Source organism: Apium graveolens, chromosome 3 (assembly GCF_009905375.1).
Source record: "Apium graveolens cultivar Ventura chromosome 3, ASM990537v1, whole genome shotgun sequence".
Taxonomy (NCBI): domain Eukaryota; kingdom Viridiplantae; phylum Streptophyta; class Magnoliopsida; order Apiales; family Apiaceae; genus Apium; species Apium graveolens.
The window spans coordinates 95,679,521-95,751,609 of record NC_133649.1 but is presented as its reverse complement, the minus strand read 5'-3'; the positions used below and the strand labels follow the sequence as shown (position 1 = coordinate 95,751,609).

At 34.0% G+C, this 72,089-nt stretch overlaps 3 protein-coding genes across 3 annotated transcripts; 1 reads left to right on the top strand and 2 right to left on the bottom strand.

Moving 5' to 3' along the window:
* Positions 1-37,705: 37,705 nt before the first annotated feature.
* LOC141712630 (esterase-like) lies at positions 37,706-39,700 on the bottom strand. Its single transcript, XM_074515637.1, has 5 exons — positions 39,411-39,700; positions 38,930-39,151; positions 38,675-38,844; positions 38,324-38,591; positions 37,706-38,152 (listed from the first exon to the last, which is right to left on the bottom strand). Exons 1-5 carry the CDS (start codon positions 39,649-39,651, stop codon positions 37,899-37,901), a joined length of 1,155 nt encoding a protein of 384 aa, XP_074371738.1. The 5' UTR covers positions 39,652-39,700; the 3' UTR covers positions 37,706-37,898.
* Positions 39,701-43,166: 3,466 nt separating this feature from the next.
* Positions 43,167-48,494, bottom strand: LOC141710824 (esterase-like). The gene is made up of 5 exons (XM_074513345.1): positions 48,232-48,494; positions 44,622-44,843; positions 44,347-44,516; positions 43,997-44,264; positions 43,167-43,517 (listed from the first exon to the last, which is right to left on the bottom strand). Exons 1-5 carry the CDS (start codon positions 48,467-48,469, stop codon positions 43,264-43,266), a joined length of 1,152 nt encoding a protein of 383 aa, XP_074369446.1. The 5' UTR covers positions 48,470-48,494; the 3' UTR covers positions 43,167-43,263.
* Positions 48,495-55,696: 7,202 nt separating this feature from the next.
* Positions 55,697-57,561, top strand: LOC141714453 (uncharacterized). The gene is made up of 4 exons (XM_074517972.1): positions 55,697-56,205; positions 56,293-56,431; positions 56,630-56,782; positions 57,268-57,561. Exons 1-4 carry the CDS (start codon positions 55,697-55,699, stop codon positions 57,559-57,561), a joined length of 1,095 nt encoding a protein of 364 aa, XP_074374073.1.
* The last annotated feature ends 14,528 nt before the right edge of the window (positions 57,562-72,089 follow it).

The window sequence follows — 72,089 nt, the reverse complement described above, 5'->3', positions numbered from 1 at the left end:
GACTCTAAACCGTAGCTCTGATACCAAAACCTGTCACACCCCCAACTTAAATAGCAAAATAAATATAGCTATTACATCTTTTTAATGAAGAATACACAACCAAAATCCAAGATCTTATAGTTTAGGGTTTGGAACAGCCCAACACTACCAACTATTACATCTGGTTACAAATACCGAGTCCTCACACAATTATTATTACTTATTCTACCTGAGCTCGAACACAAGCATCAGCATCACAGGTCTTACGGGCAGTCTGCTTGAATCTAACCATAGCTGTTAGCTGTAATATAAGGGTAAAGCAAGAAGTGAGCCAAATGCTCAACAAGTGCTAACAGTACAACACAAAACATAAATTGAGATATACTTTTAAGAATGATAATGGAAAGACATAACCAAAGGTAACGAGAGATAAAAACTATGTAAGATGGCATCATTTTGCTTGCATCAAAAAAATTTTAAAATCATGTCTTAATCAAAATCATTTTATGACGCTACGGATTACAGCCGGTGATCAGCCGCGAAGTAATCCCGAACCTCGCTGGGTTACAAAACATTATTGGGAATCCCTAGGCAACTTTTAAGCCTAATATAAGTGTGGAAAGGACTCGCGTCTCAGTCCAGATCCACTATTCAAGAAAACATTTATCCCCCTTTGGGACTAAAAACCCACATTTTAATCATTTTAAAAACTGATGCCGATTTATGACAAAATCTCTTTTGACTGTAAACATTTTTATCAAGGGATTATAGATCAACTCGAAACACGGGAAACAAGGTACTGAATATAAGAGCCATGATTTCACAAAACTATTCTCTATTCAAGTAATTGAATGGTTTTCATATATCAAAGATTGGACAAGAGGATTTAGTGAGGCTAATGGATAATATGAAGGGTAATGCCAATTTGGGCTCAAAGCAATGGTTTCTCATCAAGGTTCAAGTGCTGGATCATCAAGAAGGTAAGCTTCATGAATACTAAGGGTGTTAAGGTATGAAGAATGATCTTTAACTCAGGACATATCAGAATTGTCAAGCTTTAGGATAAGAAAGAGGGTATCAATCAATGAGGAATCAAGCTGGTAAGTATCTGACTATCAGAATTCAAAGTAAGGTTCTATAGGGGTTCAAGTATCGGGATGAGATATTAATACTTAGGAAACATCAACATATTAATCAAGAGGATCCATCAAGTAATATATCAATTCTTCATTTTATCATGGCATTAAACTATCATGAAAGACTTTTAAACTACTTGCAATACGTACTCGAGGGTTCATGGCATCTCTATGTAACTCAAAGATAAACAAAAGATACGCTTGATTTAAATATATCAAATGACTCAGGATAATTGCATCAATATAGAAGAACTATTTGTAGTAAATACGAAGGTCAAGTAGAATCACTTGCCTTGAGATAGGCTGGTCTGGTGTGACTGGTAGGAGCAACAACTGGAGCTTCACTCGACTTTTATGGCAAGTTTTCCCTCGTCTCGAGATCCTACATAAATAATAATAATCCTCATTATAATATATTCTCACCAACCTAACCTATTTACAACTCGAAATTAAACACGGATGGCACTTAGGCCTATATGCACTTAATTTATATTCACTTTTAAATTATAATTGCACACACATAGCCACATATTCACATATCATATATTAACACCAAATAACACCATATATATCATAATGCAATACTAGGCTTGGATGATCTCGACTCACAACTTAAGTTTCTTGGTTGCTAAACTAGACAAGGTCTTCTAATTTCGGTTTCCTAACTCGATATGCCTTTCCTAAATTATCCAAAACCTATTGACCCTCACTTGTACCTTTTGCTCTACTAATCTTATACTATCTTACAACTATGGTGGTCGACCTAATACTCACTTCTAAGTGTTCTAAAACTATGTGATAAGTGATAGTGCTCACTGGTGCAAATTTCAGAATGACAACTATGGTTTCTTGAGTACATTAGACACTCTTAAACTACAAGTTTTTCTTCAAAACTTTTACACAAGACTCTCCTAACCTAAGGGCATCTCACAAACTTGATGTGGCTCAAGGGCCTGGCTTGGGCCTTCTTGGGCCTAAGCTAAAAGTCCAAGGTTCCCCTGTTTTCTGGGCAGAAAATGCCCTGACTTGAATTAACTTGTGACACATGGTTCTAGCTCATATCCTATGAAATATGGTTGGAAAAACTTTTCTGATATACCCTCTAACTAAGGCCCAATTGGGCCTAATGAGGGCCTACCCATGACATGGTCAAATCTCCCTATTTCCAAGTTGCAACAAAACTGTCCCCTGCTGTACAGATTTTGTGATTCTACTTGTGCACCTAACCAAATGACATGCAAACCTCTAATAAACTCCTAAAACCTATTATATACTCCCAATACTAACTTCTGGTAGCTTGGGCCTCAAAGTGCACACCAATGACATGGTCAAAACTCACTCTAAACCTCAGGGTGCTATACTGATTTTTCTGCAGAAACTATAACTCTCATTTTCCAAGGTTTTGACTTGACAAACCCAACTAACAACAACTAAATACTTAAACCAAGACTTATACATGGTATTCTACTGAACTAACTCCCTTTTTCTCAAAATAACCTTGGTAAGATCATCCTTACCTAAGGTACAATTATGGCAGAACAAAAGAGACTACACTTCACAAATCACAAATCTTCATGCTTTTGAAATAACAAGATATATATTTTTATAAAAGATAACCACGAATTATTACCATGCAACAAGAAGCATAAATCAATATTAACACATTATTCCTACTGAAATTAAGGCTCACTAACAAAATCTTTCTAAATGATCAAAATCTTACAACATTCTAAGAGAAATCCACATGCATGCATGCCTTCGGGTTTTTCAAACCAAAACAACACATTTTCTACATATGTTCTATCATAACATTGACATGCAAGCCTAGCATAAGGTATACCTAGATGATCACTTAGCATGCAAAGAGTTTTATCAAGACTTCACTAAGATTTTCATGTTATCATCACAAAAACACACAAAGTGGAACATGACAACCAAAACACCATCCATTCGGCTCCTATCAAGTCATGGCTGAATGGATTAGGGTGAAAACAACAATTGCATGAGTGTAGCATACTCATGTCTAGCCATTCTCAACCCTTTGCTACTATAACTCATGGTGAAAGCCTTGAATTCACAAGAATCAAGGATATTCACTTGGAGTTTTAACAAAACACCACCATGCAAGGTCAACACATAAGTTTTTCTACTCTACACTCTTAAGATATACAAGAACAACATGTAGGGAGTAGGATTACTTGATAATAGGATGATTATTTGAGTGAAAAATGAAGAAAGAAGGGGATGGGGCTCGGTTTTTGGGAATTGCCGAGAGGGGAGGGGGAAAAACCGAGAGGAGGGGGAGGAAATGAGGAGTGTGGAAATGGTGGGGTGAATGTGGAGTAATAATCATGTTAGTTTGGTTTTTATTTGGCCAAAAGTGAGTGGATTTGAGATTTTACAAGAGTAACCTTCCAATATAGTTAGGTAGATTTGCATGCAAGGGTAAAGAGGTAATTTGGTTAGTAGAATGAAAGTGAGTGGGGTTGGAAATGTCTTCCCTGCCCCTAAGTTGAATTGGAAGAGTATTTGCATGCAAGGGTAGCCACGTAATTTGCTAATTATAACAAATAAAATTTATAAAGATTTATTTTTATAAAATAAAATACAAATTCAAAAATTATAAAATTTATATCATAAAATAACTTGGATTCTTAGAGACTTTATAAAATCATTTTCAAAATTTGTGAACAAAATACCTTTTAAAAGAAAATTTTTTCAAAGCTTAGAATATTCCTTATAAATCAGAAATAAATAAATTAAATAAACTCTTGCTTTGAAAAAATCATATACTACACAAAGCAAATTTATAATGCAGAAATTTTCACTCACACTAGCGTACAATCATTGAATATATTTTTATTTGACTTTAATATTATACCCAATCCACAAATAATATTACATAAAATGCCGGTCGTAACATCTTTACTATATGTGTGTTAACAGATAGGCTCTGATACCACTTGTTAGGTCATACAACACTGTAGACGGGGGTTGAATACAGTATTTTAATACAATTAAATCGATTTCGAACACAAGTAACAGTAAAAAGATATATTCAATATAATAAACTCTGTTACAATGGAACTGTTCTCTCTCAGTGATGAACAAATATCACGGGAGCTGATGCTGTAAACACTGCATGCTACACTCAGAATATTTATTTGGTCAATCAAGCAAAATGCATGACACCCTACCAATTGTTCAAGAACAGGAAGCCAACACTGAACTTTCTTCATGTCTTTGGCTGTAAATGCTATATCTTAAGAAATCAAACAGATCAGCATGGGAAGTTTGATGCCAAAGCAGATGAAGGCATTTTTGTTGGATATGCTGTTGGAAAAGCATATAGAATCTACAATCTAAGATCCAACATTGTTATGAAATCTGTACATGTTGTGTTTGATGATAAAAAGATTGAAGGACTGCAAGATGGAGGTTTCCATGAAAGCCTCAAATTTGATAATGTTGAGATGATTTGTAATGATAGTGATGATGATAGTGATCAAGAAGAAAGATCTAAGGACAATGCAGAAAAGTCTACAACCAATGAAGCACATAATTCAACATCCGTCAAAAGACTAAGTGCATCATCTATTGGAAGATAATCTGTATCATCCGTCGAAAGGCAAAATTTAACATCCGTTGAACCTTCAATAGAAATTGAGTGCCAATACAGATCATAAGTAGAAAGAACCCCAACTACAAGTCAAAGACCCACAAACTCAGGGGGAGTTTCTTCTAATCAAAACTCTGTCACACATCAAGACAAAAATGAGGCCTCTTTATCTAGAGCTAATCTACCTCAACAGAGAAAATGGACTAGAGATCACCCATTTGAATTGATCATTGGTGATGCATCTTCAAGAGTTCAAACAAGAAAAGCATCTCAAGATGAAAGTCTATATAGCAGCTTTCTATCTCAGGAAGAGCCTAAAAAGGTAGAGGAAGCTCTGTTGGATCCTGATTGGGTTTTAATATGCAAGAGAAGCAAAACCAATTTGAAAGGAATAAATATGGAAACTGGTACCCAAGCCTAAAGGAAAGAATCCTATTGACACCAAGTGGGTATTCAGAAACAAGATGGATGAAAATGGCATAGTGGTCAGGAACAAAGCAAGATTAGTTGGTAGGGGCTACTGTTAACAAAAAGGAATTGATTTTAATGAAACCTTTGCTCCTGTTACAAGACTAGAAGCCATCAGAATCTTCTTAGCCTATGCAGCCCATGCCAATTTCAAAGTCTATCAAATGGATGTTAAAAGTGCATTTCTAAATGGAGATTTGGAGGAGGAAGTCTATGTCAGTCAGCCTCCTGGTTTTGAAGACCCAAATTTTCCAGAATATGTCTACTATCTTTTATAAGCACTTTATGGATTGAAGCAAGCACCTAGAGCCTGGTATGATACTTTGTCATAGTTTCTCTTAGAAAATCACTTCACTAGAGGTACTACTGATGTTAAGTATATTTGAGATGTCATGTCTAATATGATTTGTGTTTAGTTTTCAGAACTTAACAACATGACAAATCAGGACTTACTAAAATCAGGACTTACTGAAGTTAGAACTTAATATCAGAACTTAAGGTCATATCAGAACTTAAGTACGGGAAGACTTTCAGATAAGGAATGAAGCTGATTTACAGGAGAAGATCGAGACTAAAACAAAAGAAATTATGCATGGAAAGAGTTAGAAAACTAGAAGACTTGTAGAAGATATCTGATTGATATATTTTAGGAGAAAAAATTATATTCTATATTAATTAGAAGTTATCTTGTAACTGTGTACTATATAAACACAGACTTAGGGTTTACACTATATGTGTTATCATTATTGAGAAGATTATACATTGTAACCTAGCAGCTCTTAGTGATATTTGTTCATCACTGAGAGAGAACATCAGTTCATATTGTAACAGGGTTTATTGAATATACTTGATCTTTGTTATATACTTGTGTTAAATTGATTTGATTGTATAAACACTGTATTCAACCCGCTTCTACAGTGTTGTGTGACCTAATAATTGGTATCAGAGCTTTTCTCTTAACACACATATAGTAAAGATCCAAACAATCATGTCTGAAGAAACACAAACCCCAACTAAGCCCACCAAAACTCAAGAAACTCAAGTCACACAAACCCACAGTCGATATGAGACTATTAGGGTTCCCATACTGAGACCTTATGAGTATCCCATATGAAAAGTGAAGATGGCTATGTTTCTGGAAGCTACAGATCCAGAATACCTTGATAGGATTAATGAAAGACCATACAAGCCTACCAAGCTCTCTGTTGCAGTTGCTGATCAACCAGCAAAATCCATACCAAAGGAGAAAGGTGATTACACAGCTGAAGACATCTCATCTATTGCCAAGGATGCAAAGGTAAGGCATTTGCTGCATAGTGCCATTGATAATGTCATGTCAAATAGGGTAATTAATTATAAGACTGCAAAGGAGATATGGGATGCTTTCGAGACAAGATGCCAAGGAACTGATGCAATCAAAAAGAACAGGAGGACTATACTTACTGAAGAGTATGAACACTTTGACTCAAAAGCTGATGAGTCATTAATTGACTTATATGATAGGTTTGTCAAACTCTTGAATGATCTGTCACACATGGACAAGGAATATGATCTTGAAGATTCAAATCCAAAATTCCTTTTAGCTCTTCCTGAAAATTGGGATTTGAAGTCTACTACCATAAGAGACAACTATGACCTTACTGAAACTACTTTTGATGAAATCTATGGTATGCTCAAGACTTATGAACTTGGATTGGATCAAAGGAGCAAGAGGCATGGAAGAAAGTTAAGGACAGTTGCTCTTAAAGCTGAGGAGGAATCTCCTAAAGTGGCTGCCTCAAAGAGGGGTAAAGTAAAGGCTCTCATCATAAAGTCTGATTTAGAGTCATCATATTCTGATGATGATGATTCAGAAACTGAAAGTTTACCTGAAATGGATGCTGATGCAGAGATGATACAACTGTGTGCTCTTATGGTGAAGGGTATCACAAAGATAGCCTATAGGAAATTCAGAAAGGGAAAGAAGTTTTCCAGGAAAGGTGGAAGTTCTAATAAGAAAGGATTCAGAAAGTCTGAAGGCAAAGGAGGAAAGTCTGACAGAGGAGACAACTCAAATGTCAAATACTATAATTGTGGTGAAAGAGGCCACATATCTCCTGACTGCAAGAAAGGAAAGAGTGACAAAGGCAAGGAACTTGTCACAAAGAAGAAAAGCTGGAAAGACACTTCAGATTCTGAACATGAGGTGAACTATGCCTTGATGGCAAATGCTAATAGCAGTTCTGATGCTGCTGAATTGAAGGTACCTCATTCAACTCTTGCTTTTCATATTGATGATATTACTGAGTTGAGATTATATCTTAAAACCATGTTCATTAGTTATAGAGATCAGACTTTAACATGTGAAAGATTAACATCTGAAAATCTTGCTTTTAAAAATAGGAATGACTATTTAGAAAAGGAGTTAGTTTTTCTTCATCAAACTAAGAAAGAAAGAGATGATGCTTTATATGTTAGAGATGAAGTGTTAAAATTGAATGAATCTCTAAAAGTTGACTTATAAAAGGAAAGAGAGATTATCAGAACTCGGACTAACTCTGGTAGAACAACTTAGGATATATTAAGTAGTGGAAACTGGAAAGAGGGCTGAGGTTATGGAGATGATAAAAGTGAAAAAGGAACTATAAAAATTGAGCCAATTGTTGTTAAACAGACTGCTAAGCCAAAGGTAAATCCTGTTAAGTTTGTATCAAAAACACTAAAATCTGATTCTGAAAAGATGAAAGAGTCTAGAACAGAAGTTAAAGAAAAGTCAACTTCTGACAAACAGGATAAACCAGCTGAAGTAAACATAGGCTTAATGACAAAGAAACAACTTAAGCATAAGCTGAAAGAGATTCGAAATGTGAACAAGGTAAAGGAAGCTAGGAAAAATAGGAATGGAAAGGAAGGTGTGAATAAAAGTAATAATTATATGCCTGTTCCTAATGCTCCTAGAAAAAATGTTCTAACTGTGAAAACTCTAACCATCTTTCTTCTTTTTGCAGGAAAAATAAAGATATAAACTCTTTACCTCCTAAATCAGAAGTTAAGAGTCATTCTGTTAGGTTTAAACCACAAAATCCTCGTTTTCATTGTGGTAGTTTATGGAATTCCATTTATACTTGTAAGAAATATCATAGTTTGTACTATGATTATTATCAAATAAAACCTTCTTTGAAGAAAGTTAGTATTATTCCTTTTAGTGTAAAGTCTGATGCAAAGTCTGATATAAGTTCTGATAAACAACATATTAGCATAAACTCTGAAATTAAATCTGCTGCAAATGCTAACCAACTTAAAAAGACCAAAGGATCCAAGCAAGTCTGGGTCCTTAAAACTAACCAATAGTGGTCTTTGTGATTGCAGGGCAACAGGAAAAACATCCTAGTTCTGGACAGTGGATGTTCAGGACATATGACTGGAAATAAAGCCCTGCTATCAGACTTTGAGGAGAAAGCTAGCCCAGGAGTTTCTTATAGAGATGGAAACATGGGAAAAACTCTGGGATATGGTAATATCAATCTTGGGAATGTCATCATTGAAACAATAGCTCTTGTCTCCGGACTTAAACACAATCTGCTGAGTGTGAGTCAAATTTGTGACAGAGGTTATCATGTGGATTTCTTTGAATAACACTGTGAAGTTGTAAGCTATTCTATAGGCAAAGTGGTTCTGAAAGGTTACAGGCATGGTAACATTTATGAAGCCAGACTTTCAATAAGTTCTAATGGTTCTGCAATTGGTCTATTGAGTAGAGCATCAATTGAAGAAAGCTGGAATTGGCACAAAAGACTCTCTCATATAAACTTCAACAACATAAATGAGCTTTTAAAGAAAGATCTTATGAGAGGACTGCCAAAATCAGTATTTGCTTCTGATGGCCTTTGTGATTCTTGTCAAAAGGCAAAACAGAGAAAATCTTCTTTCAAGAGCAAAACTGAGTCATCAATTCTTGAGCCTTATCACCTACTGCATATTGATCTATTTGGTCCAATCAATGTCATGTCTATTAGAAAGAAGAAATATGCTATGGTTATAGTGCATGAATTCACAAGATACACTTGGGTGTATTTCTTATATAAGAAGAATGAGACTCCATTAACTCTAACTGATCATATCAGACAGCTGGATAAATTGGTCAAAGATTCTGTCAAAATTATAAGAAGTGATAATGGCACTGAGTTCAAGAATTCAATAAAGGAAGAGTTATGTAAAGAGCTTGGAATTAAGCATGAATTTTATGTACCTGGAACTCCATATCAAAATAGAGTTGTAGAAAGAACGAACAAGACTCTCATTGAAGCTGCACGAACTATGCTTGATGAAGCACAGCTGCCAACCTACTTTTGGGCTGAAGCTGTGCAGACTGCTTGTTTTACACAAAATGCTACACTCATAAACAAGCATGGAAAAACACCATATGAGATGTTGAAGAAGAAGAAGCCAAATTTGAAATACTTTCATGTATTTGGATACAACTGCTTTGTTCTTAAGTCTCATCCTGAACAGCTGTCAAAATTTGATCTAAAAGCTGATGAAGGAATTTTTGTTAGATATCCACTTTCCACAAAAGCCTTCAGAGTCTACAATTTAAGAACAAGGGTTGTCATGGAATCTATCAATGTATCTTTTGATGATAAGAAGATTACTGGACTTGAAGATTTTAATGATCATGATCAGCTAAGATTTGAAAATAAAGATTTAAATTCTGATTCTGCAAATTCTGATGGCTTAAATCCTGATCCTGTAAGTTCTGACGGGTTAAATTCTGATGTCATTGAAACTGTGGTAACTACTCCAAGGGAAACTGTACCTGTTCAGGGGGAGCAAGCTGAAGATCCTACCACAACTCACGACTCTCAAAAAGTATCAGAACCTGTCACTGGCTCTTCAAGTTCTGATTCATCAAGTTCTGATGAGCCAAATCCTGATAATTCTGGAAACTCTGATACTTCAAATATTGTTAGAAATACTCGGTGATAAAAACAGGATTTTGTATGAAATATAATGATACATCTACGCAGCTTAAGGATCGTGACATAAGGCATCCTAATAATGATCTAGAATAATTGTGATAAGGTTCGGACTGAAAGGGACAAGGAGTTCACTTATGAGAAAATTTTGGAAGTTTTTTTTAACTGAACACGAGATAGAGGCCATAGTCAAATTGATCAAAGGCTATGATTAAGAAATCTATTATCATCAAGGAAAGGCCAATGTGGTGGCCGACACTTTAAGTAGGAAAAGATATACTGAGGATGACAAATCTCAGAATAACTGATGAGAAGGATCGCATGAAAAGAACGCTTTATTACTTAACAGGAAGACTTAAAGATGCCTAAAAACGTAAAAGGATATTAGTCATGACAGAATATGAAAAGAGATGTCATGAGTAGGTAAGTAAGTATTCGACATGATTGAAAATGAAAACGGAAAGGCGCGGGCTAAAATTTTGGCGATTTCGACTTGTAGATGACCCAAATAGGAGTAAGAGTTAATTATAATAAATTTTGAAGGAGGGTTATCAAGAACCAAGTTAGTCATCGTGCTATTTGAGGATTTTGAGTGATAGATTAAATAAGACCGCTTACTTTATTATGCAAACGATAGATGTCCACTCTACGAAATTGTTATGAACGCGGTAGAGATAATTGGGACAAAGAGACCCTGTGATGACTGCACCACGCAAGGACCCAAGATTTAATTAACGGGACTATTTCCCAAGATATTTTGCGAAAAAGGACGGACAGAGGAATGACTTAGAGTTCTCAAATCGATAAGTAGAATGAGAGGACTATCCTGGCCATTGAAGATACGACTAGCGGCTTACCTTTTATTTGGAACGGTTTGGGGAATCGCCTATTGTTGACAGATAATTCGTGTAAATGTACTTACCATGTGAGCATACAAAAAATAGTCGCCGATATCCCTTAAGAAGGACAACGTAAAAGAATGAAGGATGTCATTGTCAGAGCTGAAAGAAGGCAAAGAAGATCATACACGCCCTATAAAGGCCACTGGTAGCAGGTACCAATAAACGTGAATACGCGCTAGCAAGAATGACAAGTACGACCCAGAACGTATCGTAGTACTATAGATATTATACAAGGAACGATTAAAGAAGTCCAACCAATAACGGAAGCTGAGCGTTCCACGACTCTAAAAGTGTATCAATCAATTGTGTATGAAATGGTGCTTCCTTCAAGATGGCAACATGACCCGACGTGCCTTACGTTACTACGGGAAGAAATGTTAAATCTAGTGCTAAGCATGTAGCAGGAGACGAGCGTGTACAAATACAACGAGAACTTCTTACATGACTTAATCGATAGAGAGGATGCACCAAAATGGGAAAATGTTAAGGACTGAAACTCTAGCACTAGTAGGAGCGATATAGGGGAAACGAATAAGTTGAAGGATGATTCCAAACACTAGAAGATGCGCTAATCGTCCATATTATCGATTTTTAAGGGAAATGAAGTGACCAGCTGACGTTAATCGAATTACCGACAATAATGAGTTATCATACGGGCATTGGAACGGCTACCAAGTTTTGTACGGAAGAAAGAAGTGTTGTCCCTTAGATTGGGAAGAAATTGGTAAGTGGAGGATACTCGGACCATAGTTAAGACAACAGACCAAAGGAATTCCTTGAACTTATCAGAACCCGGCTAATGGCAGCCCATGATGAACACTAGAGATATGCGGACCCGAACTATAAGGACATAGAGTACGACGTAACAGACCAAGTATTGTTGAGAGTGCCTCCCAGGGAGGGAGTGATGAAATTCAAAAGGTAAAGAAATGTTGAACCCAAGTTTATTGGACCAGTTGAAATCTTTAAAGGACTAAGAAGGTTGGCTTATAAATTAGTACCATTGTCGAACATTCACCAAGTTTATAACGAGTACCACGAATCGAAGTTAGGAAATTTAACCGTCAACGCCAAACATATGATTGAAAATGAGCTAATAAACTTGCAGCTAGACTTAGCGTTTGTCGAATAACGTGTAGAGGTCATAAGAAATTAAACGTAATGCACTAACTAACCATGGTAACGTAACGTAACGTAAAGCGACCTAGTGAACGCGCAAATGATTAAATAAACGTAACGCACTAACTAACCATGGTAAGAAAGTAACCATGGTTATTTTATCATATAGTGAGCTAGAGATAGGATGATCAACCGATGCTAAGCAAATAGTGAGCTAAAGGGCTAAGTTAAGTAGATTAGCTTACAAACTACAAGGCTAGCTAGTTTTCTTGTCCATGGATTTGGCAACAAGAATAAAATCCTAGGATCTAAACTAGAAGATAACAATAAATATAAGATATCACAAGCTATCACAACCTCATTTTCAAGAAGCAACCAAGAAGCAAGCATAAAAACTCTCCTTCTCTCCCTAAAACCTCCCATTCAGCCCTTTTCTTAAAACCAAGAAATCAAAATCAAAACTTCAAGCTCTAGCCATAGATAAATCCTCCCATTAATTCTCAAACTTCCTAACAACCAAACTAAGGTAATATAAATCTTTGAGCTTTTTTATCAAGGTTTGATGGGTGAAATAAAATCAAGAAAGTTGCTAATGAATAGTATGAATAGTAACTCTTCTTTGGTTTCTTGATTTCAATGGTGGTTTTAGGTTCCAAAACCTATACTAAGCACTCCCAAGACTTCACCATTATCAAGAACACATCTCAAGCTTTCAAGAAAGGTAAAAATCTTTGACCCAACTTTATTTAAGATTCAATTTCAAGATCCTTTTAGTATGTAGTGGTAAACCTAGTTTTAGTGGTGATATTATTGAGATCTTGATGTTTAGTTAAGTAGATTTAAGGTTGATTGTTGTTGTCTCAAGAACATGATGTTCTTGAGATGAGTTATTGTGTTGATGATGATATGTTTATTGGTGGTGGTAGTATAAAGATCTAAGGCGTAAACAAAACTCCGATCGTAAACGTAATCTCGTTAAAACGAATAAAACATAACTTTAAGTTTCTGCAGAAAGTCCCGAAGATATAAAATATAGTTTCTTGAAAAATAACCCTTGTTTATGATAGAAAATTTTACAAGGATCGTTTAGGCGCTTGAATCGCTTGATTCCGATTAACTGATCAAAAGTTATGGCCGTTTTACTAAAAGTGATTTACGCGACAAATACTGCTACGAATTACGAATTTTGAAATATAAAGGATCGACTTAAAAATATTCATAAATCATAAAAATTTCACAGAGAGTAGTAAATTGAGTTTCCTAACTGCCATAAAGATTTTAAGTGAAAATAATGATTTTTCAAGTTTATAAAAATATCGGAACCGAGACCGCGTGATTAGAAACCGTATAATCCATTAGCGGAGCCGACGACGAAAATGAAAATGGACATAAGATACTTTGAAAAAGGAAGCGACCATAATGTGAATAAGGACTTAAAGAAATAATAAGGGTAATATAATTTGAGAGGGTTTATAATGATTAGCGCATGAGTGCGGGTAGCCGTAAATTAGAACGGGACCTAACGAAATGACTTGTGTTTATGATTATAGATTCCCGAGCAGAACCTAGAGCATCCTCCACCTCAAGATACCCAAGCAAGTTTACGAACCAAACTCCACTTACTGTTATTGTGGCGCCCTCTAAACCCGGGTCAGAAGTTTGGGGTCCACACACACACCTTATATATAACCTGCTTATAACAATAATAAAGATAATAATAATATGCAGTGACCCTACTTACCAACTACCACGGACTGCAACAGGTTAAAGTATGCACACAAGCCAAACACACCTACTTATATTACAAACATTCAAATCCCAACTATTCAAACTCGGAACTGAGTGTTAAACATTATTACAAACTTTTACAAACTCAAATTATCCCAAAAGAAGCCTACTAGCTTAACTCGATCAACCTGAACCCCTAGCTCTCGCACTGGACTGGGGATCTGCGTTACCAACTGGTTCCTTCTTAACTGGAAAAGAACATAAACAACATCGCACAAATGAGCTAACTAGATCAGCAATTCACAATGACAAAACTGAGAATAATGATCATCAAATAAAAAGGGTTATGATATCGAGTGAACAATGAATTATGATTTAGAATTGGATATTATATCTTCATTTTAAAAACCAAGGTTAGGCTGCTGATCAGTCACGCACTAACCCCGAGCAAAGCACACAGCACTGCTCTAACTACTGGATCCAAGGCACACATTGGCCTAACTTGACCATTATATGGTCTGACCATGAATCTGGTCCATAATTTTATAAAAACAATCCAATTCTAACATAATAACAGAATAAACAGTAATAAGCAATAAACATAATCATTAACAACATTGGATGTTCAATACTGAAATGGTTTCAATCTGCATAAGGATCAATATGGTATTTTCAAAGCTTGGATGTTAGGTAATGAAAGAATTGGATAACAAAGCAATCAATGTATCAGGGTTACCAGGAATTGGTCTTTCAAATCATAAGGTATAATGGTTAAAGTATATAAGTAATTCGGTTCAGTGTTTGGTATTTAATTTGTATGTATTTGTGGAGTAGTATCGTATGTTTATGGTTCGTATCCGGGTGTACAACAATCAATGGTTTAGAAAGAATAAGGTTTACGGCTCAAGATCAATAACTGGAATCAGGGTTTAGGGTTCAGTGCTTCAAAGCACTTGCAATATAGAACAGGACTATCAATCCACTACAATATATCTTGAGAAAGTTCAGAACACTTGCCTGGTACTAGCTTGCTATACTGCAATCACTTTCAATCACAACTATCTTTAACTCACATATCACAAGCATCTATCAATATTTAACTCATACGATTCTATTCGACATGTACTTCTATCTACCCTTCGTTTTACCCAAATCCGATTAACGGATTGAAACTTATACTATAAACAAGTAAACATCGAATATATAGACCGACAGTTAACCTGCAAGTCACATATTGCACATATCACGTCAAATAATCAATGATATATCATTTATAAAGAAGTCTCGGGTCATAAACAGGCTTCCGGGTATTTAAAATGATTTTTAAAACATTTTTCAGAATTAAAACGGGTCGTTGGATCAATTTCAGAGTGATAAACAGGGTTCGGTTGGCCAAATTAGGCTTCAAAACAATTTTATAATAATTATCGAGCCTTGAAAACAATTTAAAATAATATTTTAAAGCTCGAAACTATTTTTCGGAATTTTTAAATCATTTTTAAATAATTAAATCTAATTAAATAATTAATTAAAATCAATTAATAATTAATTAAATCAATTAATCAATTAATTTTTGAATTAATTGACCAATTAATCAATAAAAAATTAACTGAAATTAATTAACTAATTAATTCAGATTTATTTTTTAATTAAAAATAATTTTTGGAATTTTCAGAAATTAAAAACAAATTTTCATAATTAAAATAAATAGAAAATATGATTTTTGAATATTTTTAAAATAGGAATCCTAAATTTGCAAACTGTGGAAAGTTTAGGGACTGAACTTCATCGTCCCCAATAATTGAGGTACAAAACTGTAATTTTACAGTTCCGGTCGCCGGAAAACACAGGGGTGGCCGGAGAACACGATTCCGTCACCCTCACCTTACCATCTGCTCCAGATGTACTCTACACAACACCAGGAACCTATTCATGCAATCAAAACACTTCAATCATCCCTGACCTGCCCGGAAAATGGCCAAGAACATCGCCGGTTTCCGGCGAAACATCGAAAACTTCAAAACACAACTCCCTTCGATTCAGACATCCTCTGTTAACGAGCTATATACCAATCGATTGCAAATTTCATAAGGATCACAACCCACTATAAATCAACAGCTAATAACCCCTAAATCAAAAGTCCCAAATTTCAATTGAAAACATTCATACGGGTTATAAACCCTAATTTTAAAATTCGAAGATTAAACTCAATTTTGAACATGTTATTGAACTCCAAATCAGACATATGACATATGAAAATCATTAGGAAAACAAGCTCTACAACATGCAATCATCAAATCATTCAAACAATCATCCAAACAAAAATTCATATTTTTAATAAAAATAATTCGAAAATAAACAAATTTCCAGAAAATAAACCTTGATTTCTGCAGGTATATGGTTCACAGAATCTGATAGTACACCTCAAGACCTTCGTTTTGAGTACTCGAGCTTTCCAAACGGACTCCGGTAACACCTCCGATTGTTGGTTTGATTCTCAGAAAGGTTTATGAATATAAGTATTTTCTCTGGAAAATTTTATAATTACTGACTGTAAATGATTTTTGATACGGAATAAAATACGGTAAAGCCTATTTATAATTACGGAAAATTAGTATCCCGTTAGATTATTCCGGATATAAAATGGTACGTTTATTTATAAAAACTGATCCAAAAGGTACTAGTTTTCGGGATAATTATCCAAATCACTACAATTTGTACTGCGGTCTTGGTCTCAGCGCCTGGTTACACGTATTACGAGGTGATAATTGTGATAGTTTAATAAAAAGATCCCGTTTATCGAAAATACGAGTTTTATTGATTTACTGAAACGAATAATGTATCGAAAATGTTGCGCCGGGACCCGCGCAGGACAAACCGTACGCCGGATCGAAAAAGTCGAAACATGGAAAATGCTCGGAATATTGCAATTAGGTTAGGAAAGAGTTCTTAGAAGAGTTTCGGGTTATAAAAACGTAAAAACGGATGATGTCGGTTGGTTCCCGTTTGTCTAAAATAGTTTTTAAATACTCGGAAAAAGATTTTATAAAATCCATATAATTCCTATAAAATCATAAATCATCATAAAAATAATTAGGATGATATGACAATTATCTATATTTTATTTTGAACATATAAAAATTAAAATACTCAATTAATATTATTTTCAAACATTTAAACACATTTAACACATAACAAATAATTCACAGAATAAATACTGAACACATATAATAATTATTTATTAGCAAAAATAATTACACGATATATCCCGGATATTACAATTGTGTTGTGAAATAATTGTTTTATTATCATTGCATAAATACCATGTTTACCATGATACATAGTTATTGAATTTTTGCATAATATAGCGATGTTGTACGATAAGTATATGTATCGTAAAATATTTATTTCCGCTTTAAGCATGATGTATAATTATAAGACCGAGAGTCGGTCGTGATTTTATGATGAAAATCCGGGAATCATTCCGGTGATATTAGGACAATTACAAGTCCATAATAGTACGTTTTAAAGGGACTCAACGTCCACTTACGAAATATCTCGAACTTTTATTAAAATGATTTCCCAACGATCATATTCCCTCAAATATATTTTATTATTCGAACAATAAATATTATATACCTATTCCTTTATTATGGGAGAAGTATACTCCAACGATTATTTATTTCAAACCCGATTAAATATTAAAGATTATTGATTGCGTAGACATAAACTAGTTGATGAATAGTATTTTAAATATTCTTTTAAAGAGTAAACTCATTCGAGATTAATCATTTATCTATTATCATTTAATTATTTATTATTCATTAAAGGGTTTATTTATGATTTAAAAATCATAGATCCTGATTTAAAATCCTTTCTGATTTTCGGAAAAATCATTCGAATAATTTCAGAACGTCGGAGAATATTATCTCGACTTATTTAAATATTTTGAATATAGTTTCAAAAGAAACTCCCCCTTATATAACAAATATGTTGACAACGGTCAACTCACATCCTTAGTACTTCCTCGAAAATTCTCGGAAGTACATATATATACGTACATATCCAAGTGTACCTATTTGAAGGATTTTTTGGCACATAAACGCAATGAAAACTTAAATTTAATTCTTAAAAAATCGAAACCCTCCGCAGGATCCATGCGAAAAATAATATTTAATTCGTAGTTCAGTATGTTTACCTTAAGAAGCTTTACATTAATGGAAAGATGGAGGTCTTGAATGATCACCACGTAGCCCGTCGCTGGAACGATCTACGCCTTGAAGGTATCCACACGAATGATCGCCCAGAGGATGGGTGTGTACTAGCACATTCTTGAGGCCGCCTTCTTGCTCTCTCTATCGCTCTTCAAGCTGCTAGGATTTATGTTTTATCAAATTAAACGTGTAACCCTAATTCTATTAGAAAAAGATATTATATAGGCAAAAGCTAATGGGCCTCCAACCCTAAACTTAGTTTTGGAGTTATTATTATTATTAAATTCGAAATTCTAATTATTGTATTATTAAGTCTCACTTAATCATCCAATAACTTAATTTCGAATTTAATATTAAATTCGAATTTCCTATTTATTTAGTTAATTAAGTCACACTTAATTAATAACAAATAATTCGAACTACTTACATTTAATTTAAATCTGAATTTAAATTAAATAATCCTCCAATCATTCTTTGTGCGACCCTTTAGGTTATTATTATGTTGGCAACAATTTTAAATCTAATTTAAAATTATAAACAATGAGCGGCATCTAGTAATACATCATTGTTACCCAAGTAATAATAATTAAGTCGGTGATCGATTAAACCTTTTGTGTATAATGTACAATGTACTATAATCCTTTTAACCATATATTATAGATTAAACTCGAGGCATGTTATGTGTCATCCTCTTCATAATTTGATCCAGGTTTCCTTGATCGATGAGTAGACTATAACATCAAATCAATATTTGAGCATGGCCATGCATTTCATAGTCTAACTCAAACAAGAGGCCAATAATATCACTCCTAAAATAGGAGGGTTAAATCTTTTCTAGATCATTCATATTTCTCATATGATTCATAATATACCCAATATACACTTTTATCATCACCCGGTCAAAGGTAACTTTTAATGCAACCAAAGTATATTAATTCTCCTATAGAAATATAATGATTTCAAGTCTAAGGACCAATACATCATTATCACTGTGAGAATTACTTATGACACAACAGACATGTAGAATCTCACATTGGGTCTTCCAGCACCATGTATATAAATCATGTGCCTGTGTTTTGACTTTAGTATCACTATACCTATGATCAATGAGATGTGATCATCAGTCAACATTCACACTAGTCTAAATGCATTATTATTGTCCCTTAATAATAATACTCGACTACGGATCTTTAGGAATATCGATACTATTCTCATAATCTCATTTCTAAGTCACGTACTTAGAGATATAAAATTACATATCATATTTCAAGGACATTTAAAAATCTAACATCTTCTCGCAGAAAATAAAGATGTAATAAATTACTAAAGAATAATCCATATAATCAGAATTAATAATCCAAATGTTTCATAATATAAACATAATAGTGTTGTCTCTAGGGAACAAACACTAACACTATCAACAAGCAATATGCTTGGGGAACAATATAAGTTCCATATATATGATGGGATTCTTACAAGGACAAGGAGGGGTGGACTCCATTACTTCGTGGACTGGGGAGACTACCAATTTACTACCACATGAGAAAGTATTTTATATACTGATGAATATGTGGAGTATGCGTACCTGAGAGGGTTGGGCGCAAAACCGTGTCTTGAGAGGGATAAACGCGAAGTATGTACCTGAGAGGGACGGACACAGAAAAGGCCCGAATGCGGCTAGGGTGATTTCTGATAATAAAAGGGAATCATCCATCTACATGTAGAAAAGGTTACTATTATCGTATTACGACTGATCATCGTATGCGGTGGCTCCAACGAGTGTCCTATTCTTCCAATTGGAATTGTGATGCAATACCATAACCCAAACCTAAATGCTAGGTTAACTATTAAGGTATTCGCATGTTAATAAAATCCACTAAAGGATTGTTTTCATAAGAAGGTGTGTATCACCAAGGAAAACTATTTTCGAATAGAACGTAATTATCATATATGATGTTTTACGTGAGTTTATCATATAATCATTTCATATTATACATTATTATGCTGGGCATTATAGCTCACTCTTGCTTTCTTTTAAATGACACAACACAACAGATAACCAGTATGCCGGTGTGGGACTTAGTCGCTTGCAGTCATGGGGAGAATCCCTGGCAGCTTTGTCTCAGGTGTGCCAGAGTATTAGATAGGTATAAGATATCAATCGTCATTATTGTAACTTCATGTAGAGGTTATGAATAATTGTTTGAGATCCTGTAAAGTATATTTGAGTTTTAATAACAGATGATACTTTTGTACGTCGTTTCTAAGACTATAACTTATGAGTGTGTGAGATTGGGGGTCTGTGATATGGAATTATTGGATTATTGAGTTAATGCAGGTTACACATGATTGAAGGATTGCGTGATAACTCAGATTCCTGACCCCGGATTTGGGGGCGTTACATTTTGTGCACTCTATTTTATCACTTATTTCTTACAGAAATGGCACCAAAAGACATTGTTTTCAACGGAGCTAAGTTTGTTCCCAACAACTATTTGGCTATTCTTAGAAAGGGTGAAGCTCCATCAGAACTTCACTTCATTCAGGACTTCCTTGCTAACTCTAAGATTGGGTATGTTTTGACCCAACCAGAAGCAATCTCTGGAACTCAAGTGCTGGAGTTTTGGAGAAGTGGCATGTATGATGATGGTGGTGCTCATGGGTCCCCAAGTATTATCTTTTCAACAGGGGAGGATGAGCATGTAGTGACTTTGGCTACAGTTCGACAGGCTTTATATTTTCCAGAAAATTGTGTCTACCGTTCAACAGTTGAAGAGCCAACTCTTCAACAGATGATGGCCAATCTGGGGTATGAAAAGACTTTAGCAAAGCTGGGTCAATTGAAGAGACCTCACATAAGGAGGGAATGAAGTTTCTTCTTTGACTGCATCACAAAGGCCTTTGCCAACAAATGTTCTAATTTTGATGCAATCTCAATTCTCAGTCAACAAATCGGGTATGCTCTCATTAATCAAACTCATTTTGATTATGCAAGTGCTATTTTAGGATATATTGGGGATAGGATGATATAAGATAGAAATACAGTTTACTTTGCTAGATTCTGTCAGCTTATTTATAGTTTTTGTTGCTCTGATGCACCCCAACTAGCATGTGAGTTAATTGAACCATTTAAACTTGCTAAGAGAGCCTTTACTGACTTATTATCTACTGATAATAAGAAGACTATTTTGAGACCCCTCCAAATTCCTACATCTGTCAAACAAGTCTTGGTAAATTCTGATCCAGCCACCTATGATGCCTTATATCCTGATGTCCAACCAACCCAACCTCCATCAGCACCTCCAATAACTACACAACCAACCACCTCTCAACCTCAACCAATTCAACCTACCATCAGAACTTACTTCCAACCATCAGCTCAATCTTCACAACAACAACCAACTGCTAAAGCATCAAGATCCAAACCTTCTAGAACAAAGTCTGTTCCTAAATCTCCACCAAGGAGAAGAAAGATGATTCTAAGGGATGGATCAGAAGATGAGGAAGCACAGGTTCATGCATCAGAACTTGTGACTGTTGAAGCTGAAACTGTAGTTTTTCAGAAGGAAACAGAAGCTGAAGGGTCAATCCAACAGATAAATGTTGAAGCTGAGGGTTCAGGTAATTTGAAGAAAAATAGAACTGCTAGTTCTGATGCTCAAGCAAGTCCTTCACTATCAAGGAGATTAAAGAAAATGAGGGCTATGAAGCATTTGGCTAAGCCTCCATCAGAAGATATTGAAGAAGCTGAGGAAGGGGATCAGGAATCTATGATCTTAAAAGAGCCAATTATCATTGAATCCCTTCTAGAAACAAAAGACACTGTTCCTGATACACTGTTCCAACCATCAGCTCAATCTTCACAACAACAACCAACTGCTAAAGCATCAAGATCCAAACCTTCTAGAACAAAGTCTGTTCCTAAATCTCCACCAAGGAGAAGAAAGATGATTCTAAGGGATGGATCAGAAGATGAGGAAGCACAGGTTCATGCATCAGAACTTGTGACTGTTGAAGCTGAAACTGTAGTTTTTCAGAAGGAAACAGAAGCTGAAGGGTCAATCCAACAGATAAATGTTGAAGCTGAGGGTTCAGGTAATTTGAAGAAAAATAGAACTGCTAGTTCTGATGCTCAAGCAAGTCCTTCACTATCAAGGAGATTAAAGAAAATGAGGGCTATGAAGCATTTGGCTAAGCCTCCATCAGAAGATATTGAAGAAGCTGAGGAAGGGGATCAGGAATCTATGATCTTAAAAGAGCCAATTATCATTGAATCCCTTCTAGAAACAAAAGACACTGTTCCTGATACAGTGCTCACCCCTCCTGTCTCTCCAATAAAAGCAACAGATGATGATGAAGAACAAGCAACAAGTTCTGAAATAGATATTCACAATCTGAATATTCCTATTGTTCTTTATCTGGAAGCTCCTACAGCAGCTCAGACATCTCCAACTTATTCTCCAATCTTAAATGCTGAGATACCATCCACACCAATTCTTGATCAGGAACCTGAAGATCAGAATTTAGATGAGGTACTTCCAGAATCTCCCATTGCCTCACATACACTTGTCTTATCAGAGAATGATGAGTCTTCTTCCAGTATTGGAGACAGTGTTTCTGTTGATACTCCAGCTCCCATTCTGGGAAAGGAAGCACTTATTGAGAAATTTGTTGAGCAAGCTGCTCCTACTCCTTGGGAAGATACTCACAGAGGTGTAGAGTGGACCAAGAAGTGGAATGAAACTGATTTCATTCCAAGCTCCAAAGTACTGACATACCATATTGGAAAAGCTGATGAGTTGCTCAAAAATTCTGATTTCAAGACACAACTCAAAGTCAGAGCTCTGTCTACCAAAAATCTTCAAGGTCTATACTCTGCTACTCATGAAAAGGTTGACAAACTTCTTGAAAAGGCTGAAAAGCTGGATATGGAGACCAAGATTGACAAAAAGAGGTTTATCAGACCTATTTCTGAGAAAGTTGAAGCAATTGAGAAAGTTCAGGAGAAGCAACATGCCCAAATTACTGAGGTCCTACAAAATCAAGCTTCTCAGAAAGCTCAATTGGATGAAATCCAATCTTCAATTGAACTTCTTCTCTCTCTCCTACTACCTGATGATGCCAAAAGGGAGGAGAAGATAGTTAAGTCCAAATGCTCTAATACTCAGATACTGAAGAAAAGAGATAATAATGATGATGACCAGGGAAACTCTGATAAGAGTAGAGGTCAAGGTCAAGGGAAGAGTAGCAAGGTTTCTTCTAGGAAACTAAATACTGATGCAAGCAAATCTTCTACTCAAAAGAAGACAAGTTCTGAAGCTGCTCAAACTCAAAATCTGATAGAAAGTGCTCAAAATCAAAATCTGATTTCAAGTTCTGATAAACAAAGTCTGATGACAAAGCCTGATGTTCAGATACAAGGTGGAAGTCAAGACTCTCAGAAGTTTTTGCATACTCTGAAGCTCAAGGGAAAGAAGACTACTGTCTACTACAAGGATCCCAAGATTCAAAACTTGATGAAGAAATTGCTAGAAGATTATTTCTGAAGCATAATCCTGGAATGGATTTAGAAAATCTCAATGAGGAAGAAGCTAGATTTAAAGCTGAAAAGACAAATCTAAAGCCAAAAGCTTCTGTTGCAAAGAAACCTCCAAGGCCTAATGAAAAAGGCATTGTGATTAAGGAGAAGTCAAATACTGAGGCATCAAAGCCCAAAACTAGATCACAGATTGAGATTGATCCCAAAGACAAAGGAAAGGGAAAAGTTGATGAACCAACCAAGCCACTGGAGATGAAAATTCCTCAAATCCTTATGAAACCAGTGTGAAAAATGGTTCAAGTTACTGATGATACTCTTGTTGAATATGAAGATGTTCAAACTCTGAAAAGAAGGAAGATTTCTGAAGAATCAAAGACTACCTCTGACAAGGCTCAAGTTGTTCAGAGTGAAAAACTGCAAGCTACAACAGAAACAGCAAGTTCTGACAAAGTCATCAAGACATCAACCTCTGACATAGCTCAAGTTGATTTAGACAAGATGAAAGTAGCTGACAAAAAGAAACTTCTATGGAAAAATGTCAAACCATCAGATCCAAAGAAAAACCAATTGTTATCTGATTTCATGACTGTGGGATTGAAAGCCAGAGAAGCAAGAGACACAGCAGGGCTAGGTTCTGATGAAGCTAAGATCAAGATAAGAGTTGAAGTGCTTACAAGAGATCCATTTTTGTTAACTGACAAACCTCTTGAAGATGTTACACAGAAACACATTGATAAGGTTATCCCTGTTCAAGTGGTACTGGATGCTCATGACAAACACAATGTCAAAGAAAATCTGATTCTATTTCTTGAATATGGAAGGACATATCAAATGTCATAATCAGATGTGCTAAACAAATTATTGAAGGAACTTCAATTCTTTCATTATCTTTTAGAGGTAAAGTCTGATATTACCAGGAGATGGTCAAATTTCATATTGAAGACCATAAGAGATAAAGCTAGAATATCTGGTTCAAGGGTTACATAATTCATTCCTAATATTGTTGAAGATGATGGAAGTGAAATTCCAATGAAGAAGGATTCTGCTAAGCTTGAAGTGATACTGAAAGAGAAATGTGTATGCTACAATGAAGATTCTTCTCATCCAAGGGTAATAAGACTGAATGATGGTTTAGAAAGAAACCATATCTCGGCTTTGAGGACTGCAATCTACCAGATTGGAAGTCAGAATGAAGAGATGAAGCAAGTCAAGACTACAATAGCTCAAGTCCTAAGGATTAAAGAAGAAAAGTTGATATCAAGCTTTGTCAAGAATCACTTTGGATTCAGATTGACTCAGTGAGATTGGTAAAAGCTACAAGGACTGTAAGTTGTAGTTAGTTATCTAGTTAAACTCTTATTTTCATTTGTACTTAAATGTTTTTGACATCATCAAATCTATTAACTTATATATTTTGCATAATTTACAAGTTGGGGGAGATTGTTAGATATATTTGAGATGTCATGACTAATATGATTTGTGTTTAGTATTCAGATCTTAAAACATGACAAATCAGGATTTACTGAAATCAGAACTTACTGAAGTAAGAACTTAATATCAGAACTTAAGGTCATATCAGAGCTTAAGTGCATGAAGACTTTCAGATAAGGAATGAAGCTGATTTACAAGAGAAGATTGAGACTAAAAGAAAAGAAGATATGCATGGAAAAAGTTAGAAAACTGGAAGACTTATAGAAGATATATGATTGATATATTTTAGGAGGCATAATTGTATTCCATATCCATTAGAAGTTATCTTGTAACTGTGTTCTATATAAACACAGACTTAGGGTTTACACTATATGTGTTATCATTATCGAGAAGATTATACATTGTAACCTAGAAACTCTTAGTGATATTTGTTCATCATTGAGAGAGAACAACAGTTCATATTGTAACAGAGTTTATTGAATATACTTGATCTTTGTTACATACTTGTGTTAAATCGATTTGATTGTATAAACACTGTATTCAACCCCCTTCTACAGTGTTGTGTGACCTAACAGTTGACAAAACCTTATTATTTAGAAACGTTAATGGCTCTAGTATACTTTGTAAGTCATATGTCATAGACCTATTTGTATATTCGAGGATTCAACTCAACTCAAATAAGAATGTAATAAGTAAATAGTGGATCGACCGTCAGAGAGATCTCGCAAAGTAATATCTGTCAAAGGATTCAGAAACAAGGTTCATCTATAGACTTGAGGAGTTAATTCACTGGAAGAAGTTCAAGAAGTTGATCATGCCTCAGTGATATAAATCAAGATCGTGGATTTAATCAAGTGACAGAGATCTCGTCAGAGTATCATTAATTACAAGGATTTAATCTGAAGAAAATCAAAGTGTTAAAGTCAAGACATGAAGAAACATCACGGAAGTTAGTCACTCATGAACCAGACAGTACATCGAGTGTCAACATTAAAGTGGTGGAATTGATTCATAATTTTCAGTGATTTTCAGAAGATCTGCAGAAGGATGGGTGCTGTTGAAGACTAGAATTAATTCTCTATTAATTAATTAAGTCATCTAATTTAATTAAGAAAATAAATTATATCTGCGAAGAATAATTTATTTATTAATTAAATTAATTGATTAATTAATTCTGAATTAATTTTAGGAATTTTCAGAATTTTAATTGGTTTAAAATCTATTTAAATTGAAACAAGGCAAACTAATTGTATTAGTATGACAATCGGTATGACAATCAATAGTCATACCGAAAGTCATGCTAATTCATTTAATTGTCTTGTTAGAATTTTTATTAGATTAAAAAATCTGTTATTAATCTTTGCAAGACAATCTGAATTGTACTTATGTAACAATCGGTATGACAATCAATTGTCATACCGAAAGTCATGCTGGTTCAAAGGATTGTCATTGCAGTTCATTTGCATTCGGCTGTTTACTTAAAAAGAAACAAAAGAAGCAGAAGACAAGATCATCCAAAAACTCAGCAAAAACAGAACATACAGAAGAACAAAAGAGAAAAAGAAGCAGAAAAATATTACATCTATTCTGCAACTTCAAGATCAATTTCTAGATTGTAAAGTTATATCCAATCAACTAGAAATACTTATCTTGTTCTTGTGTATCAATCTAGCGGATTAAAATCCCTAGAACTTAATCTCAAATCGCTTTTAGCATTTGATCTTTTAATTACAAAAATAGAAAAAGTTCATGTCGAATTTATTCTAAATTTGTAATAATTGATTTGAGATTAATCCCTTGTAACCGATACCGTAGTTGTAACACCTTTCAAGTTTAATAAAAGTTTTATTTAACTTGAATTTTGTTTCACAATTTTATTCCGCATTTTATTCGACTAAACGGTATTGTTTGCATTCAACCCCCCCTTCTACAAATAAATTGGGACCTAACATACTTGTTCAAATTAATGTAGATGATATTATATTTGGCTCTACAGATGAAAAATTTGGCAAAAAGTTTGCCAAATTGATGCAAAGTAAATATGAAATGAGCATGATGGGAGAACTAACTTACTTTCTTGGTTTACAAGTTAAGCAAGTTAGTGATAAAATATTCATTAGTCAAACACAAATCTATTTATGATCTTTTGAAGAAGTTTGATCTAATGGATTGCACATCTGCAAAAACTCCTATGGCCACTGCAACTAAACTTGAATTAAACACAACTGAAATGTCTGTGGATATTTCAAGCTATAGAGGCATGGTTGGATAACTTTTATATTTAACAGCTAGTAGGCCAGATATAATGTTTGCTACCTGTCTCTGTGCTAGATTTCAGGCTGATCCTAGAGAATCTCATTTAATAGCTATATATTAAGAGAATTTTCAGATATCTCAAGGGAACACCAAAACTGGGCATTTGGTACCCCAGAGTTTCTGGCTTTGAACTAACTGGTTATTCAGATGCAGATTATGCAGGTTGAAAAATTGATAGAAAAAGCACTACTGGAACCTGTCAATTTCTAGGAAACAAGCTAGTATCCTGGTCCAATAAAAAGCAAAATTCAGTTTCTACTTCTACAACTGGAGCTGAATATATTGCTGATGGTAGTTGCTGTGCACAAATTTTATGGATGAAAAATCAACTGTTAGACTATGGTCTACAAGTTAATAAGATTCCTATTTTCTGTGAAAACACAAGTGTTATTGCTATCACTGAAAATCCAGTACAACATTCAAGAACTAAGTACATTGATATCAAGTACCACTTTATTAGAGCGCATGTTATGAATGGTACTATGGAACTTCATTTTGTTCCAAGTGAGAAACAACTTGCAGACATCTTTACCAAACTATTTGATGAATCCACCTTCACTAGGTTGTAAGTGAGTTAAGTATGCTTAATTACTCATAATCTACTTTGATGTCTAAGCAAATTGAAATGCAGCCAGAGTAAAAGTTGATATTTTATTTCTCAGATAAAATTTTGACTGTCAGAATTTATATCTCGACGGATGTTCATTATCTGTTGATATGAATATCCGTTGAACTTTAATATCATCTGTCGAAATATCAGTTATTACTCTGGGTAATTTAATCATCATCCGTCGAATTGTAATCAATCTTAGCCGTTAATTTTGAGCATCATTCGTCGAATTTACTTACAGTCTGTATGTATAATTCAACGGATAATCTTAGAAATTTGACAGTTTTCATTTTTTTTAAAAACGGCTAGTTTGGGTTAATTTGATTGGTCGCTTTATTTTACTTTTTACTTTTTGACAGTTTATTTCTGAGATAGTATAAAAGCTAATTTCATTTCTATTGTATATTTTTATCTATCTCAAAGAAATTTCTCTAACTTCTTCTTCCCAAAAGCAAACGCTCTCTCTGCAACTAATATCAATCACAACAATGGCACCCGTAGTCAAAATCATGTCCTCAACTGGGTTTGTTTATGAAAAGAACAACTTTGTGGCTTTGGTGAACAAGCAAATTCTGGCATCTAAAGACTATCACAAGATGATGGACTTCATACTAAACGGCAAATTGAGCTATGCCATGCTTGAGTCCCCAACATTTACTGTGAGGTTGTCGAGGAAATTTGGACTACAGCTGTGTTCAACTCAAAGGACAAGACTATTACCTTCACTCTCAAAGGTAATGAACACTGTGTTAACTGTGATGCAATTGAGAAGTGTTTTAGCTTGCTTGAGAATAACCCACTTGCTCCACACACAGACACTGATGTGAGTAACATGCTAATTTCTATGGGTTATGCTCTTGATGCCACTAAACTATGTGATGTTAGGAGGCTAGGTTTTAGAAAAGAATGGAGTTTTCTGTGTGACTCATTTATCAAGGTGTTTTCGGGAAAAATATGTAATTTTAATGTTGTATCTTATACACTTGTTCACATGCTTTACATGCTTCTTAGTGACAAGTATTTCAATTTTAGCACTTCTGTCATTTATGAGATAGGAAGTAAATTATGGGATATTAAAAAGAGGTCTAAAAATATCTATTATGCTAGATTTTTCATGATGCTAGCTAATTTTGTTTCTGATAATCTTATCATTGAAAACCCAACAAACAAGTTAGCTTGTTGGGTCTAAGAGAGGAGAATTATTGCTGACTTGAATAGGAAAAATCATCACAAGGGTTGCACTTGTGTACATGCCAATCATGGAGTTGCCTCAGGTAAGTGAGGTAAATGTTTCTGTCTCTACCACAATTTCTCAACCACCTACTTCTTTGCCATCAACTGTGGCAATGGCATATGTGACTGTGACCAAACAGATGCCTACCCAAGCCACAAAACTAAAAATTTCAAAATCAAGGTCAAAGAAAGCCCCCTCTAGTTTCTCTCAACAGAAGCTAGTTGTAAAATCCACTAAAACCCAATAGGGGAGTATGAAGGGAAGTGAGATTGGTGAGGGACAGGGTGAACATCAAAGAAGCCCCAAGAATAAGGTTGGAGAGGTGAGTGAATCCCAGCCTAGCCAAATTGCAGTTTCCCAACAAACTATAGTGCTTAATAAGGACATTAGCTCAATACTAGTTGCATCCTCTCAAAAGGATGTGACTATTGAACAAAGCTCTCAGCCAAGAGCACAGGCCAAAAGGGTAAGGGACATAAGCTTACCCCAAACTTATGCCATAAAGAAGAAACCCAAAACAATTGGGGATACACAGGGTGCACACACTGTGCCTATTGCAGTCAAAGACTTAGTACATGCACCTTCTCAAAGTCAGGTTGATGTGGCTCCAATAAATATGGAGTCACAACCAAAATCTTTAACTATAGAATCACCAAACTCACCCACACATTCATTAGATGTAGATATGATTCATACGTCAATTCCTGATTCTTCATCTCTAACTCTCATGGAAGAGCCAAAAATCCAAGCAAGTGAGAATCATCTTTTAGAAAATTTGTTGGCTCACTTTCCATTTCTTTCTGAGTATACTAGAACATATGTGCAAAATCTCAAATCAATCACCACAGATTTAACAGTAGTCTCTACTCCAAACTCTTTCATTTCCACTATCTCAACGGATATTGTTCATCCGTTAACAAGTGATTGTATCTCGACAGATGTGCTCAGCAGCAGTCATCAATTGAAACTCTCAACCACTATTTTGACGGATGTTCCTCATCCGTTGAATATCACTACACCACTTCAAACTTCAATAAATGTTACAAGTGTAGATGATCTAGTAGTCGTGCAATCACTCTTAGGACTGAGGGAAGGGCATGATTTGAATGAGAGGCTGAGTTGCTCTCAGGCAAAAGGAGAGGAAAAGAGTGAAAAAATGCAAGCTATTTCTTCCAGCTTGGAAAAAGTGAGTGAATGGAGTCCCACCTTAGTAGGTGAAAGTGAGGGTGTAAGGGTGGGAAGCCAAGGGGAGCCCTAGATGCAAAAAAGAGAGAGAACATGAGAGAAAAGCAGGTACAGGAGAGATAAGGATGGAAACCACGAATTTCAGTGATGTAGAAAAAGAGAAACTGTTTCATCAAGAATATCAAGCTGTCATAGATTCTATCTCTTTGGATGCTGAGACATTTACTCATCCTGTTACAACATATCAACTTTTGGCTGGACAGGGCAATGAGGAAGCTGAGAAACTACTGAACTTGGTACACACTACTGCTTCTATGCAAAGCGCTAAGGATGCCATCACATCCATGCCACCCACAACAAGTAATGACAATGATTATGAAACTGGTGGTTCTGAGGATCTATTTGGGGATGAAGATGATGATGAAGGAGATTCCATGGACATAGGGGGAGAAGCAGGCCCTAGCTCAAGATCAAACATGCCATCTTGGGTATTTTCCAAGACATGTGATGAGCACCATTTCAAATCCACTATGTCTCACATCATTTCAATAAACTGAGACAGATCTCCAAAGTAATACAAATGCCAACACCAAGAGACTTCTACAAGCATACTTAAAATCTCTCCAACTACATCAAATTTAATATCTCAAACAAAATATGGATGTCACTGAGATGAAGACAGAAATCGATCAAGTCAAAAAGGATGTTACTGACAGACTAGATGCTACGTTTCCCAACACAACCATGCTTGACATCAACAGACAACTAAGGTATTCTAATCTAGCCAGCAAGGTGGACTCCTTGGACACAAGACTCAAAACCCTGAAAGCCTCAATAACTGCAATCCATCTACATCAAGCCCAACAAACTCAGCTACTTCAGAAATTGGTGGTTGCACAAACTTCTTCTTCCACTCAACTTGATGCTAACAAAAAGGGGGAGAAAGATATTATTCCAGTTAGTCAATGGGAGTCAACAAGTGAGGGGGAGCAAGTGCTCAAAATTAAAGTAATCAAAGTAATTGTTCCAGCAATTACTTTCCCAAAGTCACCATCCTTGGACAACATTGATCTGATCAAGATAACAGCTGTTAAGTTGGAATCAAATGAGAAATCTAAAAAGCTTGATGTTGCAGCAGTTGAGAAAGCACTGGATGATAAATGGAAGAAGATTGATGAAGAAAGTCAAAAGAAATTTGGTCCAATTGAGAAGAAAGACAAGGTCCTTTCTCACTTCTCCCAGTTGAGACAAATTTCAATCAATGAAATGAGCCTAGGGAACTTAAAAAGGGGTCAACCCTCAACAATCAAGCCTCCAAAGGACAGTGTATTTTTAAACCAAAAAGAAATTATCCAAAAACCTCAGACAAAAATCCACTGGACCTATCATATGAAACCCCTAGGCCAGATGAAAAGAAGCTGCTTGGAAGGTCCATAGCTTTCTTCAAAGACCCTAGAGACTCAGTACTAAAAAAAGGATTGCTAAAATCTATAGAAATGGTAAACTGATCTGTGTAGTGGCTGGACATCCACAATTTGCAGAGGCTAAGAAAGAGGAAAATGTGAGGCTCAAACAACAACAAAAGCAAGCTGCTTTAGAAGCCAAGAACTAAGCTAAGAAGCCTGCAAGCACATAAACTGTTTTGCCAACTGAGAATCTGGGTGAAGGAAATAAAGAAGAACCAAAGCAGATAAAAATAAAGTTTAGATACAAGATACATGCAAAGAGGAAGATAAATTTTGATGAAGACAAGGAAGACTACATGCCAGCCCAACCTACAACCTCAAGCCAAAGGACAGTGTGATTTTTAAACCAAAAAGAAATTATCCAAAAACCTCAGACAAAAATCCACTGACCTATCATATGAAACCCCTAGGCCAGATGAAAAGAAGCTGCTTGGAAGGTCCATAGCTTTCTTCAAAGACCCTAGAGACTCAGTGCTAAAGAAAAGGGTTGCTAAAATCTATATAAATGGTAAACTGATCTGTGTAGTGGCTGGACATTCATAATTTGCAGAGGCTAAGAAAGAGGAAAATGTGAGGCTCAAACAACAATAAAAGCAAGCTGCTTTAGAAGTCAAGAACCAAGCTAAGAAGCCTGCAAGCACATAAACTGTTTTGCCAACTGAGAATCTGGGTGAAGGAAATAAAGAAGAACCAAAGCAGATAAAAATAAAGTTTAGATACAAGATACATACAAAGAGGAAGATAAATTTTGATGAAGACAAGGAAGATTACATGCCAGCCCAACCTACAACCTCAAGCCAAAGGACAGTGTGATTTTTAAACCAAAAAGAAATTATCCAAAAACCTCAGACAAAAATTCACTGACCTATCATATGAAACCCCTAGGCCAGATGAAAAGAAGCTGCTTGGAAGGTCCATAGCTTTCTTCAAAGACCCTAGAGACTCAGTGCTAAAGAAAAGGGTTGCTAAAATCTATATAAATGGTAAACTGATCTGTGTAGTGGCTGGACATTCATAATTTGCAGAGGCTAAGAAAGAGGAAAATGTGAGGCTCAAACAACAATAAAAGCAAGCTGCTTTAGAAGTCAAGAACTAAGCTAAGAAGCCTGCAAGCACATAAACTGTTTTGCCAACTGAGAATCTGGGTGAAGGAAATAAAGAAGAACCAAAGCAGATAAAAAGAAAGTTTAGATACAAGATACATGCAAAGAGGAAGATAAATTTTGATGAAGAAAAGGAAGATTACATGTCAGCCCAACCTACAACCTCAAGCCAATCAGCCATACCTACTGTGAAGTAGGCTGAATTCAAGGTTGATCCCAACATCACCTTTCATGGTGATCCTGTTGTTCCAAAGAATGAACCTATAGATTGGGACAACTTGCCTCTTCCTAATCTAAACCTCCCCATCTTTGCTAAACAAAGGAAGAAAAAAGAATGAGTGGTCAAAACAGTCAAGCCTACCAAGCTTAAATCCAAGCAAATGGCCAAACTCAAACATACTGTCAATAAAGGAGATCAACTCTTCATATATGACATTAAAGAATTTTCATACATAAATCTCTATCTGGATGAGCTTGAAGAAGTCAGATCTATTGATGCCTACAAGCATCTTCCAGAGAGACTAGTCTTCAGGTACAAGGGTGGTAAAGAAATTACATGGCCACTTCACAGAATTCTCAATGAAGGCTATTCAACTCTAGTGATAGTCTTCTCCTCAATCAAGAAAAACTTTGGATTCAACATAGTAGCCAAGAAAATGGTACTAAACAAGATTGAAGAGATAAGAAATAGCTGGAGAGGACTAAATACACTCCCAAGAGTATTGACTATTCCCTTCACTTGAGATAGGGTGCATTTGAGGCCATTCTGGATCATGGAGTTCAAGGATGAAAAGAATATTAGAAGATTCTTCAGACTGAAAGATCAGCTAAAGATTACAAGCAATGAAACTCTAAAAGAAATGCAAGAAATGCTGGATCTAACAAATAATAAAGAATCAGAATTTTACGGATAACTCCAAAACCAGATTGAAGAGAATGATATGAAGCGGGGAAAGAAGCCAAGGCAATCAAGTAAATCATCTTAATTTGCTCATTCTAGAGGAGCACCTTGAAAATAATCTATAAGACACTGTACAAATCTTTCTTTGTGAGAATTTATAATAAACTGCAGCACTTAAAAGTTTAATTTACTGTACTTCATTCTATATTCATAGAATATTTTGTTATCATCAAGTTTATCTTAATTAATGGCTACAATTCTAGTAGACATAAATTGGGGGAGATTGTTAGGAATATATTGTGTACTTGATGATAACTTGAACAATACACTTAGTAGATTTTAGTTAAGTGAAATTGTAGCTTTCAACGGATGATCATTATCAACATCCGTTGAAAGAGTAGCTTATGTAACAATAAGACTAGTAGCATATTTCTGCATACTTGGATAGGTTAGTGAACTAGATGTTGTAGATTGTTCAAGTCATGTTAACTACTAGATTGATATGCAAGATAGAATGGTTAATTGTAAATATTAGATGCTTTATAATCTTGTGTAAATGAAGTAGAGTTAATTGCCAAAAAGACAATCTCAACGAATGATTTACAAAGCTTCAAGTGATGATCAACATAAGTCTCGACGGATGATCCACCTGAGTTTCAACGGATGATCAGACAAAGTTCCAACGGATGATCAATCTAAGTTCCAATGGATGTTCAAATTCAAAATAGCAGTTGATAGTGACTTGACAGTCACATGTGTTGGTTGTATGCAAATGGAATGTGAAATCCTGTTTGAAGGATTTAGAGAACAAATAAGCATTTTCATTTCCATGCTAAACAGATGATATTCAAAGCTGCTGGAAAGAGAAGTGTAGCAGCATGGAGTTAGACTAGATATAGTTTGTCTTATTATCTTGTATTTTTATCATGTAACTTGGTGATATATAAACCAAGAGTAGCAAGTTGAATAGCATCCAAGTAAGTAAGCAAAAACCAGAGAAATAGATAAAGCAAACTCTGTAAAGAATTTCTCAGTAGTTCTTGTTGTTCAACTTGTAAGCAGCCGTGTACTATTTGTATCACAGAGTTCTCTATTTAATATATATCTCTGGTGGAAAAGTTCAATCCACCAGAAAGTTTTTCAATACTTGTATTTATTTACTTTATGTTTTAATTTCAACATTACTCTTATTCCGCACCTTTGCTAAATCAAACACAGTTATATATATTTATAGTAGAACAATTCTTAAAATTCAAAAAGGAGTCAGAATTACATTTATTCCCCTTATGTAATTCTTTTTTAGATTGTTTGGGAATAACAATTTGTTTAGTCAAAAATTGCCTATAACCACAGCAAGAAGGAAAGGTTTATGTGGTGAGAGTATAAAAATTCCCATGTCAACACAACTGAAAGTGGTAGTGGGAGCAGGAGTGTCAAAAGGAAGGTTGAATTTCTTAATGAAGATCAGATTGTGCTAGAGAATGACATAGGTGCTCATGAGGATCCTTTATTGGGAGAAGATTTCGAGGAAATGAATTATGATGGATAGGTTAACACTGGATATGAAGACATACATGCAGATGAAAATGAAGCAATAAAGAAAGTCTAAAGTGAAAAAAAACTGGAAATCTGAAAAGTGGCATGACTTTATTGATAAAGAGGATGATGATGACTACTACCAAACTCTGTATAGTTGTATGAAGACAAGAAATTTGGAAAAATTGTGCTTAGGCCTTTGATGATTTTTATATGGACAAAAGTCAATTCAAAGATGAACTGAAGAATTATTGTTTATAGGAGGGTTTTGCTATTAATGTACTTGCAGCAGACAACATAAGGTATACATCTACTTGATATATTGCATGTTGTGTTTGGTGAATACATGCTAGCATACTTCCTAATGGGACAACTTGGGAAATTAAAAAGATCGAACCTAGTGTGCATACATGCAGGGGTTTGGAGGTTTATAACCCCATTTACAATGTGAAATGAGCTGTTACTAAATTGATGGAAGACATTATGGTAAACCCTGAAATTCCCAGGAAAACATTGAATTAACTTTTATTTCAGAGATATGACATCTATACGAAGGAGTCTACATTATACACAATGAAAATGTAAACATTTGACAAATTGTTTGGTGGTCATGATGATTCATACTCTTACTTACCATCATATATAAAGGTCATTTGTGACACAAATCCAAATCTAAAGGCCTTTTGTGCTTCTGTAGAATGTGAAAGCCTTCTTAAACAGATGTTTTTAATACTTTCTTCATTTCATTCTCTGCAATGTGAAAAGGTTTTCTTAGAGGTTGCATGCTTTTAATTGGAGTTGATGGAACTCATTTGAAAGGTAATTATGGTGGAGCATTACTTTAAGCAGTGGCATTGGATGAGAACAATGAGATATTCCCATTGGCTTATGTTGTGGTCAGTGTGGAGGATAAGGATAATTGGTCCTTCTTTCTAGGGAATCTCTATAACATTTTGAAGGAGTCAAACAGGAAAGACTGGACAATCATATCAGATAGACGAAATGTACATTTTATCACTTTATTATGCATTTTTAGTCAATTATGTATTATTATGATGTACAACACTTCATAATCAATCTTGATTTTAATCAGTGAATTGATCTTGCTTTGGATAAAGTATGCTCAAATGTAAAAAGAAGGTATTGTTGTAGGCATCTGAGTAGAAACTATAAGAGATAATTTCCAGGATCATTGATGTACACTCTCTTCTGGATAGTCTGTAATGCAATCTCACACTTCACTTACAAAAAAGCTATGGAGAGGCTCCAGATTGTAGGTGGTGAAAGTGTTATGATTTGGCTTGCAAATTTAGGAGATCCATGCACTTAGAGTAAACATAAATTTGATCCATGCACTTAGGGTAATATTTTGAATGATTTAGATGATATTTTGGATGAACATATTATTGTGTTAGGATGAACATATTTTATCGGCAATCCTGTATTGTAAACACTGCAGTATTACCTTTCCAACATTTTGTTATCAATTTGAATATATGTTACCCCATTTACCTCACACTTAACATTTTATAAACATAATAGTATTTATTACAGGAAGTCAATTAATTATGGGTACCTTTAAAAGAAGTAAAAAATGTAATGATACCACTGAAAAAATCCAAAAGCATACAATAAGGCTCTGTTTGGAACTGCTGTTAAAAATTGTTGTGATGTTAGAAAAAGTGCTGTTGCAAAAATCAGATGACTGATTGGTAATTTTTTTGATACGTATATGTTTTGATGCAAAAAATTAAAAATAATGATGCTTTTGGTAAGGTTTGATGGTGAAATCCGCATCTGTTTCCCGCAACAGCTGAAAAGCAGATTTTTCTAAAAGTATGGGGGGCTTGCTTTCTCTAACAGCAGCTTTTAGGCCAAAAACACTTTTCCTAAAAGCATGTTTTAAATTTTACCAAACAGTTTTGTAACTGCTTTTCAGCGAAAAGCTGTTGTTGCTGTTTGCAACAGCATTACCAAACACACCGCATTACCAAACACAGCCTAAGTCAATTTGTTATGGCTACCTTTAAGAGAAATAAAAAATGTAAGGTAGCATTGGAAAAATCCAAAAGCAGAGTGATATCATTGAAAATTTTCCATAAATAAAAATTCACAGCAAGAACAAAATTAAAAAATCTCAGATTATTTCATATGTAGATAGATAGAAAAACCGCATTTTACAAATGATCAGGGGATTTTAGATTTTAAGAAAAGTATTAAAATTGTTTACAGTGAAAACATTAAACTATCATCTTCATTCTTTGAAAAGTTCAAAAGCAGTATTATTGTATCACAAAAAACAAATAATTTACACTGGATCTGCTTATAGATGTTTCAATTATGTTTAATCTTCCTGCAAGTCGCGAAAAACAATTTTATTTAAATTAAAGATAAATTAACAAACGAAGCTGAATTAATCCAAAACGCCCATAATATTTAGTAAACTTTGTCATTCCCCTATTTTCTCCTGCATGCCAATTTTGGTGAATTGGGTGGATCTGAATAGCTGCCAGTAGCTAGCTTATCAAAGATAATTTTATTAGCTGCTTCTGTGTAAGTAAATCCATCCCAGTTAATTCTTTTGGATGGATCTTTGCATGGTGTTGCAGTCACTTGACTTCCATTCACGGTAGCTGTGGATCCACATGTTGGTGACCCAAAATTATATGCTCCTCCTAATCCACAACAAGCCTCCAGAGGACGCTCAAATCCTGCAATATAATAGTACATCCCCATTATTAATTAGTACCAGTTCTGTTACATAACCACTTGTTGCTGCACACCCATGCTATTCCATAATACAGGTTGATTGACATAATCAGGATTACAAAATAATCGAAACCAATTAAACTATTTCTAATATAGATGCAGGACACGCGTACCATAATTTTGTGGTTCCAAGTATAGAGAATAGTATGCAGAATATATATCAACATAAGTTATTGCAGCTTCGGGAAGTTCCGAACGCAGTTGATCGACAGCAGTTTTCAATACAGAGTTGAAAGTTTGAGCTAAATCATTCACAGCTTTTGAACATCCAACACTGTCAACATTGTTTGTTGGAAGAATAGTCAGTATGTATGGATAACAACCAAGAGGTCCTGTATTGTGGATCCAAAATGTTCTCGCTCCGAATGAATTATACAAATTCTGCAAAAGACCCATGTTTAACTCTTAAAAACTTGAGAGCAAAGAAAGGGGAAACTTTGATACGAAATATTTGCTAAAAATACCTTTAAAGTTGCTGTGAAACTGCTGATTAAATCAGGTAAACTCTTCTTGATATCATCTATAGGCGTGTTAGTGAAAAGTCCCTGGGCTAGATCATTCTGACCGATGTCAAAAGTGTACAAGCCTTTGGCAAAAGATTCATTCTTAGGCATCAAACAACTGGATTTTCCACCTACAACCACAGTACTTACAGTCAATCAAAAAGTCGATTGCTAAAAATTGTACCATATGTACAAACTACAAGCTCTATACATTACCTCGATTTCGGATTCTTTGCGATCTCTCAACAAATTGTACAAATTCAGAGAACTGCACCCCATAGTAGATAGGATTAAACCCAAATGGCGGTGAATCCTTTGGAAGAATCAGCGTGGGAAGTCCAGTGGTTGCTAGTAGTTGAGCAAAATTCGCTCCCTGTGAGAAGTCGGTGCCCAAGGAATCCAGATAAGGGCTGAGAAATTTTTTGCCTAAGCTTGAAGCTGAACATCATATTGCACTTATCAGTAGCTATAACAGGGAGTATATTTCCACATTTCGTAAAAATAAAATTAAATCCACTTGACCCACGGCCACACCATAAAATAATCGATCTTCTATATATGCACCTAGTTCCAAGTCAACTAAATGTTACGTGGATATTGAGTAGGTTAAAATGTTAAGAGACTACGCTGAATCAAATAAAATCATAAAGATAATAGTACATTATGGTAAATTATGCGATGGCTAGTCAGTGGTTACCCATGAAATCGATGATGAGACGTCCATCGGAAGATCTTCCGGATGGTCCATTGAAAAAAGTCTGGCCATAAAAGAGGGGACTGCTACCGAAGGTGGCAGTAAACCCACCGGTGTCGGAATTTCCATCTCCAAAGTTATAGATAGCAGGAAAACGACAAGCCTTTTGAGCATCAACAGGGCTCAGGACTGTCAAAACAAAGAGAAATATGGAAAGCAACGACGACAAAGAAAGATAATTCATAATGCTTGAAGAGTGCAAGTAGATGGTTCTGATATGGAAATTATGGAAGTGCTTCATCTATATTTGTACACAACGTCGTTGACAAACTTATTTAAAGTCCAGCTTCACAAAAACGTACATAACGTACATTACTATTGCCTACTAATTAAATGTGGCAGTCAGCACACGGAAACTATTTTTTTTTTCTCTTTGAACAGCGCAAGACAACTTTGTTTCAATTATTTAGATGTGGTCAATGTCAATATTTTAGGAAGGGTGGTGTTAAATAAAATCGTTTTAGGAGAGAGTAATTCTAGAGGTTAAAAAATATTCATTTTTGAAAAAACGAGTTGTCATTTTTTATGAGTTACATCTTCATAAATGTAGTGGATTCCATATATAACCTGATTAAAATATATTATATATTATTTTGAGAATTATTTCCGAATATTCTTGGTACCACCAACGTAAATAGGTGTTCTTATTGGAAAAAAGTTGGATTTCAATTTGTAACCCACTTTTATTTTCATTTTTGCGATTTGGGTCTACATTATTTTCTCTGTCAACATGCACCCCATAAAAATTAATTTCGCTTCTATTTACACCCCAATGATGACTTTTCATCCAAGATAACCGTTAACTTTAACGGAAGCGGGGGCATTTCAGTAAATTACTAATTAAAATAGACGAAAATAAGAGTAATTGACACTTTGTAACTCATTTCTTTCGAAGTTTTTTCAATTCGGGTCTATATTATGTTTCCTTGCAAATTGCACCTTTAACTTTGAATTTCGCTTTGTTTTACATCCCTGGACCGTTTTAATTTTTATATTAGGGGTAAAATCGGAATTTTTTGGTCTACAAGAACAAATCACCGGATCCTTTGATTTTTCAATCCAAACCTACAAATAAATACATGAATCCATTACAAATAACAAGTAAAAACTAATTCATTACAAATAACAAGTAAAAACTACCTGTAATATCAAATTTTATGAAAAATGCCCGAAAATCAAACCACCAATTCGAAATATGAATCCTATTATCGAGTTTAATTTTTATTTTAGCGGATATGAATCGGCATATTAAATATTCGATCCTGGATTCGATCTGATAAAAAAAATCTAATTATAAATGGAGCGAATATTTAATAGGCCGGTCCATATTCGCTAAATAAAAAATTAAACTCGATTCTAGGATTCTTATTTCGAATTGGAGGTTTGATTTTCGGGCATTTTTCATGAAATTTGATATTACAAATATCTTTTGCTTGTTATTTGCAAATGGGGTTGAGCATTCGGTCGGTTTGGTCCAAAACCACACCAAACCGAATAGACCGAAAAACTGAATTATCATTTTTTTTCTTGGATCGAACCAGACTGAAATTTTATTATGGACCGGACCGGACCAACCAAACCCAAATAATTCGATTCGGCCCGGTTTTGGATCAAACGGACCGAGTTTTTTTAAAAAAAGAAAATTTTATTAAAAATTTCAAACCAAAAAATATGAAATCTAAAATATAATTAAAGTAAGGTGATATGTAGAGTTCTATGAGTGTACGAATATAATTACAAATTAAAAACTATGATTATAATTTTTAGATATATGTAAATATATAATATAAAATTATAGTATTTATGATTTGGTCTATTCGGTCTATTCGGTCCGGACCGAAATATTTTTTAAAAGAATCGGTCCAAACCGAATTTTATTTCGGTCTATTTGGTCCGGACCGAATAGAACGAATTTCTGAAAAATCAGGACCGAACTGAATTAGTACAGTTCGGTTCGGTTTTTCGGTTCGATTTGCTCAGCCCTATTTACAATCGATTCATGTATTTATTTGTTGGTTTGGACCGGGAAATCTAAGGATCCGGCGATTTGTTCTTGGAAACCAGAAAGTTTTGATTTTACCCCTGATATAAAAGTTAAAAACGGTCCGGGGTGCAAAACAAAGTGAAATTCAAAGTTAAAGGTGCAACTTGCAAGGAAACATAATATAAACCCGAATTGAAAAAATGCCCAAAGAAATGAGTTACAAAGTGCCAAATACTCTTATTTTCTTCTGGTTTAATTAGTAATTTACTGAAATGCCCCCAATTCCGTTAAAGTTAACGGTCAACATGGATGAAAAGTCGTCAATGGGGTGCAAATAGAAGCGAAATTAATTTTATGGGGTGTAAGTTGACAGAGAAAATAATGTAGACCCAAATCGCAAAAATGAAAATAAAAGTGGGTTACAAACTGCCAATTACTCTTTTTTATAATATCTTCATGTAATTACGTTTTGTTATTGTTAAGATATTAATATAAGATCCTGTTTCAGATATTTCTCTCACCGTTTAAAATTTTAGAGCAATTGATTAATAAATATGCTATCAGAGTTCATGTCGGTAAAATGACCCAAGTTCCCGATAAATAGGCTCCCGGGAGGTCAAGTGCCAGAATATAGATATAAGATTCTAAAAAGGGATTTCTGGGACGTTTCATTTCAAAAGGTGGTATCAGATCATAATTGGTAATCTAGTTAAAGGGATATCAGATTGAGATATTATTCCTGATATTATGTATTTCGTTTAGTGCCGGAACAAATATATTGGTTCTCAAATAATTTTAAACTAAGAATTTGAAATATTTCTAATTATTAAGCTGATTAATAATTTAATATAGTATTAGTTAATTGATTTATTTTTATTTTAAATATTTACAGTTTAGTGCTTCATAAAAATAAATAATGAAAATAAATTTGATTTGTCATACCCGTCTTCCATATACACCTCCCCAAGATATGAAAAAACTCATACCTAGGGATTTGAGAAATGGGTTTAGGAGAATAAAATTCTAAATCAAAGATCATAAATTCATACATGATTTTAGAATAGGTTGAACCAAACGACCTCTATAATTATTTAAAATTATTGAGAATTTTTAAATAAAAAACAGGACTCATTAAAATATGTTAATTGAACGGAAATTACAACAGAAAATTTACTCAAGTTGGACTCGGTCGGGAGATTAATTAGAATGAGAAAAGACGAGGGAAGTTAACTGATCAAAAGGCCCGTAAAAAGCAAGTTGTATATTCAATGAGGACCAATTCTATTCAACATTACGGATATTATAAGGAAGCTGCATATTGATCAAGGATTGATTTCAACAGTTGTCTTGCGTATGTTAAAGGTTAATCATACTACAGCCATATTCTTGAACCTTCTTCCGCTCAATGTATGGATCTTATAATCTTATTTAAACACTTCATTACTTTTTGATTCCCATTGATTCACGACGGAGAGGGCTGCCCCGTCAAGGACGGTTCACTTCTCCCAGATAATCTATGGAACATTTTTCTCAACAATTAAATTATTTATAGTGAAAACATATCATACTATCATCTTCATTTTTTAAAAAGTTCAAAAGCAGTATTGTTGAATTTAAAATACAAATAATTTACAGTGTAATTGCTCGTCATAGACGTTCAAACACATATATATATATATATTTATTTATTTATTTATTCTTCATACAGGTCTTGAAATACAATTTTAATAAAAATTACAAACAAATTAATAGATAAAGCTGAATTATTCCCAAACCTTCATAGTAATATTTAGTAGTATACTTTTCCATCCCCTATTTTCTCCTGCATGCCAATTGTGGTAAATTGGGTGGATCTGAATAGTTCCCAGTAGCTATCTTTTCAAAGACAATCTTATTAGCTGCTTCCGAGTAGGCAAATCCATCCCAGTTAATTCTTTTCAATGGGTCTTTGCATGGTGTTGCTGTCACTTGGCTTCCATTTATAGTAGCTGTTGATCCACATTGTAGTGCCCCAAAATTATGTTCTCCTCCTAATCCACAACAAGCCTCCAGAGGAAGCTCAAATCCTGCAATTATGTTATTATTGTACATCCATATTGATCCATAATACACGCAGATCCGGGATTTCAAAACACTAAAAATAAAAAATAAAACCATTGCTAATTTTTGAATGCATTCCGAGCTCAAAATGACCCCCCCGCTTAAATTTAACTAAAACTCAGGGGTATGAAAAAAAATTCTCTATCAAATTAGAAGTTCAGTCGGGAGAAATTTGGTTAGCTCTTTAATACTGTCATGGCGGAATTTCGGAACGATTAATCTAGGTTATCCTTAATAATGTCACTAAAATATGACAGAATTCAAGGGCTAAAACTCTCGATCCATTTCCACTTGGAAACAAATAGTAATTACTTTTTAAACTTTAGGGGTGGTTGAAATTTTATATATGATTCAACCCCGAATCATGCGAAAATGGATCGCCGCCTGTAGAATAAAATATTATTAGCCATTGCTTGTATAGAGTATAGATGCAGGACACGCGTACCATATTTTTGTGGTTCCAAGTATAGAGAATACATTGCAGAATTGATATCAACATAAGTTATTGCAGCTTCGGGGAGTTCCGAACGCAGTTGAATAACAGCAGCTTTCAATAAAGAGTTGAAATACTGAGCTAGGTCATTCACAGATTTTGAACATCCAACACTGTCAACTTCTTTTGGTGGGAGAATTGTCAATACATATGGTAAACATCCAAGTGGTCCTGTATTGTGGATCCAAAATGTTCTAGCTCCGAAAGAACTATACAATACCTGCAAAAACATACACTGACGGATTTTTAACACTGAGCAAGAAATAAGCGTACATCGATATCAAATATTTAGTAACGAATACCTTTATAGGTGCGGTGAAATCGTTGAGTAAATCAGGTAACATCTTCTTAATATCATCTATAGACGTGTTCATGAAAAGTGCTTGAGTTAGATCATTCTGACCGATGTCAAAAGTGTATAAACCTTTGGCAAAAGAGTCCTCCTTTGGCATCAAACTTCTGAATTTTCCTCCTGCAACCACCAACAGTACTTAAACCTTGTCAATCTAAAATGCGATTGCTAATTAAAAATAGTAGGAGTACTATATATTTACATACTACAAGCTTCATACATTACCTTGACTTCGGATTTTTTGGGATCTGTTAGCAAATTGTACAAACTCAGCGAACTGCACCCCATAGTAGATAGGATTAAATCCAAATGGCGGCGTATCCTTCGGAAGAACCAACTTGGGAACATCAATAGGAGATAATATTTGAGCAAAATTTGCTCCCTGTGAGAAGTCGGCCCCCACAGAATCCAGATAAGAGCTGAGAAACTTTTTACCTAAGCTTGTAGCTGTATCATAAATATAATGCACTTATCAGTAGGTATATCAGGAAGTGCCTGAGCATTGGGTCAGGTAGGTCCACCAAAAAATTGAATTATTATTTTTTTGGACATAATCGGATCCAAGTTGTATAAATGAACCAAATAATTTGGTCCAGTTTTGAATCGAACAGAATTTTTTTTTAAAATAAAAATTGTATTAAAAACTAAACTAAAAATTATAAAATCTAAAACATATTTAAAGTAATAGAATATATTTATTAGAGTATATAAATACAATTGCAAATTAAAATTTTATAATTATAATTTTTAAGATATATGTAAAATGTATGTAATATAAAATTATGCTATTTATGATTTGATCTATTCGTTCTGAATTGAAATATTTTTTAAAACAACCGGACCTAACCAAATTTTATTTTGCTCGATACAGTCTTCTATCAACTCGGTCCCGACCAATCTCTAAAAAATCAGCAAGATTCAGTTTAGTCTTTTGATTTCAGTTAGTTTTGCTGTCTTACGAGTGCCCATTTGAAAAATGTAAAAATAAGTAATTTATAATTTGTTATAATTTGAAACAAATTAGTTACTTAAAAGTGATAACCTATATTTATAAGTTATACAAGTGTTTAGCTTTGTAAATAAGATTTTTTATTTAAATAAATTAATATAAATAATTTTATTTAGCAATAAATAAAAAATTAAGATAATATTTTAAAATATTTATTTTAACTTAAAGTTAATAAAAAATTTAAAAATTAAAATAAATTAAAAAGAATACATCACTATTAATATTTAATTTATAAATATAAAATCAACTTATAAATTAGTGGGTTGACAAGCAATTCTCGACAAGCTCATCAAATGCTTAATAGCCAAACAGACCTATATTTAGAAATGAAATTAAATTCATATGATTATTTTCTATGCACCTAATTTTAAGTCAACTAATTTCATGGGAACATTCACTTGATTACGGGGGAAATAGTGCTGGAGATTACGTTAAATCAAACAAAAATATAAACATAGTACGTCATAGTATAACGGGATACTCTGTGCCCAGCAATGATTAATCATAATATATCATCGATGTATTATATTTTATTTATTATAATATTGTTAAACAATTATATTCACATCATAATTTAATATAAAAAATCAAAATAAATACTTTAAAAAATTAAAGACTTATGTTATTTGTGTACTATTTTTTTTAATATATGACAGTTTGACTTTCGGCACACATGTTTAGGAAGTTTGACCGTATAATTAAAATTATTTTTTTGTGAATAAAAGTTTTGATCTCATATTTTTATTCAGGAAAAAAAAAATTTAAAATTAATAATTTTAAATATGTGGTCAACCCTCCTAAATATGTGTGTCAGAAAGTCAAACGTCATATAATAAAAAATAGAGGGAGTAATTTGTTGTCCATAGTAAACTATAATAACGGGAACATGACCATTTTTTAATTATTTTGGTTATTCTTTAAATCACCGTCTTATTGACCAAATGATTAAGACCGTTAAATTCAAATATTAAAGAAATTATTGTTTTGAGTTTGAATCTCTTTAACAACAAATATTTATATTATTATTTATACACGAATATCCTAGTTTACAAGTTCGAACCCCAGTAATAACAAACATTTATATTATTACTTATAATTATAAAAATACAAATAAACTCTCATCTACTAATTATTTTTAATTTATAACAAATTATCATGGGTTCAAATATATGTTAAATTATAATAAAAACAGTTTTTAATTAAAAAAATATAAAAAATAATAGTTATGGTGCATTAAAACAACCCATGTATGGCATGGTTGTAAACTAGTAATTATAACAGAAAAATTGTAATAATACTAAACTTTCAAAAATTACATTAATTTATTAAAAAAATTGAATCTGAGGAGATAGAATTGGCTTAGAAGTAAAAAACATAGGGTAAAATCAAATTAGGTTTCCACATCTCATTAAAGAGAGTTCGATCGTTAATAAAAGTCATTATATGTAGTAAGGTTATTTTAAAAAGATTATTTTATGCAACTAAGTAAAATTATAATAAAATAATTCTATAATACAATTGTAACAATTATCGAATTTTATTAAGTATAATATAAAATTATACTAAAATATAAGAATTCAAGGTGTAATCAAAATTTGGTAGCTAAGAGCAAGTCCAATATGCTAGCTATTCTTGCTCTTGACTTTAAGGAATGAGATCTAAAAAACTCATTCCCCTGGTGTATTATTTTTGGTTAGTGACATTCTAAAATCAGGCATGAGTTTCGGGTATTCTAATATTCATCCCTATACTACTCTGACATGATTCCTGATTTCAATGAGATATCACATTTTTTTTAACCAAACACCTCCTTAAAGCATCTCCACTGTTTCTCAGTAGGCTCTTAAATATAATATAAATAATGTGTGACTCTTAGCAAGTTAGTTAGGATATAGATTTTGGGGTCAACTCTAACAATTCTCTTTATTTTGTCTCTTAAGTTATATTTTATTCATATTTCAAATTATGAATGACAAATGTTTGAAATGAAACATGTGCATGTAAATATTTTATTAATAAAAATAGGTGAAGAGTTATTTAATAATTCTTAAAAGAGAGGAGAAATAAAAGACTCTTAAAATTTTAAAGAATCTTGAGAGATGGTTGGAGCTTCATTTTTTACCATGTTATTTATATTTTAATTTAAGAGTTTGTTTGAATAGTCTATTGAAAATGCTCTTATACCAATAATAACATCAATTCATTCCTCCTTATTTTTTCATGGCTATTATAAGGATCACTTAACTTATTTTTTATAATAAGATACGAAATATATCATCTTTCTCTCTCCTACTTTAATTAAAATAAGATACTTTATCTTTCTCTCTTCCTACTTTAATTAAAATAAGATATTTTAATTATAAATATATTAAATATGAGTAGATATAAGGAGCGTTGTTGATGATAAAATTACTAGCCAATTTTTTATATGTTATATTCCCTCCGTTCTACTGGATTCTTTATCGACACATATTTAAGACTTCGGTAAAATATAAATTTTTAAATATTTTTAAATATTTTTTTTAAAATAAAAATATAATATTTAAATTTTTATGTAAAAAAAATTATAAAAAAAACTTATGAAACTATTTTTATAGTAGTATAAAAAATGATGTAAAGAATCGGGAGGGAGCATATTCAGCGTTGTTGTTGAAGACAAAATTACTCATCTATATCTTAAACTACTGCAAGCCAATTATTTATATATTTATATATAGGTTTGAGTTGAAATACCGTTGAACTTGTTACAAGTATCATTTATAAGTAGTTTCACGTTTTGGCTTATTTATAAAGGATATAAAGATGCGAGGGCTAGTCATTTGTTACCCATGAAATCAATCACAAGGCGTCCATCACAAGATCTTCCGGATGGTCCCTTGAAAAAAGTCTGGCCATAAAACAGGGGAGTGCTACCGAAGGTGGTAGTAAACCCACCGGTGTCTGAATTTCCATCACCAAAGTTAAAGATAGCAGGAAAACGACATGCCTTTTGAGCATCAACAGGGCTAAGGACAGTGAAAAAAAAGAGAAATATGGAAAGCAACGAGAAAGAAAGATTATTCATAATGCTTAAAGAGTGCAAGTGTAGGTGGTTTAGAGTTTTGATGTGAAATTTAAGCAAGTGTTTCAACTATATATACACAACGCTGTAGACAGACTTATTCACAGTCAACCCTCACAAAAACTTGGATAACGAACACATTATTACAATATGTACACGGCAAGTTCTTCTTCTGTTTTTCTTAACAGCACTCGGCAACATTGTTTAAATCATTTCAGTGACTAGGTATATTCTTATATAGAAAAATGAAATTTCAGCTTCTGTGATTGGTGGATGCACCCGTTTAATTTTACCAAGCACGTTATATATGTTGAGATTATTTCAAATAAAAACCTGGCTCTCTCTAAAATTGTCAACTTGAACGTAATCACAACAAAATAATGGGCCGATTTAGTACTGAACGAAATCATAAAATATGTCAACTTGAACCGATTATTTGAATAAGAACAAGTATCCATGAATGAATGTGCCAGCTAGTTAAGTGCCCCAGAAAACCCTAGTTGTATATTCATGGACATAGTCTATTCAACATACAGATATAATAAGAAAGCTGCATATTTATCTGGGGTTTTAATTAACTATTATTGCTTATGTTAGAGGTTAATCATACAGTCGTATTCTTGAACTTCCTTAGATTCAGTGTATGGAGCTTATATAATCTTATCTACACTTTATTAGTTCCTTATTTAATTAAACACCGTATTGCTTCTTATAATTCCCATTATAACTAGCGGATGTGAATAAGTGAATGCAGTTGAATCAAACTTGTTAGAGTTTAATGAAATAACCGGAAAATACACAATGTATGCTAAATGTTATTCTAATTAGATGACTGCTACATCCATATATAATAAAAGCATAAACAGGAAACAAATGATTTAGAACGTAGCAACTAACTTCCTATTACATCTCCTGATTCAAACTTAACTGATAGACACCAAAAAAGACTTCACGAATACATTGACTACGTCCAACACATGGACTTCAGAATTGCAGATCGACCCAACCAACAAGGACAAACAAACAACAAAGCCTACAAACTCAGATTAATCTCAACAAGCTCTCCCTTAATCTGAGTTCGTCTGAGTTCCCGCGTCTACTCCCAGCAACTTCCTCATTTTTTCAAACTTAACAGTGGTGAGGGCTTTCGTGAGAGTGTCAGCTCTTTGTTCATCTGGGCGAACATGCTTAACAATGATCTCTCTTTTCTCGATGCATTCCCTTATAAAATGATACCGTATGTCGATATGCTTACTCCTGCCATGAAATTCAGGGTTTTTTGCCAAGTCAGTCGCAGATTTATTGTCAATAAAGATAGTTACAGGACATGTTTCTTTGCCCATTATCTGTCCAAGTAGTTTCTTCAACCATATGGCTTGACAAGCAGTCGCAGTGGCTGCCATGAATTCAGCCTCGCAAGATGAAAGAGCAACGCATCTTTGTTTTTGTGACACCCAAGTTACAAAGCTCTCATTTAAGTAGAACATCATACCCCCCGTACTCTTTCTGTCCTCCACGTTACCAGCTAGATCGATGTCTGAGTATCCTGACAATACATTATTTCGACTGTCTCTTGTGTAGTTTTCAAATCAGTAATTGATTTGTTTGTTGATTGATACTCTTGGATCTTTAACTAATCTGTATTTTGTACTTTGAGTTTTACATCGAGATCTCTAGTTTAAACTATAGAGAACTGACATCTCGATATGTATAATGACTTATCGAGATCTCTTAGTTCTGTACAAGTGTTTTGACTTATCGAGATCTCTGAGTTCTCTACAAGTATTTTGACTTATTGAGATCTCTGAGTTCTCGAATGAGCTTAACTTGTCGAGATCTCTGAGTTCTCGAATGAGCTTAGCTTGTCGAGGTCTCCAAGTCTTTGCATATATAGTTAACTTGTCGATATCTCTACTCATTATCTCTTTATTTTGGCTTATCGATATCTCTGAGTTCTCCAATGTAGAAATGACTTGTCGATATCTCCAATCTTCATATCTTCATTTTGACTTGTCGATATCTCTGAGACTTCTCTATAAGCTATTTTTGACTTGTCGATAAGTCATTCCGGAGTTCTCGAATAACTTCTCTATATGACTTGATTTGTTACTTGTAGATTTCTTGACTTAGAATGTTTTTTCAAAAAAGATTTATTCAACTCCAAACTTCTTCACAATAGTCTCTGAGGCATGATCTTCATGATCTTCTTCCAAAGTTTATTCTTAGACTTGAGACTGTTTACAGAAAAATACTCCAGTCTAATCTATTGACAATTTTACAAACTTAAGTAATACAATACAAAGTGCAAACTTAGATTATCTTACAACTTACTTAGGGCTATCAACTTGACTTAGTATTGTTATAGTACATACATGTCTTACACAACATATAGAAATGATTTAACCATCCTAATTTTAGGAGTGATATTATTGGCCTCTTGTGTGAGCTAGACTGTGAAATGCGTGGTCGCGCTCAAATATTGATTTGATGTGATAGTCTACTCATTGATCAAGAAAACCTGAATTAAACTATGATGGGGATGACACATTACATGCCTCTAGTTTAATCTATAATATGTGGTTAAGAGGATTATATTACATTGTATAATACACATGAAAGATTTAATCGATCATCGATTCAATTATTATTACTTGGGTAGCAATGATGTATTACTAGATGTCGCTTATTGTTTACGATTTAAAATTAGATTTAAAATTCATTGACAACATAATAATAACTTATAGGGTCACACACAAAAAATGCTTCAAGAATTATTTAATTTAAATTGGATTTAAATTAAATTAAAGTAATTCAAATTATTTATAATATTAATTAAGTATGACTTAATTAATTAGATAAATAATGATACTCGAATTTACTAATATTAATTATAAAATTTAGTTGTTAAATAATTAAGTGTGACTTAATTATTATATAAATAGGAATTTCTAATTAATAATAACTTCTAAATAGTTAAGACTTATAATTTATTTTCTACCCTCTATATAATATCTCTTGTGTGGCTGATTTTTTATGTAAATTTTTTTATAAAAGCCCTAGCCACCAAGAGAGAAGGTGGAGAGAGAGTAAGAAGAGACGATTTTGTGCTAGTACATATCTGATTCTTGCGTTCTAGAATTCGTGTGGATATCGATAGAGCGTAGATCGCGAGAGCGTGATGCGTGGTGATTGAACAAATTTTGGATCTCCATTAGTCAGCCAATTTCTAAAGCCTCTTAAGGTAAACAATTTGATTTATGAATTAAATATATACTTTTTGCTTAGATTATACGGTGGGTTTCGAAAATTCTAGGTATTCACATTTTTAATTACAGTTTTCGTTACTTTTTATACCTCAAAACCCTAGCATAATGATAAGATATTTTTATCGAAATCATAATTTAATTGAATAAATCTCTGCAGTGAATCAGTTCACATAGCCAAATAATGAATATTTTTCAAAAAATGAGTTAGATTTCGAATTCAAATTAAGCTGAAGTATTTCCAGTATTTTTGAAAAAAAATGGGACAAATTATGATTTCGAATTCAAATGAAGTATACTGAAGCTTTATAGTTGTGACCTATATATATTTGTATATAAACGCTAGTCTATCTATATTTATGTGTGTGTGAGATTCCATTTTCGGTAAATTTATAAAATTATAGAAATTCATAAAATTTAATTTATATATAAAAGAATTAAAATATACTTTAAACTTAAAAACTGATTAATAAATAAGGTAATGATTTTTTAAAGTATTATGTTTGTTCTTATATTTAAATTTAACTTGTTAAAATTAACTCCGTAAATAATCTAATAATTATGTTTAAATTTAAATAAAATGTTTCGGTATTAAATGAAAGTCATATTATATGTATGATGAAAAGCACAAGTGATATTTTTATGTAGGGGTATATATTGGTGAATTAGTATACTCATGTTCGATCTTACTAAATACACGGGCGAATCTGTCATTTCACGAAAATAAAATGTCATGCTAATTTTCTTTCATGTTAGGCTATTATATATAGAAGAGATATCAAGTGTCATATTATTTTCCTTGTCGTGTTCGGCTATTATATCATATATATATAATTAATGTAAGCCATTTAAAATGGTAGAGTTAGATGATTTGGTTGGATAGCTCAAGTGGTAAAGGGCTTATCCTCTGTCGTCCCAGATCCTGGGTTCGATCCTGGCTCACCCCGAAAATTGTTGAGAACAGATACTTATTTGTAAGGCTATAAGCCAAAATTAGTCAAAAAAAAAAACAACCATCATCCTCACACACGCTCAGGTTCAAAGTACAACAAAAAAATCAATTATTTTTTTTTAAAAAAAAGTAATTGAAAGGATTGGCTCAATTGGTTAAAGAGGGGATAAATATCCACTTGGTCACAGGTTCGAACCCAACAGGGGAGAATTTATGATTATGTCTCATGAGTCAAAGCATGTTGCTTAAATACGGTTTACCTTGTTTCACGTGTTACATCAATTAATTAATAAATTAGAAAGTACACAAAGTACAACAAAAGAATAATATTTTATGAAAAATGAAATAATTAAAAGATTAATATAAGTAAAAGATACACCTATAGATAAAATAATTTAAAAATATAAATAAATAATATCATTTTGAAACCACAATATCGTTTCATAACTAAAACACCTATCTTCTTACCACACGCGGTTAAAGTATAAACGTTCAAAGTACAAAAAAAATTAATTTATTTTTTTTAAAAAAAGAAGCAGCTTGCCTAATAAACTCATAAAATAAAGATGAATTTTATTCAATAAAACTCATTCTAATTATATCCTATATATATAATTAGTGTAAGCCACTTAAAATAACTATTTTCCTCGCACACGTTTAAGTTAGTTTTCAAAGTACGAAAAATTAATTCATTTTTTTTAAAAAAAGCAGCTTTCCTAATAAACTCATGAAATAAGGATGTAGTTTATTCAATAAAATTTATTTTAATCATTTATAATATGTAATTATTTTAAATAAAAATCCTAAACAAATATCAAAAAGTTATAAAAACAAACAAATATAAAAAAACTTGAAACAAATAAACATATACAAAGAACAAATACATAAATAAAAAATATAAAAATAAATGCACAAATAAGGTACATCAATTAGTTAAAACAAAACAGAATAGTACTTTAGGAAATATGAATAATTAAAAGATAAATAAAAGTAGGAGATAAAACAACAAAATAATTTAAAAACATAAATAAAAATATCATTTTGAAACAACAAAATCATTTCATAACTCAAACACCTCAGTCACACCACTCACACAAGCTTTGCCTAATAAACTCATTAAATAAAGATGTAATTTTCAATAAAACTCATTTTAATTATTTATAATATGTAATTATTTTAAATAAAACCCTAAACAAATATAAAAAATCCTATAGAAATAAACAAATAAATGTATAAAAAATAAAAAAAATGTACAAATAAGTTACATTAATTAATACATCAGAGTTCAAAGACCAACAAAAAACTAATTATTTTTTAAAAACAAATAGTTTGCCTAATAAACTCAAGAAATAACAATATTGTTTGTTTAATAAAACTCATTCTAATCATTTATGATATGCAAATACTTTAAATAAAAACCCAAAACAAATATCAAAAAATTTAAAAATAACATAACAAATACATAAACAAAAAAGCATAAAAAATGTACAAGTTACATCAATTAATTAATTCATCAAATATTACAACAACCAAACATTCCATTAAAAATTTTAAAAAAACTTGAATGGACAAGACACACATTGAGTATTTAATGCAAGAAATTTAATTAGAATAATATTTTAGAAAAATAAAATAATTAAAAGATAAATAAATATATGAGATACAACTTACGAAGATTATTGAAAAATATAAGTAAAAAATATCATTTTGAAACCACAACATAAACTAAAATATTATACGTAAATAATGCGATATATTATTAATTTTAATTTAAAAAATTAATGAAACTACATATAATTAGAATATTATTTTAGGATAAATAAAATTATTCAAAAATAAATAAAATTAAAATTAACATACTTATATTAACAATTTACTAATAACTCTAGACGAGTATAAAGCTAGTTATATATAAAAGAAATATCAACACAAATATGATAGGTAAGCTTATATATAGAAAAGATATTAACACATATAACGTGTAAGCTAACGAACCCTGGTGTCAAACCGTTATTATGCCACAAGCCAGCGAGAGCAATGAGGGTTGTCGTGTGGAATTGTAAGTCTCTAACCGGGAGATGTATATTACAAATTCTGACAAATTGCTAATGTTTTGCATGAAAATAGTGTTGTAATATAAATTGGATTGAAAGAAAAAGTACCTATTTCCTAACATTTTTATTTATGTATAAGAAATTTTATCAAACAAGAATCATCATTTAACTTTCAAGCTCATATAATTAATAAGTTAAAGCTAAATGTTATAGCTGTAATTACTTTTTGTTTACAAAAGCTAATTTTAAGAGCTAAATATTCTCGCCCTTACTATTTTTATTTAACTTCTAGAGTGATCAAATTGTGCACTTCTAATTAAAGATTTAAAGCATATAAATTTGTAATGTAATCATTCAAGAAACACCCTCCCCTAGCTAGTGTTGGGCTTTAATCTGAGTTTGTGGGCTTTGTTGTTTGTTTATACTTGTTGGTTGGGTCGATCTGCAATTCTGAAGTCCATGTGTTGGACGTAGTCAATGTATTCGTGGAGTCCTTTTAGGTGTCTATCAGTTAAGTTTGAATAAGGAGATGTAATAGGAAATTAGTTGCTACGTTATCCTAGTTTGTAGCTATGTCATTTGTTTTCTGTTTATGCTTTTATTATATATGGATGTAGTAGTCATCTAATGAGAATAACACTTACCATACATTGTGTATTTTCCGGTTATTTCATTAAACTCTAATAAGTTTGATTGAACTGCATTCACTTATTCACATCGATCTGGTATCAGAGCTTTGGTAACCTCGTGTATGCCCTAGTTTATGCCAAGGATATTGTCGACAGATTCAGAAAAACACAAAGATGGTATGATAAGCCTGAGTTATCCCATGCTGACCCGTGAGAACTACACAGTGTGGGCTGTGAAGATGAGAGTGAACATGGAAGCCCATGATGTTTGGGTGGCTATTGATCTATAGGGGTCAAAAGGAGCAGTTCCAGACAAGACGGATAAGACAACAATGGCGGCTATTTATCAGAGTGTCCCTGAGGACATCTTGTTAACACTGGCGGAAAAGAAGACCACCAAGGAGGCTTGGGAAGCCGTGAAAATGCTATGCCAGGGAGTCGGGCGTGTAAAGCAGGCAAGGATTCAAACTCTTAAAGCCGAGTTCGAATCAATGAACATGAAAGACACTAACTCCCTTGATGATTTTTGTCTGAAACTAAATGGTTTGGTAACCAATATTCGTGCACTTGGGGAGAGCGTTGATGATGCTTACGTCATCAAAAAATTATTACGGGTTGTACCTGGAAAATTCCTTCAGATCGCTTCAATTATAGAACAGTTTGGGAATGTTGAAACCATGACAGTTGAGGAAATTGTTGGCTCTTTAAAGGCACATGAGGAATGTTTGCGAGGACAAAATGAAAGTGGTGGACAACAACTACTTCTCACTGAAGAAGAGTGGAACAAGAGAGAGAAAGAGGATCGCAAGTTTCTACTAACCAGGGAGGAGTGGCTGAAAAGGTCGAGTAGAAACGAAGGACAACGATCTCAAGGAAGAGACATGAAGTGGGTCAAAGACAAGAGCAAAGTAAGATGATTTAATTGCAGTGCCTATGGCCATTTTGCTGTCGAGTGCAAGAATCCCAGGAAAGACAGAGAAATGAAGGAGGGAACACTCATTGCACAAGTGCCAGACGAGGAACCCGCATTGCTAATGATGAAGTATAACGATGGAAAGGAGGAAAAGGTGATGCTCATCAATGAATAGGGGATAACACCTACACTTAATTCAGAGAAGCATAAAAAATCAGAAGTATCCAATCTTTGGTACCTCGATAATGGTGCTAGTAGTCATATGTCGGGATAATGAGGGAAATTCGACGCATTGGATGAGAATGTGGAAGGGAAAGTAAAATTTGGAAAAAACTTGGTGGTTCAAATACAGGGGAAGGGATCAATCACACTTCAATGCAACAACGGTGAAAGCAGCGTATTAAAGAATGTGTACTACATTCCTGCACTACGAAGTAATATAATAAGCTTGGGACAACTTGCAGAGGAGGGACACAAAGTCGTGCTAAGTAGAGATAGCCTTTGGGTTTGTGATAACAAAGGCGATTTATTGATGAGGGTGAAACGATCAAGGAATAGGCTGTACACAATCAACCTACAATATGGCGAACAGAACTGCTTATTGACAAGGTGTGAGGACAAAAACTAGTTATGGCATGCTAGGATGGGGCATGTAAACCTTAAGGCTCTCATAATGATGTCTGATATGAAAATGGCGTATGGGTTACCGAAAATTGTGTCTCCCAAGGAAGTTTGTAAAGGGTGTTTGATGTCAAAACAAACGAAAAAAGGGCTTCCCACAACAGACTGAGCATCATGCAACCAAAGCACTGGAATTGATTCACGGTGATCTCTGTGGCCCAATAACTCCGTCTACTTCTGGAGGAAACAAGTATATCTTTCTTATTGTTGATGATTTTACTCGAGTCATGTGGGCATATATGTTGAAAAATAAAAGTGATGCATTTGATGTTTTTAAAAAGTTTCGAGCTTTGGTTGAAAGTAATCCAGGAAAGAAAATTAGTACTTTCAGAACAGACAGAGGTGGAGATTTTGGTTCGAAAGAAATTTATTAACTATTGTGAAGAAGCAGGGATAAAATATCAGTTTACGGCTCCTTATTCACCACACCAAAATGGTGTGATTGAACGAAGGAACCGTACGATGATTGAGATGGCTCATAGCCTATTGAAAGAGAAGGAACTGCCACTTTATATCTGGGGAGAGGCTATTCGACATACCATATATTTGTTGAATAGATTGACAACTCGTGCTGTCATGGGAGTCACTCCGTATGAAACATAGATTGGATCCAAACCACAGTTGGACCACTTGCGTATCTTTGGGTGTTTGGCACATATGAGAGTGCCAAATGTGAACTTGGGAAAGTTGGATTCAAGGAGCAAAGAAGTTATTTATCTTGGCAAGGAACCAAATATGAAAGCTCATCGAGTTTATGATTCAAGGAGTAAATCAGTAAATATTACTCGTGACCTGGTATTTGAAGAAGATAAGTCGTGGGATTGGAGCAAAGAAAAGATTGCACAGGGGACTCAAACGAACAACTTCATGGTGGTTGGTTCAAATGTGGCATCTGGAGACGAAGTAATAGAAGATAACGAAGGTTTTAGTACACCACAGACCAACAACAGAAGTGATAGTGATACTACGGGTGAAAGTGAATCAATGGCGAGTTCGATCTCTGGAGCTAGTACTGATACTACAGGTGTAAGTGAGTCAATGGCGAGTTCAACCTCTGGAGCCAATACTGACTCTGAAAATCACCCAAGACAATACAGGTCATTAAATGAGATCTATGCTGAGACAGAATCCATCGAATTAGCAGATGAGGAGTTGATGATTTTGGGAGTTGTTGAACCTGTTACTTATTCATAGGCTGCACAAGATGGGAAGTGGAGAAAATCCATGAAACTCGAGATAGATTCTGTTGAGAAGAACAACACATGGAAGTTGACAGAGTTGCCACTTGGGAGAAAAGCGATTGATCTTAAGTGGGTTTATAAAATCAAAAGGGATGCTAATGGGGAGATTATCAAGCAAAAAGCTAGAATCGTAGCCAAAGGATACATCCAGAAACAAGGCGTAGACTTTGAGGAGGTATTTGCACCTGTCACACGCCTTGAAGCCATTCGATTGCTTCTTGCCTTAGCTGCAAAAACCTCGTGGGAAATTCATCACCTAGACGTTAAAACGGCGTTTCTAAATGGTGAAATCATGGAGGAAGTTTATATTACACAGCTGGAGGGATTTGTTAAAAGAGGTAAATAGCATATATTATACAAGCTTTTGAAGGCCCTGTACGGTCTTAGGCAGGCGCCAAGGGCGTGGTATTCTAAGATAAACAAAAGTTTGGAGGAACTTGAGTTCAACAGATGCCCCTATGAGCAAGCAGTATACACGAGGGTGATTGGAAATGATGTACTCATAGTGGTTGTTTACGTCGATGATCTCCTAGTTACGAGATCAAATCTCAGTCACATCAAAGAATTCAAGACACCGATGGGAAACACATTTGATATAAGTGACATGGGTGAGCTATCTTATTATTTGGGAATTGAGGTGCAACAAGGAGAAGGATATATTCGTATTAAGCAGGCTGGTTATGCCAAGAAACTCCTCGAGAAAGCAGGTATGCTCGATTGTAACTCTACTAAATACCCGATGGACCCAAAGGAAGTAATTCACAAAGATGAAGATGGACTTTTGGTGGACGTGACTGAGTATAAGAGCTTGATAGGTGGTCTGCGGTATCTCGTTCATACTAGGCCTGATCTGGCTTACTCACTTGGTGTGATTAGTAGGTTTATGGAGCGACCCACACTACTACATCAGAATGCTGCAAAAGGGTTCTCAGATATGTAAAAGGCAAGGTTGATTTACAAAAAGCAGCTTGAAGAGTATAAGATCAAAGGCCAAGATTAACTGACAAAGTAAAGTCACAGACATGCACGATTTGTAAAGATACACTAAGCCAGAAATATAGAAAGTTTTAGTTAACTTAAAGTAGGGTTTAGTATATGCTATTGCATGCTGTGTAAAACCTGTGTTTACTGTTCTATAAAGTAAATACTGGATGCTTTGTTTTAGTTGTAACAAATAGATCTGAAAAATCTTGTACTCTCCAAGTAAGAAGCTGAGTTCTTTATCAACAAAGAACCCAGGAATTTTGTAGCAAGACATACTTGATTTTAATATAAAATTAAGTGAGTTTTAAAGATATATGTTCACTATTTATATTTCATTATTTCTGTGTTAACACAATTCACTACAAAGCAGATTACTTAGTTCACCAAACCAAACATAATTCAAGAAAAGCCTAAAATCAAGAAAAACACATTCATCCCCCCTCTGTGTTTTATTCATTACCTAACAAGTGGTATCAAAGCAAAATATGAAAGTAAAGAGATTAAAGATCCTGGAAGAATGAATACACAAAAGCTCAGCAGTATTAAAATCCATACCTTTGACAGATCTAACTACATATTATGGAAAAAGAAAATGATGTTGTTCATAAGGGTGACCAATCCACTATATATACAGATCCTAAAGAATGGGCCTTTCAATCCCATGGTAAGAGTTGAGGAATCTATAGATGGAGACATGGTTATTCCGGCACATTATGCTCCTAAAGATCCTTCTGAACACTGAACCTGAAAAGGAAAAAGTATCTCTGGACAATGGCTTGCAGTTGATCTTAATAGAGTCACTTGATAATGTAATGTACAATAACATTGTCAACCATGACACAGCCAAACAGATCTGGGAAAAGATAGAGATTCTATGTGAAGGAACAGAGGAAGTTAGGTCAAACCAAGGAGGATTTTGGTTTCTCAATATGAGCGGTTTATGGCTAAACCAAAAGAAGGAATTACTGAAGTCTTTGAGAGGTTCAACAAATTGATAAATGACTTGAAGCTACATGATAAATATTATGAAGCTGAGGAGGTTAGCCTAAAGTTCCTTCTAGCTCTTCCTGACCATCTTGAACAGAAAATATTAGCTATTAGAGAAGGAAGAGATTTAAGCAGAATGACTTTGGAAGTTCTATATGGAATCTTGAAAACTTATGAACTTGAAATGCTGCAAAGAAAGTCATTGAAAGCACATCATGGACATGTTGTTGATGGTTCCAGTGCTTTGATTGTAAATGACAGAGAAGAAAGTGAAGATGAGCAGGAAGATCAAGTTCCAACTGTTCAAGCTATGGAACAAAAGAACAAAGGACCTCAGAAGCAAGTTATCTTGGAACTGGAGGAAGATGAATATTACACCCTGGATGAGTTAGATGAAATGGATCAATCCATGGCTTACTTGGCTAGGAAATTTTTCAACATAAGAGTCAATAAGTTAAAGTTTTTCAAAAGCAAGGGACAATCTTCCAACAGTAACAATTGGAAACCAAAAGCTTAGTACAATTCAACTAGCAAAGGTGGCTACAAAACTAGATCTGTGGACAGATCAAAGATAACGTGTTTCAACTGTGATGAGTTGGGTCACTTTGCTACTGAACACAGAAAGCCCAAAAAGGTGAAGAAGGATAAAGCTTACTTGGTATTGGAAGCAAAGTATGAAGCTCTGTTGAAGAAGCAGTCTGGAAAAGCCTATATTACAGAATGAAAGAGTTAGGATGACACTGATAATGATGATGAGGATGAAGAAGTTTGAAACTATGCACTAGTGGATTTTGAGCATGGAGAAGCATCCACTTCAAAATCAAAGGTACCAACTCTAACCACTATTGATTTAAATGCTAGTAAATATAAGGAGACTGTGGAAAAGATGAGTGTGGAGATGTTTCATATACACACTAGCTTGGTAGCAGCTACTGAGGAAGTCAGTAGGCTAACAAAAGCTAATGAGAAGCTTGAGAGTGAGAAGTAAAAGCTGGATCTAATACTTGTGGAGCTTGAGTCAGTCAAGCAAGAAAATGAATATCTAAAAAACAAGCTAAAGTGTGCTTCTGAAAATGAAGCTGTGTTGAGGGAGAAGCTGAAAAAGAATGAAGTAAAGTTGAAGTCTTTCAGGAATGCATCTGAGCTGGTTGGTCAGTACCATGAGAAAAACAAGCCATGTGCTAACATAGCTATTGGTCTTAAATATGATACTTTGAATAGCAACAAGAAAGTTGTAGGTGGAAAAGGAAAAACAACTGAAAATGAAGATGTCTCAACTATGCTGAGAAAGGTTGGTTCACCTATATTCAAAGCATGTGAAGTAGATTTCAGGGAAGAAGAGTTGATCATAAAGTAAGAAATTGTTGATGAAGACAATCAAAACAAAAATGGAGAAAAAACTCCAACTTTCAAAGTTAAAAAAAAGCCCATGATCAATCAAGATTCCAAGACACCTGTCAAGGAAGTAAAGACTGAAGATGCAAGAAAGAAGAAGAAGAATAGAAATGGGAAAATTGGGATAAACAAAAGCAACAACTTTGCATTTATTGCAGATGCTTCAAGGAAACAGTGTCAAAAATGTGGCTCAGTAAATCATCTAACTCACCTTTGTAAAAGGTTTTTAGCAAGCCAGTAGAAGGAGCATGCAAGTATAATGAAGCAAATACAAATGATCCCTACTCATTCTGTGACAAGTTTGATTGCATCCCTTGCAACTTGAAAGTGATGAAAAGTTTCCACAAGTTGAGAGTAGACCTCAAGAAAGTAAAAATTGGGCCTACTTCAAAAAGGGATAATGCACAACAGTCAATGAACACTATTCTTTCTGAAACAACTCATTCTAGTTTTGCTCATTCGGTTAACAAGAAGAAAGTACCCAACAATGCTTGGGTTGTTAAACACACTTAATCCTCATTGTGTACTGGGCAAAGAGAAGAAAGTCATATGGATCATAGATAGTGGATGCTCAAGACATATGACATGTGATATGGCCTTGCTATCATAGTTTGAGGAGAAGGCTGGCCCATTAGTGACTTTTGGAGACAACAACAAAGGGTTCACAATGGGATATGAAAAATTAATTTCTGGAAATATTGTAATTGAAGATGTAGCACTGGTAGCTGGTCTTGAAGTGAATCTCCTTAGTGTTAGTCAATTTGCAGATAAGGGATTCAAGGTCTCATTAGATAAAGGAGAATGCATTTTTATTAGCAAAAAGACTGGTGAAGTTGCTTTAAAAGGAGCAAAGAAAGGAAGCTTATTTGTTGCAGACTTGGACTTGGCAAATGAGGATGGAATCTGTTGCTTCTATACCAAGGCATCTATATAGAAAAGCAAGTTATGGCATAAGAAGCTATCTCACTTGAATTTCAAGGCAATCAATATTCAGTTAAAAAAGGAGTTAGTGAGAGATATGCCTAATCTGGAGTTTGCTCAAGATGAAGTCTGTGATGCTTGCCAAAAAGAAAAAAATGAAAAGATCAAGTCACAAGAGTAAAACTGTAAATTCTATAAGTGCACCTTTGCAACTTATTCACATGGACTTATTTGGACCAGTTAATGTCCTGTCAATTTCAAGAAAAAGATATGCACTTGTGATGGTGGATGACTACTCAAGATCCACATGGGTAGAATTTATGCACTCCAAAGATGAGACTTCACATATCATAATAGAGCACATCAAGAAGATTGAGAAGCAGGCTGAAAATTAGAACTGTGTGAAAAGATTGAAGAGTGATAATGGAACATAATTCAGAAATGCAACCTTAATTGAATTCTGCAAAGATAATGGCATTGTTCAAGAATTCTTAGCTGCTAGAACACCTCTGCAAAATGGGGTAGTTGAGAGAAAGAATAGAACACTAGTAGATGCTGCTAGAACAATGCTGTAAGATGCAAAGTTGCCAACAAGTTTTTGGGAAGAAGCTGTGAATACTGCATGCTACACTCAAAATAGATATCTCATTAACAAGAATCTTCGCAAGTCACCATACTCAATCTTGTCTAAAAGTAAGCCTACTGTGAAGCATCTTCCTGTGTTTGAAAGCAAGTGCTATGTTTTGAAGGACGACTCTGAATATGTGGGAAAATTTGACTCTAAAGATTTTGAAGCAATTTTTCTGGGATATTCATTGGAGAGAACTGCATACAAAGTCTATGTGATTGAACAAAAGAATATTATGGAAATCACATATATTACTTTTGATGATGACAAATGTTCAAGCTTGCAATGCCTTAGTGAAAATGAAGCTGAAGCCCTAAAATTTGAAAATCTTAACATTGATAGTGATTCTGAAGCCTCAAACCACAGAATTGATGAAGAGTCTACTGATCAAGTGAATCATGAGGATGTAAGCTCATCTCAAAGATCTGAATTTGATAGCACAAACTCAGGGGGAGAAAGAGAAGAAAACTCTAGAAGTCATACCAATAATGAAGAAGAAGCATAATACACAAGTCAGCAAACTCACACAACGAAATAGGATAGAAGTCACAATGCAGATGCAATTATTGGCGATCCCAATGCTGAAGTGAGGACTAGAAGTGCAACTGTAAATGAATGCATTCATGCATGTTTTCTTTCACAAGTTGAGCCAAAGAAAATCGAGGAAGCTCTACTGGATCCTGATTGGATATCTTCTATGTAAGAAGAGTTAAATCAGTTTGAAAGGAACAAAGTTTGGAAATTGGTTCCTGCATCAAAGAACAGGAGTATAATTGGAACAAAGTGGGTGTTCAGGAATAAAATGGATGAAAGTGGAATTGTTACCAGAAACAAAGCAAGGTAGGTTGCAAAAGGCTACTCACAGGAGGAAGGAATTGATTATGATGAAACATTTGCTCCAGTTGCAAGACTTGAAGCAATAAGGATCTTTCTTGCATTTGTTGCACACTCCAACTTCAAGGTATATCAAATGGATGTGAAGAGTGCATTCCTTAATGGTGAGTTGGAAAAAGAAGTTTATGTGCAATAGCCACCTGGTTTTGAAGATCCATAATTTCCAAATTTTGTATAAAAGTTACTCAAGGCTCTCTATGGACTAAAACAAGCACCTAGACTTGGTATGACACAATATCAGAATTTTTAATCAAACATGGATTCACTAGAGGAATAATAGACAAGACTCTCTTCTATAAAAAGCATGGTGATGATATGATCCTAGTTCAGATTTATGTGGATGATATTATCTTTGGTTCTATAAATGAAAAGCTTTGTAAAAGATTTTCCAAACTTATGCAGAGTGAATATGAAATGAGTATGATTGGGGAATTGAGTTACTTTCTTGGATTTCAAGTTAGTCAAAGAAGTGATGGAATCTTCATCAGCCAAACCAAGTATTTCAAGGATTTATTGAAAAAGTTTGGTATGGTTGATTGTTCACCTGCATCTACACCTATGTCTACATCTAAAAAGTTGGATGAAGATAAAAAGGGGAAGAGTGTAGACATCTCAAGCTATAGAGGAATGATTGGATCTTTGCTGTACTTAACTGCTAGTAGACCAGACATCATGTTTGCTACATGTCTGTGTGTAAGATTTCAAGCCAATCCAAAGGAATCACAATTGATGGTTGTGAAGAGGATTTTCAGATACTTGAAGGGGACTTCAAACTTGGTATGTTATCCTAAGGGAACTGGTTTTGAAGTTGTTGGATACACAGATGCAGATTTTGTTGGATGCAGGATTGATCGAAAGAGCACTAGTAGAAGCTGTCAGTTTCTTGAACAAAGACTTGTATCCTGGTAGTGGCTAATCCAGTTAATCATTCTAAAACAAAGCACATTGATGTAAGGTACCATTTTATTAGAGAACATGCTGCAAATGGTACCATTGAGCTCATTTTTGTTCCAACAGAAAAACAATTAGCTGACATTTTTACTAAACCTTTGGATGAAGCAACTTTCACTAGACTTTTAGGTGAAATTGGTATGTTAAATTCTTCATCCTAAGATAAGAACTCGGCTAATATTTTGCAGCAGATTAGTTTCTAGTTAATCAAAATTTAATTTGATTTAATTTGAAATTAACTAGAATATGAATTATGAATATTTCAGAACTTTCTGCATATTTATTTTTCAAAATTCAAAATTTATATGGGATTTTTTCAAATTTTAAGAAAACTATATAATTGTTGATTTGCATTTTCAATATGTAAAATTAGCACAAGGCAGAATCAAAGTAATCAAAAGTATGGAGAACTGAGTTCTCGATAAGTCTAATTGACTTATCGACAAGTCATTTTAAGACTTTCGAGTGAGTTCTCGATAAGTCAATTTTCTGAATTTTCGAGGGACTTCTTGATAAGCTTCATTATGACTTATCGGTAAGTCATTATAGAGTTCTTTATAAGTGTTAACTTATAGAGTTCTCTACAAGTATAATTTTAGACTTATAAATAACGCAGAACTGAGATAATTTAATTTAATAAATTATCTTAGTAAAGTACTTTTGACAAAATCATTATGCTTTTATTTTGATTTATTCAAATAAAATTTGGAATTAATTTAGTCCATTTTGGACAAACTGGGTATTTATTTGACATCTCGATAAGTCTTTTTCTAGTTCTCGTTAAGACTCATAAATATGACATATCGATATGTATTTATTTTCTCTAATATGACTTCTCGATAAAAAAATTCAAACGTTTATTTTGAGTTCTCGACAAAGTATTTACCTTTTACTATAAATACTCAGACATCTCGACATACACATCCTTACGCCTTCGAGATCTTTAAGTGACATAATTTTCAAATCCAAACCTATTTCTCTCTCGTTTCAAGCTCTCTCTCTCTCTCTCATTTATCTTACCCATTATTTCTTACTCAACAACAATGGCACTCAACATTGTTAGAGCTGATATCCCCAATAATGGAATTAACTACCTTGATTTTACTGATGCTAATCAGGCCCTTGATTCCTTCAAGGGGTTTGTCAAGTTTTTGTATGAATCATATCTTGTAGGTGCTTTAACTGCTAACCCAATCTTGTACTTGGATGTCTATGGTGGTGACTTGCTCAATTGGAGGCCAACAAATTGAGTTCAATGAGTTAGATGTGAATGCAGCTTTGGGTCTTCCAACTGAAAATCTGGTGAAGGTGCCAACACAGGATGAGCTAGCTGAGTTCATAGATTTCATTAACTATGGTGGAAGAACCAACCTAGCAAGTCTGAACAGAACAAACCTGAGGAAAAAATGGTCCTTCTTGTTTGATTCTATAGTGAGGGCCTTCACCTGCAGGAAGACAGGGTATAACAACATATCAAGTTTAGTGCAGAAGCTGGTGTTCACCATAGTCCACAACAGACACTTGAATGTTGGTCTATTGATCCTGGAAGAACTTGCCACCAGGCTCACAAATGCCCCTAGCTGCAAGAGGTACGGAAATTTTCTTAGATTTATTATGCCTACTTTAAATCATAAAGTATCAGACATACATTTGCTTAATGGTATAGACAGCACAAAAATAGGCAATTGTAAGCAAGTGTCCAAAATTATATTTGGCTCACTTAGTATAAAGAACAAGGTAACTGTAAGTCTAAAAATCACTCCATTCATGATGGAGAGGTTTAAGACTTACCCTTACCCCATGCCTGACATGAGGTCAAATGTTGAATCTAGTACAGCTATAGCTTCCAATTCTGTGGAAGTACAAACACATGACAACCAACAGGGACCTTCCCAAGCTGAGACCACTTCTTCTGTACCACTAGAAGCTAGGAAGCCCACCACTTCATCCTCTCAAAAGGGTGAAGTGAGTAAAAAGAAGAGAAAGCAGGCAAACCTGATAATCATTAATGAGAGTGGTGAGGAACAAATAGAAACAGAGTCACCCTTGGTCAAAAAGAAACCAAAGAAGGCTAAAAACTTAGAGTTGACCACTCAAGCCACCTCTGTATCCTCCCAAAAGGATGTAGTTGTAAAACAGGGACAAGAACAGACTCTAGGAGCACCCTATCAACAGGTTGTCTCTATTTAAAAGAGCATTCTCCCTAGTGCACCATATAATGAGTCTGCACAAACACTTGAAGTAATTCAGGTGTATGGAAGGAGAAATAAGGATGGTACACACAAGGAGAGCGCATCACTTGAAGCTCCCTCTTCTACGCAGGGGGAGCTGCCAACCCTCCAATCTGTGATTCAAAACTTAATATCTAAAATGCCTTCATCTTATAGTTAAACACTTGAATCTAATCCTCAAGTGTTGCCAACTTCAGGTGACTTGGTTCAATAAACCTTGCTCACTACCCAGACACCAAATTTAGATGGGGAGAGGCTACTAGTTGGGGTAGACCTTGATGACACCATCACAAATATGGGGGATTCATCAGTTTTTACTAAAGATTTCATGGTAGTTACAGATGCACCTTTATGTGCAAATCAGCCTTCAAAAACTGACTTCGTTATACGCCAATGATATTATAACCGCATTTCAATTCACTTTTGTCCTTGGTAATCCCATCACATAGCCTTACTTTGACTTGACCAAGATAACTCAGCCCAATTTGGTTGGAATACCTTCGTAAATTTGAGATAATAAAATCATAAAATTTCAAAGAGAAAAGAATTTCATATCATAACGGGTGTCCCACCATTGTGGTTACAAAAATCTGAATTTGTGAAAGTATTGTTGAAATGAAAGAATAACTGAGAGATCAATATGATCAAATGAACTTGGCGTTGCGTGCCCAAATTAAGATACTACTAAAGGTTGTTAACCTTCTTGTAGTCACAACACACACAAGTGATGGCATCCTATCCAACTCCTATCACACAAACATGTATACCTTATGTCCCCTATAATTAGGGTTGTTCATCTCAGTCAGAATAAAAGAATATGAACGGAATTCAAAATTGAATGAATAAAACTGAAAAAAAATTCAAAGCTGATATTTCTGAAGGAAATGAAATTCAGGAAACAAAATTCTGGCACAAAATTGCCAAGTGGTGTCATATCACCAATAAAACTATCAACCATATAAGAAAAGTGGAAATTTCAATATTGCAACTTGACAGAGCTATCAAAACCTGAAAATAGGCTTCATGACAGCCTCCATCACATTACGTGGTTAAAAACGGGTGTTAGGGAATATATCCTCTAACAAATACCTCTTTTTGAGAGATGTCAAAAGAAGTTATAGAAAGAGAAGCTATTTCTAAGGTCTTAATACTTATCTTTTATTTGAACTCTTCAGTTGACTCGTCATCCGATTCTAGACACTTCTTCATGTTATAAGGATATCGATAATCTTCATCATTGTCGAACCGTAGTAGCCTCAGAAGATTCCACAATAGATATTCGCAACTCACAAGAGTTCTATCCAGATCAACACAACCATCTCAAGCAAATGTGCCTATCTTAGCTTACTCGTTGGTACTATATCCAATAGTCCAACGGAAACTCGATATGAGCTCAAGCATTTTTACATAACCATACACACTCCTACACACTCTTGTTTCTAGTTTACTATAACCTCGGCTCTGATACCAACCTGTAACTCCCCCAAATCCAGGGTCAGGGGATTTGGTTGTCACTATGAAACCTCAATCCAAAATAAACTGTTGAATCAATAAATAAATGCCATCAACTGAAATATAGCATCTGTGACCCCAAACTACACCAAGATCTTTTCAGGTTACAGTTCTAAAAACAAGATATCCAAATTCTATAAATAATTTTTTTACTTCCTTTTAAAACTCTTTTCAATAATTCAAATTTCGAGGCTAACCCGCTAGTATAACTTCGAAAGGAAGTATAATAGGCCCAATTATACAATAACAACTATAATATAATATAATATAAATAACTTTACATAATATAACTTACACTAGCCTGGAAACCCTGGACCAACCACCATACAAAAGCTTCTTCTTGCTTCCTTGAATTACGCGTCTAACAGCGCAAACTAATCCTCGCTGGAGGGTTAAATTTAAAAACAGGCAAGTATGAGCGAAAGAAATGCTCAGGAAGTTCATTATAGCAGAGAAATGGTCTTTTTGATAAAAATCCACATCTACACTAGAGCAGAACATTTAAAATCATAATTGCTGAATCAGAAAATTTGTTAAAGAAGGTTCCTTAAATGTATTAAAATCCTTTTGATATTTTTGAGCGAAATGCTTTAGCAATACTTTGAATCTTGACGAGAATATAACTCGCAAAACAGTGTTTACAGAAATATTGTAAACAACAATAACATGAAACAATGATTATGGATTGAATCATAAACTCATTTAAAACCGAACTCTTGATATTAATACTCATTTTGATGTCATATCAAATTAGATATCAATACGAACTTTGATGTTGAGAACATCCCATACTAAAGTCAAAATCAATCATCTATATTACCACTTTTGATATCCAACAACCTAAGTATCAACATTAATCAGAAACCGAATTAAAACTATATCTCACATTTTATCCAAAATAGAAACACTTGATAAATCACTCATTTATTATATGATTATCAAAACAATTTAGAAACAAAAATTTAGATTTGAATCCTTGAAAGATGGTGTGTTACTGCTGGTGATCAGCCGCGGAGCAACACTGGTATGCTGAAGCATATCAAACTAAACAAAGGGTACCCAAGGCACATATTGGCCTAGCAAGGTATTATATCCTGTATAATACATAGCTCACACTGGACCGCCACCATGGCTTCTTACGCAACCATCCAATCTTAAAACATTTTATTGAAAGGGGTCATAATAATCGACACCTTTATAAATTTTATTCCCCCATTTACTTGGGCAGGAATACTCGCAACAAAATCATCTTTCTTAAAGTCTAAAACATTTATAAATCCAGCATTTGGATAAGTAAAAACACTTAACTATTCTGAATATAAAATAGCAGAAGAGTACTTGCATGATAAACATTTAACTCAGTGATATGTAAAACATTTATCTACTCTGGATTGAGAATAGAAAGAGCAATACTTGCATAATCATAAGCAGTTTGATATGTAAAATATTGAACTATTATGGAATTAGAATAGCGTAGAAAACTTGCCTTTGGTTTTTAGCAGTTAGTCACACTCGCAGTAACATAAATATCTTAGTCTGACATCTTAAGATATCAGCATCCTTCTATTTCAAAAATTCACTGATGTGCTAACTGCGATTGCTAGAAGTCAAATATCCAATATCATTCCATTTTATTATTTAAAATATTTGGTCTTGATCAATTTGAACGATCCGCATCTATAATTAAAAGATACAACTTTAATCGTCTAAACGATAATTACTCGATGAACTGCGCGTCAAACCCTATCGTCTACCCATACGATAGCCCACACATAAATAAAATAGTCAAACATAAGACTCTTGACCCACGTACGCACATAATTCACATAGCATGTACTCACATAACTCACGTATCATATAATTCATATAACCTTTGACTTGGTTCGTCAAAACATTTGACTCGGTACTTTTAGAATCGAAATCGGGTCAAAAATATGGTTTATCGATCAATAAACGACTCAGAATGACTCGTAAAATAAGCGAGCTTTCGAAATAAAATAATTTGGGTCTCGAAAGTATTTTTAATGTAAGCAAAATAGTTTTTTTACGACCGGCATTTTGTGTAATATTATTTGTGAACTTTGTATAATATTAGAGACAATTATAAATATACTTAATGATTGTACGTTTGTGTGAATGGAATTTGTTGTGTTATAAGTTGCTTTATGTAGATTATATATTTTTCAAAGCAAGAGTTTTATTATTTGCCTTTATTTTTGATTTATAAGGAATATTCTATACCTTGGAAAATTTTCTTTTAAAAATTATTTCATTCATAAATTTCAAAAGTGATCTCATAATTTTTTTAAAAATCCAAGTTATTTTATGGTATAATTTTATAATTTTTGAATTATTAATTTTATTTATAAAAATTATTTTTCCAACTAATTGTTTATTTAATTTGCATTTTACGCTTTTTCTCATGCATGCAAATCACTTCTAATTCAACTCAAGGGCACTAGAGTTAATAAACACCCCACTAACCACTTCTACCAAGGCCACTTTACCAAAACACCCTTGCATGCATTTTTACTTTCAATAAGAGAAGGGAGATAGTGGTAAAAGCACACTCCACTCACCAATTTGCATAAGTGTAATGAATTAACCTCAGTCAAACTCACACTCAATCACATTCACTTCACTCCAACCCATCTCTCTCTTTTTTCTCTCTTCCCCCTCCCTCTCTTTGCTCTCGGTCGAAGCCCCCTCCCCACTCCCTTCCATCATTTTTCCATCCCATTTCTCATCTTCCCTAGTGTAATTCTCCTACCTGCATTTATTTCATATACTTCCCAAGAGTTTTGTGAATGGGAGATGAAGTTTCATGGTTGCATGTGTAGCTTTTGTGTGATCTCCAAAGAGAAACTCTTGATTCTTGTGAATTTAAGAGCTCTTTATGAGATACATTTCATATATGTTTTAACCAAGTATTTTATGAAGAAACCATGCCTTAAAAACCTTTGCATACTACTGAAATTTCACTATATAATCATGTTTAGCCATGCATGCTAGTTTTAAGATGTTAATATGATGATCAACCATGTTGTGTGTGCTACTCTTCTCGAAATCATGATTTCATGTTTAAAAGTCTATAAATTCGAATTATTTGTGCTTGAAATAGATTTTTTCCATGATATATTGCTTAATAATAGTTAAGAGAAGATACATTTCATGATTATTAAGGTTGAGTAATAGGTTCAAGTCGAATTTACAAGAATTTAAACTCCATGTTTAGTCGAAACCTTGTTAAGTGTTTTCCATGAGTTGCATGTTGTATTTTTATTTACATGTCGATGTTCTAGGGCATGGATGATCTCCACTCCTATTGAGGCACTATTTAGGATATTGATGCACTAGGTTTGATTTGGTAAAGGTTGGATGCTTGGT

What these genes read in the sequence shown, in the direction of transcription:
- LOC141710824 (XM_074513345.1), bottom strand. Translation starts at nt 48,469, where the DNA reads ATGAATAATCTTTCTTTCTCGTTGCTTTCCATATTTCTCTTTTTTTTC. An exon ending in CCAAAAAATCCGAAGTCAAG is followed by an intron (nt 44,517 to 44,621) that starts GTAATGTATGAA and finishes TGGTGGTTGCAG; the next exon opens with GAGGAAAATTCAGAAGTTTG. An exon ending in CTTGGAACCACAAAAATATG is followed by an intron (nt 43,518 to 43,996) that starts GTACGCGTGTCC and finishes ACATAATTGCAG; the next exon opens with GATTTGAGCTTCCTCTGGAG.
- LOC141712630 (XM_074515637.1), bottom strand. Translation starts at nt 39,651, where the DNA reads ATGAATTATCTTTCTTTGTCGTCGTTGCTTTCCATATTTCTCTTTGTT. An exon ending in TCTCATCATCGATTTCATGG is followed by an intron (nt 39,152 to 39,410) that starts GTAACCACTGAC and finishes TATGATGTTCAG; the next exon opens with CTTCAAGCTTAGGCAAAAAA. An exon ending in GTTTCACAGCAACTTTAAAG is followed by an intron (nt 38,592 to 38,674) that starts GTATTTTTAGCA and finishes GGTCTTTTGCAG; the next exon opens with AATTTGTATAATTCATTCGG.
- LOC141714453 (XM_074517972.1), top strand. Translation starts at nt 55,697, where the DNA reads ATGGCGGCTATTTATCAGAGTGTCCCTGAGGACATCTTGTTAACACTG. An exon ending in ACGATGGAAAGGAGGAAAAG is followed by an intron (nt 56,432 to 56,629) that starts GTGATGCTCATC and finishes GTTCAAATACAG; the next exon opens with GGGAAGGGATCAATCACACT. An exon ending in TAAGTAGAGATAGCCTTTGG is followed by an intron (nt 56,783 to 57,267) that starts GTTTGTGATAAC and finishes AAAGTAATCCAG; the next exon opens with GAAAGAAAATTAGTACTTTC.